The 58,255-nt window shown below is 44.8% G+C and overlaps 1 protein-coding gene across 2 annotated transcripts; it reads left to right on the top strand.

Annotated features, from left to right (window-relative positions):
* Positions 1-536: 536 nt before the first annotated feature.
* Positions 537-55,213, top strand: C9H4orf19 (chromosome 9 C4orf19 homolog). 2 transcript variants are annotated; one of them, XM_035111881.2, is made up of 5 exons: positions 537-819; positions 31,903-32,120; positions 39,319-39,376; positions 50,148-50,202; positions 50,694-55,213. In XM_035111881.2, exons 4-5 carry the CDS (start codon positions 50,171-50,173, stop codon positions 51,595-51,597), a joined length of 936 nt encoding a protein of 311 aa, XP_034967772.1. In that variant the 5' UTR covers positions 537-819; positions 31,903-32,120; positions 39,319-39,376; positions 50,148-50,170; the 3' UTR covers positions 51,598-55,213. The 2 variants fall into 2 exon arrangements, with proteins under 2 accessions (XP_034967772.1, XP_034967770.1); XM_035111879.2 differs by lacking the exon at positions 31,903-32,120.
* The last annotated feature ends 3,042 nt before the right edge of the window (positions 55,214-58,255 follow it).

Raw genomic sequence — 58,255 nt, 5'->3', positions numbered from 1 at the left:
TCCATGTGACAGCCCTTGAGTTATTCACATGTGGTTACGTGTATACTATGATTTTCTGCCCATCAAGTTGCTGATAACAGTCAGAAGTCCAGGCTGGTGTTTTGTTTTGGTCACCTGACAATCCTACTTACTGCTGGTAGAAATAACACACCCCAAAGGCACTTCTTGTCCCAGGGTCTCATCATGTAAACAATGCCGATAGTATTCTTTGGAAGGGAAATATCCAATAGAGACTTCTGACCGTGCAACCTGTCTGCTCAGGTGTCCCCTTGGGTGGAAAGGAGATCACGGGGAGCCTTTATTTCCATAGAGCACTGCCAAGAATAGTGGTGTTTCCAGTTCCTGAGCTAAATTCACCCAGCAGGAAGAGAGCTGTCAATTTTGTGACTTCCAGAGGGAGCAAAGTACCGAAAACACACAAAAGCACGGTCACAAGAACCTGCTCAGATTGCTACAGAAATTAGCCATTGTGTAGTAAAGCCATCACGTGGGCTGTTGGAGGTTTGTTTGCCCTTTTTTTCCCCCCTCCAGGAGCAATGAAGTTTGGCAGGTTTTCTAGCTTGCAGGTAAAGGGTTACAGAGTCTAGGAAGTATTAAATGCAAACTTTAAAGGGTTTTATTTTCATCTGCCGTCACATGACTCCTGGGTGCCCAATGACACTCGCGACAGTGTCTCTCATTAGGAGGTCATGCAAACTCCTGCCTGCTAAAGGAGGCATTTGTTACATATTTAGCATTCAAATGCAGAAGCCGGGCTTAAGCCATGGGAGATCCTAATCAGCAGCCAGCTTCGTTTCCCCAACAGCACAGAAGCTGCAGGTAAGAGAGGCTCTTCTCCCTTTCAAAACTTTTGCCACTTTCCCTGCCAGGCTTTTGAGACTGAGACACCTGGCATAATGTTATGTGTCGTAGCAGAAGGACTGTGATCCTTCGGATAGAAACCTATTAAGAGTTTCACTTGTTGCTGCAAGAAGCACTGTTTGGTTCTACTTTTAAACGAGCAAGTACATTCCTCTAGTCATCAGTGGCTCCAGGGCTTTCGAAAACTTCTCCTTTGTGCATTTCTTCAACAGATGGGTTGAGGTTGAATGGCATGGGTGCTGCCAACAGGTGTTTATCGTGAGATCAGGGCTACTCGTGCATGAAAGGCTTTTTGCAGCACCCACACAATGTTGAAAACATCAGGTGCCAGCCTGTGTTTCCTGTCCCCCCCCCTGGCAATTTAATCCAGATTTACCCTTGGGGTGGGATCTCGTAAAGTGGGGAGACCGTCTGTTGTCGGAGACCTCTTTGCGATACTACCTGTTTGCAAATTAAGCCCCAAATCTGGAGCCCCGAATATCAGGTTAATAAACTCCAGATTTTAAATTGCAACATGCATGGGGATGGGCAGCAATTGGTGGGAATTGCTTGGGGGAAATGACATATATTTGGCACATGTTTCTTGAAAGGTTGTGATATGTTTTGTATGAAAAGCGGCTTCCCCTATTGATTTCAAATTCCATTAAGTTCAAGAGAATTCTTCTTACAATTTTTTTAAAAAGTGAATGCATTAAATGCACGTTTGCAAACTTGTGTGTCGTAACAGATACACACTCCTTAGATGAGGCTCTCTGATGAGTGAATGTTTGGCAGGGGACGTGGGTGAAAGTGTGTTACATAAGAAGCTGGTGGTTGGGGGTGAAAATGGGATTGGAAGGAAGGCAAGTGAACAATTATAAAGTCTGAAAAAAATAGCATGCTTCTGATTCTAAATCAGGTGGGTGTACAAATGTGAACTTGGGCAATAATGGTCTTGAGTTGCTGCTGTCAAGTTCTACATGTCCTATGAAAGGAGGACAATGGCAGGAGAAAGGGAGATTCTCCTACATCCTCCACCGGTGCTTTTCATTTGATGTAACTTGATGTCTTTTAGGAGATTGTTTTTGTTACGCCCACTATGGGAATGGAAAAAATGACACCTAACAGCACATAACCTATAGCCAAGATCTGCTAGGATGATCAAGTCTGGAACAGACAGATTGCAGGCTGTCCTGGCTGAGCTCAGCTGGGGCCACATTGGCAGAACTCGCTTAACCCAGCTGAGTCAGGTCTATACCAGCTCAGCCAGCTTAAGCCAGTAAAACGTACGCTGTCCCCACTCCAAAAATAAATGTGGTTTGGGGTATAGCAGGGGCAGGATGGGCAAGGAGAGACTTACAACTACAGTCATACCTTGGTTTTTGAACAGCTTAGTTCTCGAACGTTTTGGCTCCCAAACACTGCAAACGTAGAAGTGACTATTCTGGTTTGCGAACTATTTTTGGAAGCCGAATGTCTGATGGGGCTTCCACGGCTTCCGACTGGCTGCAGGAGCTTCCTGCAGCCAATCAGAAATGGTGCTTTGGTTTCCGAACATTTTGGAAGTTGAACGGACTTCCGGAACGGATTCCATTTGACTTCCAAGATACGACTGTATTCCAAACCTCTTTTAGCTCAGTCATGTGACATGGCAACCAAGAGTAGACTTCAGTAATATTTCATGGTATGGCTCCATGCGTGAGGCCAAAATTTGGCGCCCCCAAATGGATCTTCTCAATTATGGATCTTCTGAATTTTGCACCCTCTTGGCTCAGTGTAATTTATGGGCGAATCACCCACAGCGCCCACCCAAAATCAGGCACAACTGGTAAATTAGCTGAACTTCCACTGGCAAACAGAGCGCTGTAAATCAAGTTCTATTATAAAGGCTTGTTTTCTTTCCGCCAGACTTGGGCCAACTCAGCCATCAGTTGCTTCAATCCTGAACAGAGTTTGGAATTGGATGAATTTATGTTTGCATAAATTCCACTGGCTTCTTATACTTAGGATTGCTCTGAAACACACTTATTATGGCGTCAGCTTTCGCGAACTAGCATGGTCCTTTAGACATAAGCCAATGAAAGCTTATGGTACATAATAAAAGTATTAGTATTTAAGATGTTGCCAGGCTCTTGGTTCTGTTGCAGGAAAAACAACAGTCACCTTTCTCGTTCTGGACAGTTCTCCTTTGGGAGGGAGAGGCCTATAAATCCAATGCTGTGATTGTTCTAGAACACAATGGTGTTTTGCTGTGCTTCACTCGCTGATCTTGTTAGTTACTGTGTCTGACAATCCTGGTATCTATTTTTCTATCAGTTATTTCCATTGGGGATTTAAAGACACTTTGTGCACATACAGCCTTGTATATGTTTGCGTAAAACATTTGAGGTGCCCCCTCAAAAAATTAGCTACAGTGTGTTACATACTCCAGCTCTGATGTGCAACTTAGAGAAGTTCTCAAAACTCTAAAAAGGAAGTGTTGCTATCTGTGTTTAATAAACAATATGGGCATGTTGGCTCCAGACAAATCAGTTAATGTCCTAGATTGAATCAGAAACCCTAGCATTACTGATTATTATTATTATTATTATTATTATTATTATTATTATTATTATTAAAGTGAGGGGTATCCATTCATGGACCTCTTGCCATTTTTTCTAGTTATGCCCGAGATTATGGTGATTGGTGGCTTCTGATTCAGGAGTAGAGATCTTGACCAGGGGTCAGCAAACTTTTTCAGCAGGGGGCTTGTCCACTATCCCTCAGACCTTGTGGGGGGGGGGGCAGACTATATTTTTGGGGGGGGGGTTGAACGAAAATGCCCCACAAATAACCCAGAGATGCATTTTAAATAAAAGGACACATATTCTACTCATGTCAAAACAGCAGGCAGGCCCCACAAATAACCCAGAGATGCATTTTAAATAAAAGAACACATTCTACTCATGTAAAACACGCTGATTCCTGGACCATCTGTGGGCTGGATTTAGAAGGTAATTCCGGCCCCCAGGCCATAGTTTGCCTACCCATGATCTTGACAATTCTAAATGAAGTCCTGCTTCTTCCAAAGGTGAGGTAACTGCAGACTGAAATGAGTTTTAGGGTCCATCTTGGTGTTTCATGGGTACCCTTGTGGAGGCCAAGTGAAAGGAGTGTTTTATGTATCTTGTTAACTACATTGGGAATTTGCTTGGAACTTGCAGCTGTTTCAGAGTCATATTAATATTAGTGAGCTTATTTCACCAATGCTGAAGGAACTGAGTTTCAAAGTGCTGGTCTTGTCCGTCAAAGCCCTCTATTGCTTGGGCTCTGCGTATCTTGTGAGATGCCTGCTCCAACCTTCTGAGATCTACAGGGGAAGCCCCTGATGTAGGGTAGAGCCTTCTCGGTGGTGGTACCACTTTTTAGTACAGTCATACCTCGTGTTGTGTTGGGTTCATGTTGCGTCTTTTCGGCTTGCGAACGCGGCAAACGTGGTAGTGTATACTTCCGGGTTTCGCTGTGTGGGTTCACGCAGAAGTGTTCTGCGTGCTTCGCGCATGCACAGAAGCGCTCTATCGTGATCCGCGCTTGCGGACTTTTGGGGGTGCGAATGGCACCCTGGAACGGTTCATGTCCACAACTAGAAGTACCACTGTACTAAGGAAATAAAACAGGAGAGGAAGCTGACAATCGACTCAAATCCAGGGCATGCTATGGATGAAGCCTTGACTCTGCAGTTGTTGCCAGAACTGATGGTGTATTGTGGGATCAGTTTCATCTTAGACTGGAACTATTAAGCGGTTGCAAATACTCACTTTGGGGGGAGGCAGTGGTGAGGGTTGTGATGGAAGAACAGATCTATCAATGTCTATTTTGCATGATACTGAAGTGGTATCTCTGTATTCATAGTCTCTGAACACCAGCTACAGGGAATAAATACAGTGGTACCTCGGTTTATGAACACAATTGGTTCCAGAAGTCTGTTCATAAACTGAAGCGTTCATAAACTGAAGCGAACTTTCCCATTGAAAGTAATGGAAAGTAGATTAATCTGTTCCAGATGGTCCGCGGAGTACTTAAACTGAAGCGTTCATAAACTGAAGCGAACTTTCCCATTGAAAGTAATGGAAAGTGGATTAATCTGTTCCAGACGGTCCGCGGAGTACTTAAACTGAAGCGTTCATAAACTGAAGCAAACTTTCCCATTGAAAGTAATGGAAAGTGAATTAATCCGTTCCAGAAGGGTCCGCAGCGTTCGTAAACCGAAAATTTGTAAACCGAGGTGTTCATAAACCGAGGTTCCACTGTATCAGAAGTGGGTTGTTGTCTTTTCTATAGCCTATTTGTAAGGTATTTGGAACCATGTGGCTAGCTACTGAATGCCAGGCTAAATGAACTCTCAGTCAGTTCTTATGTTCTTGAAACTTATGTTTCCCACTGAAAAGTAAGGGACCAGAAGTGCTTAGCTGAATGGCCCCTGTACGTATAACTATTTAAGGAAATACACACGATCGCTGCTACTGTTTGCTTGCTACGTCGCCAGTATGGGGAGGGAGTGGCCACCAACTCACAACTGGTAAAGCTCTTTTATTGTGCCTTCACTTTTATTTTAAATAACGACTGTACATAGTGGCTGGGTGGGTCCTGAACATCCAGCATTGTAAGATACTCAAAGGTAAATGTGAGAGAGATGTTTAGTGATGTCATATGTTCCTGGAACACTTTAAAAGAGAATAGCAAATATTTGATCGGGGAGGTAAATACAACTGTTTGATGTCTTTGGCACAACACCGATAAACCATTCCTAAACGAATCTTGTCTTAGTCTGGATTTCATACCCACATTATTCAGAAGCAGCAAACAGGGCTGAGTACTGTATAAACTGGCTTTTTATAAACAGTCTCCAACGTATATTGGAATAGTCCTTTTGGACACTATCTCTAAAGCGTTATGAAAATGTTAAATGCATATTATCCAGAAGTGCTCTTCCTGTACTTGTAACTCTCCTTTTCTCCCTGCCTGAGGGCTTCCTTACACATTGCAGAAATCGCTTTTCCACTTCCTATGCATTTACGGTCATTTTCTCTGTACCAGAGAAACTTTTTTGAGTCCCTGCTGATGGCATTCTTCTTTAAACATGCCTACCCAGATGTTTAGAAAGTTTGTTAGGAGTTTGAATTTTATTTTATTTTATTGCGGTTTTAACCTTCTGTGTGTTATCATTTATGGTTGTTAATTTTTTAGCGGTTATTTTTATTTTGTAAACTGCTTTGAGGTTTTTCTAAAAGCAAGCGGTACATAAATTTTGTGAAATAATTAAATGGCATCTCCTGCTCTGGCTTTCGAAGCAAAGTGTGTTGGCAAACTGGCCATAATGGTGTGTGAGTGCTGCTTTTAACTTACCAACATTTAATAAAATGCCTAATCCCACAATGAAATTGCTTATGCTTATTATAGCACAAGTGCAATTCAAACACATTTGACTGTCTGTTGTGGAAAGGAGCCAGTGTGCTGTCATTCAGTGGCCACTGAATGTTGTTCATTGCATTATTTATTGTGGCTCACCTGCCCTTAGGATTTTCCCCTTAAAAATAAAAGGTGTGTGCCCCTCCAAACCTCAGAGTGACCCTGAGTCTGCTAATACCTTCCTCCCAGACAAAGGTGGTGCCGGTGACTTGGTTACACTTACATGAGCAAAGAAATGCTTAGAACTGGAAATACAGCAAATTACAGTGATAAATTTGGCACTTTGGTGCCAATGAATGCTGGTCCAAAATCTCTTCCCTGAGGCTGCCGCTTCACGCTGCCTATTTACACAGGAATTCCCTTGATCTCTCAACCTGGTCCACTCACTGTGTTGTTTTAAGTGGATTGCCTTTTGATCTGTTTCACTGGTGGATGTTTTTATTTTGAAGTTCGCATAACTGGTTTATACTACGTAAACTACTTAACAAAGCTATTTTGACATTCAAGTGGTACAAAAAGGGTTCCTTGGAGTTGGCTGTGCTATGAAAGTTTTGCAGATTGTCTAATTCAGGGGTCAGCAAACTTTTTCAGCAGGGGGTCGGTCCACCGTCCCTCAGACCTTTGAAGAAGAAAAAAGAATGAATTCCTATGCCCCACAAATAACCCAGAGATGCATTTTAAATAAAAGGACACATTCTGCTCATGTAAAATCATGCTGATTCCCATTTAGAAGGCGATTGGGCCAGATCCAGCCCCCCCCCCCCGGAGTCTTAGTTTGCCTACCCATGGTCTAATCCCCTGCTTTCAGCGCAACTGTGATTTTCACATTAGTCTGTGATTATTATTCTCCTACAGACTGTTGTAAGCAAAAAAAAGCAGCCTTTTCATAGAATCATAGAGTTGGAAGGGACCACAAGGGTCATCTAGTCCAACCCCCTGCAATGCAGGTATCTTTTGCACAGTGTGGGACTCGAACCCATGACCCTGAGATTAAAAGGCACATGCTTTACCGACTGAGCTCTCTCTTTTAACGAGTTAATTTTCCCACTACCATAATTTATGGCGGGAGGGATATCTACATGATCTGTCGCTGTAGCCGCTAACAATTGTTTCCATTGTGACTCACACATCACCCATTCCATTTCACACGGTCATAAATTCCAGAAACATTCACCTGTGTGCAAAATCAAAGAAGGGTTTAAAAAGTTGTATATAGGCCAACCAGGTGCTATGGAAAAATTAGCTTTTGATCTTAAATATAGTCAAGGGGGGATTCTCTGCAGCCCCACGAGTGCTGGACTGGATCTAATGGGCTTAAGTTACAGGAGGGTCAGTTCAGGTTGAACATGCAGAGACAAATGTTGTTAGCAATAAAAGCATTGTGTGATTGATAGGAACCTGCTACCTAGAGGACACACAGGTACGTGTACACAAGCAATCTTCCCTTTCAGGCTTTCTACTTTATATATAAAAGGTAAGGCACAATGATGTCACCTGTATGAGGAAAGGAGGAACTTGTCTCATGCTATCTTCAGTTAATTATTTCTATAAATATCAATCTACTGCCCAAATTCATCAGACGTTGGTTGACTTTTAAACAAGTTTTAATCGATTAACCTAGCCCTTTAAACATTGCAATCTTAATGTTCCTAAGTTTGAATCATCCGAGGGTGCCTTTCGTCTGCCACTGTTTGTTTGTTTTTTCTGGGCGAAGGCTCCATACATTTAACACTCTTGACAGATGTACTGTACAGCATTTTCCTATTGCTGTGTGCTGAGGGAACCCTACACCCACTGATGGTGGAAGTTATTGTGCAGTAGTTAAAGGCACAAGGTTTGAAGGAAGAATTGCATGACCATACCCTCTAGCATTTCTCCGATGAAAATAGGCACATCCTATTCAACAACAACAACATTATTTATACCCCATCCATCTGACTGGGTTGTCTCAGCCACTCTGGGCAGCTTCCAACATAATAAAACATTAAACTGCCTTCAGATGTCTTCTAAAGGTGGTATAGTTACTTATCTCATTGGCTCAGGGGGTCAAGTAACTCCATTCCCTCCAATGTCCTAAGGAAAAGCGGGACATTCTGAAATCAAATCAAAAACTGGGGTGGCTTCTTTAAGTCTAGGGCCGTCCTGGGAAAATAGGGACACTAGGATAAGGTTAACAGATGTCCCCGTTTCCTGGGGACAGTCCCCAGATTTACAAATCAATCCTCATACAAAATCCATTGAAGTTGAAAAGTGTCCACGGAGTCATTGAAAATAATATCGTAACCTTACACTAGGAGAGTCTGCATGACAGGCTGGCTAATGGTTTTGTTGTTGTTGTTGTTTAGTCGTTTAGTCGTGTCTGACTCTTTGTGACCCCATGGACCAGAGCATGCCAGGCACTCCTGTCTTCCACTGCCTCCTGCAGTTTGGTCAGACTCATGTTGGTAGCTTCAAGAACACTGTCCAACCATCTCGTCCTCTGTCGTCCCCTTCTTCTCATGCCCTCAATCTTTCCCAGCATCAGGGTCTTTTCCAGGGAGTTTTCTCTTCTCATGAGGTGGTCAAAGTATTGGAGCCTCAGCTTCAGGATCTGTCCTTCCAGTGAGCACTCAGGGCTGATTTCCTTCAGAATGGATAGGTTTGATCTTCTTGCAGTCCATGGGACTCCCAAGAGTCTCCTCCAGCACCATAATTCAAAAGCATCAATTCTTCGGCGATCAGCCTTCTTTATGGTCCAGCTCTCACTTCCATACATCACTACTGGGAAAACCATAGCTTTAACTATATGGACCTTTGTTGGCAAGGTGATGTCTCTAATGGTTTAACTGGTTTAACTCCAGCTAATGGTTTAACTGGTGTCAAATGGTTGAAGCAAGTTAATAAAAGGAATTAATTAAAATGAGGCAGACTCTACACACTGAGTGACTGCAGCCGTAAGCAATTAAATGGATTAGGAATGCCTGCCAAAGCCCCAAATCCCTTTGCTTAAAGAGATGTTTGTGGTACCTGTGGTTGGTAAGAAGGATTTTGTGTTCTTTTCTTGACCTGCCATATGCCCTTAGTGGTTCTTATTTCCTCCCTGCTCAATGACATCAGCTTAATGCCCACCTAGCAATGGTTTTCTCCCATAACACCATGCACCTGTCACATTTTAAAAGCCAAACAACTAATGTAACACCGTACACCCCTGCAAATGACCTGCGTGGTCGCAGACAATGTGATAATTAACAAAGAATAGCTTCTTACTGCCGGAATACCAAAGCAGAAAACAAAAGCTGAGCAGATTATCCAGCCGTACTTTTTCCTGGTTGCAAGTTGATGATTAAGAGCAAAGCAAGCACTTTGTTTTTGTTCTGGCAGAGTTCCTTTAACAGTTGCATGACAGGTAGAAATTCAGTAGGGCGATTCTTTACCTGTCATTGTATTCCCACGCCAGGTAAGACTGCACCTGTAATTCAGCTATTAAAGGCACAGGAGTCCTGAGAGGGGGGAAAAGCTGGCGATCATTCAGAGCTAGCAGCGTTTGAAACTCCCATTGTTCTAGGCACGTTTTGTGACAGGGGATTTCATGAGTGCGATGAGTTTCTGAGCTCTGGGCGCAGTACTGAGCACCTAAGATTTCAGATTAAAACTGCCACTGCTGGAACGAAAGGAGGACCGTTTTTCTGCTTCCCCACGTCCAGCCACTCTCTGAGGACTGGAGAAGGGACCCTTATAAGCATATTAGGGGAACGGGCAGGGGAAGTATGGCTTTGGTTTTCGCAGTCTTCAGATGAGGACTAGACCATGTGAAAAATGAATATAAGCCTTTAGCTGCAGTTCATTCATTTTCAGCTTTGTATCCTTCTTACAAAAAAGCATGCCTAGATATTCCATTGCAAAGATTCCAAGAGCTCTGGCCAGGTAAAGGAATAATTTTTAGAAAGTTTTAAGTTGAGAATAATAAGACAAATTCCAGCAGCAATCCAGTTCTTAGAAATCCAGGTCAAGGCCCTGTTTCGGTTTATTCTTCATCAGCTCTAGTTTCATAGTTTCGAGGTCAAAGCGTACCATTCCTGTTTTCCTTTACCTGGCCAGAGCTCTTGGAATCTTTTCATTTGATTTTCTCAACTCTCCAATGACTCCAATTTATTTGTAGATATTCCACTGCAGCACCCATAACACTTGTGAAAAAACCGGTGTGCAAGAGCTAGGCTCCTTAGCCGTTGTCATAAATCATAGAATTGTAGAGTTGGAAGGGACCACCAGGGTCATCTAGTCCAACCCCCTGCAATGCAGGAATCTTTTGCGCAACATGGGGCTTGAATCCACGATCCTGAAATTGAGAGTCTCATGCTCTACCTACCAACTGAGCCGTGCTTCTACTTGTGCAGGTAAACAGGTCACCTTTGTGCTGTGGGGGGAAGGAACCTGATGAACCGTTATATCTGAATATTGTGATTGCTCGTATTAACAGATCTCCATTACCTGTAAGCGGCCTTGGAAGGATTTGCACTCAGAAAGGCAATGTACCGATAATTTAAATAAATAAATACAAAACCACAGAAGCAGCCTCAATATAAGGAAAACCTTGCAGAAGACAGGGCTGGCTTACTTGTGAGGCAAGGTGAGGATCCTTGGGCGGCACGATCCACAGCGGCAGCAGATCTGGCCTTCAAGGAATGTATAGCCCGCTGCTGCCAGCAATGGCTGTGGAACACTCTTTAGAGGCCGGATCTGCCACCTTCTTGGCAGCTGCCCCCCCATGCTGCCTCCACAGCAGTTTTTTTGTGTGTGTGTGAATAGGAGACACTGCTCTCTCCTCCCAGCCCCAGGGAGGAAATGGTGGGGGCTGCCCCCTGGTGGTTAGAGCATGGTGTTGATAACGCTATGGTCACAGGTTTGACCCTTGTATAGGGGTTGGACCCGGGTCCCTTCCAACTCTACAATTCTACGATTCTATTTGTCTCCTGGGCTCTGCACCCAACTGGTGTTATTCAGAGTGGACCCCTTTCCCTCCCACGACGGCCTTTGATTCCCACTTTTACCATTGGGTAACCCTTGATTTGATTCCACTTGCCCCCCTTGTTCCTATTATCGATCTTTACTCACCCCTTCTTCCCTGGTTGGGTGCCATTTTGTGGTTTGCCCCAAGGGCCAAAATGTCTTGGGCTGGCCCTGCATATAAGCATGTAGGTGACGTTTTGTGGTGGGACGGCCATTCCATATGCCAGCCTTCCTCCACCTGATTCTCTCCAGATGTTTTGAACCATAGCTGCCATCCCATCGGACCATTGGTTATGTTAGCATGGGGGGATGGGAGCTGCAGTCCTGGAAGGCACCAGGTTGGAGAAGGCTACCATATTTATTCGCCAAGAAAGCCATTTCCAGTCACCACCTGCCTAATGTCAGGTGATGGGTGAACCTCAGTGAGAGAATCCTTCATCCTTCTCTGGGTTTGGGCAGACGGTCACGTTTTTCTACAAGGCCCCTGTGCCTTTTTAGCAAGTGCATACCGTAACAAGCTGAAATTGAATAGGCAAAGCTGTTGCATCCTGGGGAAGCCCTTTCCTCCATGAGACGGAGGTCATCGTGCCATCTTTTTGCCCCTTGCTCTGCTGTACTTTTTAGGTTCCTAAGAAAACCAATGAAGCTGTGAAGTCAAATGCTGTTTCCATTCCTAGAGCTCCGCTCAGCAGAGTCCTTTTCTGGAAAACTGGATATGGGCCTAATCATCCTTCATGATTATAGCAGGGATTGTAGAATTCAGTGCTACAATACATCTATAAAGGAGAAGCCAAATAAGGTGCCCTGGATTTCAAAGTTTTGCTGGATATATAAACTTCACTTCTACTGTCTGAAAGAGGTTATTGTCCCTTTAAAACAGGCATGTCAAACATGCGGCCCTCCAGATGTTTTGGACTACAATTCCCATCTTCCCCAACCACTGGTCCTGCTAGCTAGGGATCATGGGAGTTGTAGGCCAAAACATCTGGAGGGCCGCATGTTTGACATGCCTGCTTTAAAACTAAAAGAAAAAGGTCCTTGTTATCAGCATGTATTTTTGGTTTGCCTCCTCTGGGTGGGGCATGGAAAAGACAATATTTGCCTGCTTTGCGGTTCTATTCTTTTCATGCTTGTGTTTTGTATTCTCTTGCCCCGCACCCCCAAATTGACCAGGTGGATTTATGTTTCAATTGTCAGAATACATGGAACTGTTCGCTATATATATATTTTTAAGTTAGCATTGTAAAGTTTTGTAATTATTAATAAATTTTGTTGTTGTTTAGTCGTTTAGTCGTGTCCGACTCTTCATGACCCCATGGACCAGAGCATGCCAGGCACTCCTGTCTTGCACTGCCTCCCGCAGTTTGGTCAAACTCATGTTTGTAGCTTCGAGAACACTGTTCAACCATCTCATCCTCTGTCGTCCCCTTCCCCTTGTGCCCTCCATCTTTCCCAGCATCAGGGTCTTTATGTCTACCCAAATAAATTAGCATATGCAAATTTTATGCAAAACTGGGTTCCTTCCCCCCCCCCCCTTTTTATGTTGCATCTCCTCTCTTTTTCGGTAACGCAGAATTGGCTGTCCTGTGCTGTTTATTTTTTTATTTTTTTCAGGCTTATCCACACAAGAGTTTGGTGTGGGTTTGAAACTGCAGGTGCCTTGTTCCCACAGTGGGAAATTTAAATATATGTGCTCTTTCTCTCTTTCTCTCTCTGGGTTGCAACCCTGTTTCGACACAGGAATTATCTGAGTAAATGAGCATTCAACAAAATAATCATTTTTAAAAACAGAAACTATCGCCTCTTTACCCTTGTGTCACACATTTTGGAGCAAGAAATGGCAGGCTTGGAAATCTGTAATGCATCGTGTTGTGACAAGGAAGAAACATCACACTGAAGACTGGGTTTACTCCCTCCCAATTTCCTATAAAATAAGCTTACAGCAAAGAAACTTGAAACAATATAATCCTGAGACTAAGGTTACAGTGACTTCACTTCAAAAATGAAACCTCCTCCCAACCTTTGGTCTAGCACAGCAGACCATAGATCAGGGGACCACAAACTACGGCCCCCGGGCCGGATGCGGCCCAATCGGCCTCCCAATCCGGCCCGCGACGACCCCCGCCGCCCGCTGCCGCCGCCCGCTCTTACAGCGCGCGGCGCGGCGATGATCTTAAAAATCGGCAAAGAATCGCCGAAAATCCTTTGTGCGCATGCGTATGGGCCTCTCCCGACCCAGAAGAGGTCATTTCCGATGCACTTCCGGGTCGGGGGAGGCCCATACGCATGCGCACAAGCGATTTTCGGCGATTTTTTCCCGCCCGTGTGCGTGTGCGCATGCGCATGGGCGCGCACTCCCCCGCCCTCCGGCCCGCCGCGCGGTCGGCACGGCGGGCACCGGCCCGCTGCGCGGTAAGTCTGGGGACCCCTGCCATAGATCATTTGTTTGCATGTCCTGGAAAGTGTCGTTAAGGCCCATAATTATCATATGCACCCTAAAGTGAAATACTGTGCTATCTATATAAGTAAGTGAAGCTTTTACAGGCTGTGATGGAAGTGGAGAGTAGCTTCCATAACTTGGAAGTCGAACGGAAACCGTTCCGGAAGTCCATTCAACTTCCAAAACGTTCGGAAACCAAAGCATGGCTTCTGATTGGCTGCAGGAATCTCCTGCAGCCAATCGGAAGCTGCGGAAGCCCCATCGGACTCCCAAAAATAGTTCACAAACTGGAAAAGTCACTTCTGGGTTTGCAGTGTTCGGGAGCCAAAATGTTTGAGGATTAAACTCTTCGAAAACCAAGGTATGACTGTATAGATCAGGGGTCAGCAAACTTTTTCAGCAGGGGGCTGGTCCACTGTTCCTCAGACCTTGTGGGGGGCCAGACTATATTTTGGAAAAAAATATGAATGAATTCTTATGCCCCACAAATAACCCAGAGATGCATTTTAAAGAAAAGGACACATTCTACTCATGTAAAAACATGCTGATTCCCGGACCGTCCGTGGGCCGGATTTAGAAGGCAATTGGGCCACATCTGGCCCCCGGGCCTTAGTTTGGGGACTCCTGGTATAGATGAATGTCTTGAAAGGGTAGCTAATTCTTAGTTGCTTAACTGTGGTTGCCTTCTTACCAGCAGGTAGTGGGGAGAAGTATTTGAGTTATTTTTCTGCCTCAGGAGCCAAAATAACCCTGTTGACCTTGGGTAGTATGCGCCTTGACTTGGCACCATTTTGTGCTTTGCCTCAGGCAGCAAAATGTCTTGAGCCAACGCTCGTCATTGTTTTGAGGCAACCTGCTGTTAAAGGCTCAGCTGGGAGAAAAACAAGAGGAGTGGAATAAAGAATAAGGGAGAGTATTTCCCTGTGTATACAAGCCACTCCCGTTCATTGGCACCGTGAAGTTTAAAAACAAGACCTCATTGGAAAAGTTTACATACTACTTCTGAACATGTGGTATCACAAGCTACCCTCGCTAGGCTGGAGCCTCACTTTTTGTTGGTAACTTTAGGTGAACAGAGAGCCTATTCTTCTTGAGAAGGAAAAATGGATTAAATGGCTAGTTGGCCGGACTCCAGACAATGCTAAATCTCTTAAAGGAACAAATGTTTTCTTCAGCTTTTAAGCATTGTTCCAGTGCAGGACTGCAAAAGACTGTAAATAACATTAAGATAAAGAAATCAAACACCTTTCCATTCAATAGCAGGATGGAAATAGAAACTGTGCTTCACAGAGGCCTCACCATTATAGTTCCCCCCCCCCCTGTATTGCACCTGCCCCTTGGGTCAATTAAGTGGCTTTGCCGATTCACTAAGACACAATTGCTTGGATTTGAACATTTTACTCCAAATGGTTGTGGCTTTATAAGAATGCAAGTTCTCCTGTCACATCTCTCATAAATGTGTCAAGGAAATTCTTTTTGAGAGAGAGAAATCAATTGGGGGGAAAGTATCTTAGGCATGAGATACAGATTAAATTATATGTTCTACACAGTTGTTAAACCCTGTCTTTTTTATATAAAAAAGAGACAAAATTGAATATGATGGTGGACTGGGAATAGACCGATTTGAAACAATTTTCATGGAAAGTATTGAGAGACCACAATCTCATACCTTCCACATTTATCCAATGAAAATTACCTCACAGGATTGTTGTAAATAAAAAAATGTACAAGGGAAGGGATTGTGCGCAACATCTTCCACAGATAAAGTTTTTAACTGTAAGCTGACTTGAGTCCGTCATGGAAAATGGCAGGAAATGATGATGATGATGATGATGATGATGATGATGATGATGATGATGGAAACTGTGAGAATGATCAGGAACATACCAGAGAGAAAATCCTATTGAACTCAGTGGGACTCAGTTTTGAGGAAAAAATGCTTAGGGTTACAATGTAAGACTGCTGCACAGCCTTTACCCAGTTACCTGAGAGTAAGCTTCATTGAATAGTGGAACTTACTTACCAGTAGACAGTGTAAGCCTCCATTTACAATAAAGGAATAAATACTCCACGTTTCCTTAAAAATGGCTGGCTGCTGAAGCATTGCAATTAAAGAATTTAAAGCGCATGGGTGACGTTTTCCTTCAAAATTATAGGGACATTTGGAGGGTATGCAATCTTTCTTTTCACGCTGAGCAGTTGCTGGCGTGTACCCGGACTGGATGCGTAGGGATTGTGCCAAATGGAGAAGAAACTGGAAAGTTTTGTGTGTATCCCAAAGCACCAGTCTGTAACATCCCCTAGGCCAGAGTGATCCTTCGTGAGCTCTTCTTGGCCTTTGTGTTAGATGGTAAGGTAAAAAAGTAAAGGACCCCGGACAGTTAAGTCCAGTCAAAAGCGACTATGGGGTTGCAGCGCTCATCTGGCTTCAGCCCAAAGGAGCTGGCGTTTGTCCACAGACAGCTTTCCGGGTCATGTGGCCAACAGGACTAAACCGCTTCTGGCGCAACGGGACACTGTGACAGAAACCAGAGCACACGGAAATGCCGTTTACCTTCCCGCCGCAGCGGTACCTATTTATCTACTTGCACTGGCATGCTTTCGAACTGCTAGGTTGGCAGGAGCTGGGACAGAGCAACGGGAGCTCACTCCGTCGTGGGGATTCAAACCACCAACCTTCCGATCGGGAAGCCCAAAAGGCTCAGTGGTTTATGCCACAGGACCCAGGTGGCGCTGTGGGACCCAGGTGGCGCTGTGGTTAAACCACTGAGCCTAGGGCTTGCTGATCAGAAGGTCGGCGGTTCGAATCCCTGTGACGGGGTGAGCTCCTGTTGCTTGGTCCCAGCTCCTGCCAACCTAGCAGTTCGAAAGCACGTCAAAAATGCAAGTAGATAAATAGGAACCGCTACAGCGGGAAGGTAAGCGGCGTTTCCATGTGCTGCTCTGGTTTGCCAGAAGCGGCTTTGTCATGCTGGCCACATGACCTGGAAGCTATACGCCGGCTCCCTCGGCCAATAATGCGAGATGAGCGCGCAACCCCAGAGTCGGTCACGACTGGACCTAATGGTCAGGGGTCCCTTTACCTTTACCTTTACCACCTGCATCCCTAGATGGTAGGCTCAATGGACCATGGACTCATCTTGGATATTCACATTGCAAAGCACTTGTACACTGTGTAAATAGAATTTAATTGCAGAGTGTGAGCAAGAACCAGGATTTGTTAACAATGCAACACCTGGAAATGTCTTCAGTGCTTGTCTTTATCTTACCTGATAGCCAATAACTCTGTCATTATTTTCCTGCTCTGCAGAGGAATGGCCTAAAGCAGCAATTTGCCTAAGGCCATCCAACAGGAAAATAGCTAAGTCTCGGATCTGAACCCAAGTTGAGGGTGAATGTTCTGTCCTCGGGGCTATTATTGGTTCCATGCATTGTGCCCTTTAGTGGAAAGATACAGCTGAAGTTATCCAGCTGTTGTTTCCATTTTTTTAAACTATCCTGCCCATTTTTTCCCTTAGCCTAAGAAGCGATAGGTTTAGTGCAGATGGAACAAAGTGTTGCAGTGCGTTCCAATGAACCCCAGAAATATTTTCATTTCTGTTTACCTTCCAGCTTTGAGAGATGATAGTAAATGACAATCCTCTCTAAAGTTTTGCAATCTGTACACTGAAAATGCAATCTCAGCTGTTATCTGTGTCTCCTTAGGAAAAAACAACAAGAAGTACTGTTTTCTTCTCTTCTCACTGCCTATCTATATATCCTATTTAGTTTTTAGGGAGTTAGGATTATTTTTCCCCTTTCAAAATCCTGTTTAAGTCTCCTAAAGCATGGCTCATGATGTTCTGCAAACTTCATGACATATCCCTTCCCCCAATTTTGTTCCAGTTTGTTGTGGAGAAGATGCTGAAAAACTGAAGATACAGCGATGCCTCGCAAGCCGAATTTAATCGTTCCGTGAGTCAATTCGTTTTGCGAAAAATTCGTCTTGTGAATCGTGGTTTCCCATAGGAATGCATTGCAATTTTTTTTTTTTGCCCATAGGAACACATTAATTAAATTTCAATGCATTCCTATGGGAAACCGCGATTCGCAAGACAAATTTATCGCAAAACGAATTCGTCTTGGGAGTCACCATGAGATTGCAAGACTCATTCGTCTTGCGAGGTACTGTACTCATTTCATGTTCCTAACACAAGTTGAAACTGAATTATTCCAAACCTTCAGTTTGCAATAGGTGCAGATAATCTCCTAGCAGTTGTGAACTAAGTACAAGAGCTAGTATGGTTGCATTCTGTTCTATAAAGACCCTAGATGCATGATTTTTTGCTCTCAAAATACAATGAAGTTCATCACGGACTGAGATTTCTTTGATTAAAGCAGTTTTATTTGGTATCTCCTTCTGTTAAGTTAACCTTTCATGGCATACCACTTTGCTATAAGAGCAAAAGAGGGAATAAATAAAATTAAATGTCAATTTAACAAGTTGCAATTTATCTCACTGAATTAAATTGTTATGTATTCAGTGGTCTGTGTTTGCCTGAGCTAAGGAATCTGAACCCCTGATTGGATATTCATGCTATCCAATCACAGAACATTTCAGGACTTTGGCCTCTGCCATTGGCCCTTAAACTCTGACTTATGATTCGCAGCTTGGAAGTTTGGACAGCCAATCACGTTGGGAGCGGGAGTGGCCCAGGCTTTCAGAAATGTATAGAAGCAGTTGCGTTGCTCCTGTTGTCCAGTTCTGTTTGTTCAATAAATATTCTTGCTGTTATCACTGTGTTTTGCCTTGTGGGAACCCACCTTACACTTCATAAATAATCAACAAAACCAGGCCTTATTTACTCTTCTGCTGAGGGTATAAAAAGGGCCTGGTCCACTAACCTGCTGACCAAGAAACTCTTTTGAACACTGCCCCATTTTTATTCTAAGAACCTAATGAGATAGGCTAGATCAGGGGTCCCCAAACTTACCTGGCTTTGGGCCGGTGCCCACCACACCTCTGGCGCGGCGGGCCAGAAGGCAGCGGGGGGCGCGTGAGCACGCACCCATACGCAAGTGCACATGCTATTTCTCACATACTTCCGGGTGGGAGAAGCACTGGGAATAGTTGTGCGCATGCGCACGAGCGTCCTCTGACCTGGAAGTGCACCGGAAATGACGCTAGCACATGCGCACAAGCTATTTCTGGCACACATCCGACCCGGAAGTGGGCAGCCGTGCCACACCGCGCCACTAAGAGTGGGCAGCGGGGGTCGTCACGGTCATCATGGGCCAGATAAAAGAGGCCTTTGGGCTGTATGAGGCCCGCGGGCCTTAGTCTGGGGACCCCTGGGCTAGATTGAGATCGATTTGATGATGTACAGCTGAATGTGTGGAACCAGCTCCACTGAAAAGCATTACTTTGGAGATGATGTGAGATGGAGGCTCTGTTCTGTGACCTTTCACCATTCACACATGCAATCCATCACATTAGGTCGCAGTGATCAAATAATGTATACGTACATGTAAACAAGACCTTGGTCTTATGAAGAGGTCTTTTGGTTGGCTGACCCATTGCGGGTCATGTGTAGTTTTGTAATATCAGAAGAATCAGGAAGCATACAGTATCTGTTAGCTGATATCTGATAGGCCTGGCTCCCTTAGGCACAGCGTGTGTTAATCAGTGTTTTACTCGAGCCACGGCCAAAGCAGTAATAATTATTCAGTGAAATGCATGATTACTATCACAAATGCTTTCATTCCTAATTATTGCTATTATATTCATGAGTCGGAAACTGAGGCAACTTATAGGGAAGCAGCACACACAAGGTTACATGCGAATCTACGCAGAGAATTAAGCTACACACCACCACCTCTCCCACAATGCACTATGTGTGCTATACTTTTCCTACTACAGTGGAACCTTGGTTCCCAAACAGCTTAGATGCCAAACAAATCGGCTCCAGAACGCCGCAAACCTGGAAGCAATTGTTCCGCTTTGCGAGCCTTTTTCGGAAGCCAAATGTCCGGCATGGCTTCTGATTGGCTGCAGGAGTTTCCTGCAGCCAATCAGAAGCTGCGTCTTGGTTCTTGAACCATTTTGGGAGTCAAACGGACTCCCAGAACGCATAAAGCTTGGGAACCAAGGTTCCTCTGTAGTGGTAAATGAAGCTTGCGTTCTGCAGGCATAGATATATTTCTTGCTGTCTCTAGAAGGGTCTGTTCTCCCAAAGCCAAGTCTGAAGAGGCAGCTGCATTCCCAAAGCCCAACATTCTCTTCCACTTGCAACAGATTGACTTGCTCTGTATTCAAAAGACCACTTGCTGTTGGCATCAGTCTGTCTCAGAACATGTCTTCAGAGGTAAAGTCAAACCGTTGGAGGGTTGCAACTGCTGTGGCTGTAGAGACCGATACAGGAGAGACATGTTTTGTTGCAGCTGGGGCAGATGAAGGTGTCCGGTTGTGCTGCTGCAGATGCACCTCGGTGTTTCTTCTCTCTGTGCTCCTTCCAGTTGCCATTCCTCCTCTGATTACTGCTGCGGATGTACAACCTGTCTGTCTCCAGGTGTTGTGATCATCTGCAAGGGCTACACGGTTGATGTTGCCAGCATTTATGTAATGTTTGCAGACATCTTTGTAACAGAGTTGGTCTGCCAGGGGGACTGGTGCCCATAGAGCATGCCCTTGAGCATCCTGCCATCTCCCATTCTGCAGCCAGGACCAAGATAGCATAGACATCTCCGAGACAGGAGTGCAAAGCTGCTGCAAATGTAGTACAGAGTCTCAAATCTTTGTTTGGGACTCTGCCCTTCCATGTATGTTCACCACACTACCTGTCCTTGTTAAAAGGCAGGTTGTGGCATTAACAAATCCTTATAGTAATATCCTTTTGGTTACTGTAATGTCCTCTGCAGAAGTAAACAGCAGCTTGCTAAAACCGAAATCAATTGTCCCAACAATGTGTGATAATTACAGAACTTTCACGACTGGTGTTATATGGTCTCGAGCAAGATCTTGGTCAAAATTAGCGCACTTCTCCACCAGTGGCGGAGGTGGCATGGCAGGCAGGGAAGTGGGGACAAGCAGCCGCAGGTGAGCCAGGACAGGACAAGGGACACTTCCCATTTCACCTGGTGGCAAAACAGGATGTTCTGACCCTCATGCCTGATTTGACCCTGCCCCGACTTGGCATGTATAATTGAGAGTTACTATCGGCGGAAAGAACCCTTTTGGTAGCTCCTCCTCCATCAGAACCTCAGGGTGGGGTGCCCTGTAAGAGGGCATTTGCTGTGCAGACTCTTAAGTTGTGGGACTCTCTCCCCACAGAAGGGTACCTGGAAACTTCATGATATGATTTTCAGTGAATGTTGACAACACACCTCTTTCTTTCTTTCTTTCTTTCTTTCTTTCTTTCTTTCTTTCTTTCTTTCTTTCTTTCTTTCTTTCTTTCTTTCTTTCTTTTTTTCTTCCTTCCTTCCTTCCTTCCTTCCTTCCTTCCTTCCTTCCTTCCTTCCTTCCTTCCTTCCTTTTCTATGTAGGTAGGTAGGTAGGTAGGTAGGTATGATTAAATTTTCTAAATTACATTTCAAAATATTCATTCAAACAACCTTAAATCAATGACTTGCCTTCTCTTTCCATGGTTCGTTTTGCATACCATACATCCCTGCATATTTTACATGAACGAAACCATTCATTAATCCATTGTTACATCCATCAAAACTTATTTACACTGTTGAATTTATCTTAATGCTACCAGTGTTTTTAAATGAACACAATATTCACCCATATGTTCAGTAAACATTTTCCTGTCTTCTTTAAACGTGCATTCTTCTTGTTCTCTTATTCTATAAGTTAGGTCCGCAGGCTGCGCGTATGCCATCAATTTAAGTTGCCATTCTTCTTTGGTTGGGACCTCGCTCATTTTCCATTTTGGGGCTAACAAAACACAGGCCGCAGTACTAGCGTACATAAATAGCCTTTTTTGACACCTGGGGAAATTTCCTCTGAATTATCCCCAACGAAAAGAACTCTGTTGTTGTTATTTTTTGGAAAGGTAATTTTAAACACCCCCCACCCCCAATTCATTATATATCATTTCCCAATATTCTTTTACCCCATCACATATGTCCACCAGAGATAAGTCCGCCACATATGATAAAACGTACCTTCAACCTTGTTACATCTCCATAACAACACACCTCTTACCCTTGAATTTTGATGTCTGCAGTGTATAGTTTTAAGATTATTTCTTTATTCATGCCCCGCCCATCTGGCTGGGTTTTCCCCGCCACTCTGGGCGGCTTCCAACAAATACCAAAATACATTAAAATATCACAGATTAAAAACTTCCCTAAACAGGACTGCCTTTAGGTGTTTTCTAAATGTCAGGTAGTTGTTTATCTCCTTGACCTCCGATGGAAGGGCGTTCCACAGGGCGGGCGCCACTACCGAGAAGGCCCTCTGCCTGGTTCCCTGTAGCTTTGCTTCTTGTAGTAAGGGAACCGCCAGAAGGCCCTCGGCGCTGGATCTCACTCTGTTTTTGTGATTGTGTTTTTGTGATTGTAAGTTAGAATCGTAGAATTGTAGATCATATTAGTCCAACCCTCTGGAATGCAGGAAATGGTGTGTTTTGATTGTTGTAACCTGCCCTACGACTTTAGGGTGAAGGCTGGGTAATGAATTAAAACAGCAGCCACCTATACAAACCCATGGTACTTCCTCCTCTTATAACTGGGCCAGTTCATTTTTTCACACACAGGAAAAAACTTCACCAAAGGGGGGGGGGGACGATTATATAGGCTATTTAGAGGGCTTCTGCAAGAATTACTAAATCAATTAACGTAAAGCACTTCAGGTTTTGAAGATTGCTACATAAAATCTGAGCATTTTATGATCAGTGTTAAAACACGCCTAGCAAGTATTCAAGAACATGGGACAACACAGTGTATTAACAGTCATTTGTCTTTTTTAGTTAGAGTCTGTTATGGGAGTAGGAGATAGCGGCTTCTTCAGCAGAGGAATTCAAAACTATTATATTTTTCCCGCATTGCACTTCCAAAAGAAATGACTATCCCCACAGCTGCTTGATGTATTGTGGATTGTTTAATAAAATCTCCATGGAACACATGTGCAAACTCTGATCTTGCAACATCTTGGTGCCCAAAATAAATTTCTTTACCATAGCAAGCAAACTTTCGACACTTATGTATCCTGGTGTTTTGTTTTGTTTTTCCTTTTGAAATGCAGCTGCATTAGAAACTAGCAAATGAGACCTTATGCCTTTCTACTAGTCAGCATAGTGCACACACCCCCCCCCCAAAATCATCATTGCAAAATTCTGACCTTACATTCTGAAAGCTGAACTGTTCCCATGCTGACTGAACCAAAATAGATTACATCTTAGGCTCCTTCATAAATAGTTTCCTCACCCACAGAAGTAAACCAATTTGATTATGCTTTCTTGTAATTTCTTGGGAATTACATGAATATCAGCAGAACCTCATTTACAACTCGCCCTGCTGTTGTCAGAAACTAATATGACCTTATCTCAAAAAGGAGACACATAAAAGGTAGACAGATGGTACTATAATGGTCCTGCCAACCTAGCAGTTCAAAAGCACGTCAAAGTGCAAGTAGATAAATAGGGACCGCTACAGCGGGAAGGTAAACGGCGTTTCCGTGTGCTGCTCTGGTTTGCCGGAAGCGCTCCACATGACCTGGAAGCTGTATGCCAGCTCCCTCGGCCAATAGTGCGAGATGAGCGTGCAACCCCAGAGTCGGTCACAACTGGACCTAATGGTCAGGGGTCCCTTTACCTTTACCTTTACTATAATGGTAAAGACTCTGAGCCCCACTTTGGGTGAAAGATTCCTGCGTTTCAGGGGGTTGGACTAGATGACTCACATGGTCCCTTCCAACTCTACAATTCTGTGATCCTGTACATGGAGGAGCTAATCCAGAGGATGTGGCAATTATTGCATTCTATTGTCTTATACAGTCAAACGTAATCTGTTCCAGAAGCCTATTTGGCTTCCGAAATGTTCATCAACCGAGGCATGGTTTCTGATTGGCTGTAGGAGCTTCCTGCACTCAAGCAGAAACCACATTGGACGTTTGGCTTCCAAAAAATGTTAAAAAACCAGAACACTTACTTCCAGGTTTTGGCGTTCGGGAGCCAAAACATTCCAAAATGGAGGCATTTGGGAACCGAGATTTGACTGTACCTGGTTCATGACAAAGTAGACATTTGAACCAAGGACACTAATATGTAGGTTAGCCACAGCCAGTGGCACTTGTCGCCTCGAGTGATTTCTCATTGTTTCAGTGCTTAGGAAATTCAGGAATGGCAATCGTAGACGAGAGATCCACCACTTTCTAGATCCAAACTGGAATTAATTGAACTGATTCAACAGGGAGAATTCTACACTACTATCATCCACAAGTCACTCAGCTGGAGGTCCTCTACACATGTTATCATGAGTGGAGTGGCCATCCCTCCTGTTCTTTACTCATGTAAGCCTGCATTGCATGCAACCTGACCACATCTCTAGAGAATGCCTTTGCCAAAGTCATATGCCCTTTCACAACTTATGCTGAAGACACATACGGAGCAGGAATAAAACAGATATGTTTGAACAATTCAAAGTGTTGGTGCTGACCTTTAATGCCCTAAATGGCCTCGGCCCAGTATACCTGAAGGAGCATCTTTACCCCCACCGTTCAGCCATGACACTGAGGTCCAGCTCCGAATGCTTTCTGGCAGTTCCCTCCCTGCAAGAAGTGACGTTACAGGGAACCAGGCAGAGGGCCTTCTCAGTAGTGGCGCCCGCCTTGTGTAACGCCCCCCCCCCATCAGATGTCAAGGAAATAAACAATTATCCAACTTTTAGAAGACATCTGAAGGCAGCCCTGTTTAGGGAAGTTTTCAATGTCTGGTGTTTTATCATGTTTTTAATATTCTGTTGGGAGATGCCCAGAGTGGCTGGAGAAACCCAGCCAGATGGGTGGGGTATAAATAATAAAGTAGTAGTAGTAGTATAATTCCATTCCTACAAATATGTGTGAAGTTGCCTCTGGCTGCTTTGCCGGAAAGGGGGACTTTCCTCTGCTGTAATGAGGCATTAGTCCCCTGTTCTTTCCAACATTGCAACATAAATCATTAACGCTGCAATGTGATTTAGATACCCAAGATTGTCCTCTGGTCACACTAAGCCCCTGGAAGACAAATATTCTTTCCTCGATTCTCCAAATGCTGCTCTTATTTCTGTGCCACTATTACACAGACTGTTTCCACAACTAGCTGTGGGGTTCTTTTCCTCACCAACAGCAGTAGAAAATGATCGCTGAGGAGAAAAGTGAAGCAAAGACCAAGTGTAACATCCTCTTCCTTGCAATCTGCAGGCCCAAAGGCCAGGACTACAGCCTAGTCCAGTGATGGCCAACCTATGACACGTGTGTCAGACGTGACACGCAGAGCCCTCACTGCTGGCACGCACCCCATCAGCCCAATTGCTCTGTTGTTGTTGTCGTCCCCCCATTTGATCTCCCACTCCTCCTCACGCTACAGCTTGCCTCCGCTGCTAAAACCCGTTGTCAAAACCCGGATCCTTTTTTGTTGTTGTTGTTGTTGTTGCTGGTAGCCAGAGGTTGGTTTTTTAACCCTTTCTGTGCTATTTTTTCTGGCGCTTTGGCAGACGATGACTGGGTGTAACAGTGTTCATTTTTTAACCCGTTCTGTGCTGGGTTTTTTGGCGCTTTGGCAGACTATGTCGGTGCTGCGTGTTAGTTCCAGCGAAGGTATTATCCGTCATTTATTTCTGTTTTCTTCCCCCCCCCCAAAAAAAGCGCAGCAGCTTTGGGGCACCCTCCCCCAAAAAAGCAAAGCAACTTTTGCATTCCGCCAAAAAACCTGCAAAACTTTGGTCAGCAGCTCCCCCCCAAAAGCTCAACAACTCTGGGCACTTTGTGATAAATAAGGGTTTTTTTGGTTTGGTTAAATAATTGGTTTTTGGTTTATTAAATACAGTTATATATGAAAATTATACATTTTTGTTATTTAAACTATAAATATCGCAAAATTACGGTTTTTTCTTCGAAGTGACACACCACCCGAGTTATGCTCGGTTTTTTGGCGAATTTTGACACACTAAGCTGAAAAGGTTGCCCATCACTGGCCTAGTCTCTGTGACCTGCTCACTGCCCCCCATCTTCAGCAACTCTCAGGAGGCTCCCTGTCTGTGTACACAGCTATTATCGCTGCTTTGCGATAGACAAGTATTCATCCAGTTCTGAAAGGAGATGGAACTGGGCCAGGCAGCAACTATCCCTGTCAGGCAAGAGGAGCCAAATGGTGAGAGCAGCCTGACCAGCTTGGCGAGTTTTTTTATGCTTTTAGCTCTGGGGGATAAGCTCCAGCTGCGCCTCTTCCTGCCTCTTTCTGAATGTCACATGTGGAAACAAGATGCTTCGATTCATAAAATAGTACCCAAAAGGATCAGGATCCAGCAGGTTTGGGTTCATAGCCCTTGGCTGTAAATTGCTCTGGCATATTCTTCTCACAGTCTTGTCGTTAATCTTCAGGAAATACTCTGTATGTTTTATGACAAAGCAATTCCTGTCCTGCTGATGAGAGCTATCTGGGAGAGCTTTTTAAAGGCGCTGTGGGCTAAACCACTGAGCCTAGGGCTTGCTGATCAGAAGGTCGGCAGTTCGAATCCCTGTGACGGGGTGAGCTCCCGTTGCTTGGTCCCAGCTCCTGCCAACCTAGCAGTTTGAAAGCACGTCAAAATGCAAGTAGATATATAGGAACCGCTATAGCGGGAAGGTAAACGGCGTTTCCTTGTGCTGCTCTGGTTCGCCAGAAGCGGCTTTGTCATGCTGGCCACATGACCTGGAAGCTATACGCCGGCTCCCTCGGCCAATAATGCGAGATGAGCGCGCAACCCCAGAGTCGGTCACGACTGGACCTAATGGTCAGGGGTCCCTTTACCTTTACCTTTAACAAACTAAAGAGATGTCTCTGTTTCTCATTCATCAATCTCAGGAGACACTAGCAGCATGGTTCACATGTGCCTCCAGAGGTCTTCTCCAGAAACCACAAACCCTCTCCTTTCCCTGATGAAATTAGGCAACAAATGCTTGTTGTAGCCCTTTAACATATGATATTTTAAGATAATATGCAATAATGACAGTGTTACAAATACGTATTATACACAGACATGCTGATCAGAGGGCTAGTTTGCCTCTGGCTGGCTGTCAGGTGTTTACCTAGTGGCATACCTGGGATGCAGGTGGCGCTATGGTCTAAACCACTGAGCCTCTAGGTACCGCTGTGGCAGGAAGGTGAACGGCGTTTCTGTGCACTCTGATTTCCGTCACAGTGTCCCGTTGTGCCAGACGTGGTTTAGTCATGCTGGTGACATGACCCAGAAAGCTGTCTGTAGACAAACACCGGCTCCCTTGGCCTGAAAGTGAGATGAGTACTGCGTCCCCATAGTCGCCTTTGACTGGACTTAACTGTCTAGCGGTCCTTTACCTTTACCTTTTACCTATACGTGGGTTACCTACTACGTTATGTGTGAAACAGTGTTTGGAAGAATCAGAGAATTGTAGGGCATGAGGGCATCTAGTGCAACCCCCAGCAATGCAGTACTGTAATCTTTTACCCTTTGAACCCATGACCCTGACATTGAGTTCCTTGCTCTAAGGACTGAGCTATAAAAGCTGATGTATAACTAACCCTCCCACAATTGTTTAAAGTACAGCCTCTCTGCTTTTATGCAGAATTGTTTTATTCATGCTTTTGGTTTCAATGTATGATGCTGATATTAGATAGGGATGCGGGTGGCACTGTGATCTAAACTGCTGAGCCTCTTGGGCTTGCTGATCAGAAGGTCGGCGGTTCGAATCCCCGTGACGGGGTGAGCTCCTGTTGCTCTGCCCCAGCTCCTGCCAACCTAGCAGTTCGAAAGTACGCCAGTGCAAGTAGATAAATAGGTACTGCTGTGGTGGGAAGGTAAATGGCATATCCGTGCGCTCTGGTTTCCATCACGGTGTTCTGTTGCGCCAGAAACGGTTTAGTCATGCTGGCCACATGACCCAGAAAGTTGTTGGTGGACAAACGCTGGCTCCCTCAGCCTGAAAGCAAGATGAGCGCTGCAACCCGATAGTCGCCTTTGACTGGACTTAACCGTCCAGGGGATCCTTTACTTTTCCTTTATCTTTTTACCTTATGATGCTGATTTTAGTAATTTGAATGGTACTTGCTATATTTTATTTCTTTTTGTAAGCTGCTTTTGAGTTTTATTTTAAAAGTGGGGTATAAATTTTTGAAGCGCACGCACAAACACACACAACATCAGGGATGAAAAGGTTAAGCTCTGTACTATTCCTCCTTGATCCTTACCTCAAACGGATTCTGGTATGCTACTTGGTTGGGGGGGAGGGGAGCACAAGCTAGTTTCATGTAACTCTGCATAACAAAGGAGCCCCAGTCTGGGGTCAGACTTCCTTAAGAAACGCATTCCTTTAGGAAAGCAGGGAAATCTTTCTATAGCCTGCAAGAGAAGAGAGACTGACTTGAGCAATCCAAGGCTCTGGGATTTGGTCCCAGATGAAAATTGAACACATCAATGTACATCCAGGTCTTCCCTGCCCTACAGACTGCAAAAGGTCAAACGCCAAGTCAACTGTGGCTTTGATGACAACAATTTAGTTCATTCCTATGCTTTGAGGGGATGTGGGGACATGAGCTTTAGTCATAGCTGCCAAGTTTTCCCTTTTCTCGTGAGGAAGCCTATTCAGCATAAGGGAAAATCCCTTAAAAAAAGGGATAACCTGGCAGCTATGGCTTTAGTGCAGCACAGCTAAGCAAAGTGCCAAAGCTGGCTTAGCATTTTTCATTGAGATTTCAACCATGTGACATGGAGAGAACATTTTATTCAGGAACAAAATGGAAGATTATAGCAAGTGCTAGGAACTGCCATCAACTAGAATTCCATTTATATATATATATATATAATCCTCATAGAGAGGTACAGAAATATCTCGGCAGTTTACAGCACTCATGCCACACGTCTTCTCAAACCGTTGACAGTTCCCACCAAAGATCTAGAGCAGGGTTTCCCCAACTTGGGTCTCCAGCTGTTTTTGGACTACAATTCTCACCATCCCTGATCACTGGTCCTGCTAGCTAGGGATGATGGGAGTTGTACTCCAAAAACAGCTGGGGAAACCCTGATCTAGAGCATGTGCATAGGATAATCTACCTGCCCATCACACACCACATGCTCCCTAGGCCCTCCTCCACACGGCTTAACATGCACAAATTTTCTTCTCCCAGGAACTTTGTAAACCTTAGGTTTTCTGCCTGTCACTTCCAGAGCATGTGTCTGGTGTGCTGTTTGGTGGGTCAACACATTGCACAGGCCTGCCTTGCAGCATTCTAGCAAGGTAAATCAGGATCATCATTGCTTCAACGCAGATATGTGGCTGAGGCTGAGATAATAGTGGCTAGTGCAAGGCTACCTGTTCCAATATGGCTGGAGTGAGATCTGAGCAGGGGTGAACTTGGGTAATCTTTTGAGATATGGTGCCCTGTGTGAGGCCAAAATCTGGCATCCCCAAATGGGTCTTCTCAGTACTATTTTTCTAGAAAAAGAGGTGCTGGAACTCACTATGAATGCCTCCCTTGTTCTCTTATAATGGAAATGGTGCCCACCTGAGAGGTGAGTTCAAGTGCATTCCAGCTGAAGGAAAAACCTGGATCTTCTCAATTATTGTTCTTCTCAATTTTGCGACCCCTTGGCTTAGCACGCTGTGCAGGGGAACGGCCCACACTGCCTGAAATCCAACGCTGATCTGAACTTTAAATTTCCCTGGCCACATGTTCTCAACATCAAGTCAGCAGCAGCACTACTGATTTCGGCCAAGACAATGTGGACATCAAACATCTGTCAAAGGTCTTGGGCCTCTGCATGTCGGCTGCTCATGTCATGCCTTGGTCAAGACACCATGCCAAACTTCTTCAGTGGTTTCTGCTGCCCCACCAGTAGGCAATTACTCACAACCAGCAAAAACTGCTCAAAATGCATTGTGAGTATCTCTGGGACTTTTGTCATTCGCAGTGGTTGTAGGAAAAATAATCCCACCCATGCAGTGATCAAATGATGGAAAAGGCTTTTGACATGGTAACATAGGCAGATCCATGGTCCATGTGGTCTTAACACACGCACTGCAGCAGCAGCCAACATGGTGCTCATCTATAATTCCTGGTTGCAGGCTATGCAAACTGGGGCTGATGGGAGATGTAGTCCACAAACAACTGGAGGAGCCAGTGCTGGCTACTCCAGAGTCTTCAGACTCTTCAGAGTCGTAAAAAATGAAGATGGAAAGGGTCTGCTCTGCATAAAGTCAGCTGGCCTCTATTCTGAAAGTCATTCCATTTTAAACCTAGTAATGTGGGGGTCTAGTGACTATTAAACGATGGTGCTTGAAAGGCTTGCCTGCATTACTCAGATAGAAAATGTTCTGTTATAACTTTATATATTACAGATATAGATCTTTACATTCACAATAAATGCCAGGAGTAAGCTATGGTTCAAATTAAGCTGCAGTGAAACCTGTCAACATATAATCTAAAGAGCATGCAGATGCAGTAAGAGAGAAGGGGCAGAAATTTCCTCAAGTGTGATCTTGAGGCCAATTTGCCCCCCCCCAAAAAAAGAGGATGCATAGTTTCTGAGCATGTTTATTCTACTCAAATGCTTGTTGTCCCAACTCTGCCCTGTTGTCTAGCACCAGCGCTTTTGCCAGTCAGCAAATGATCTGATGAGCTTCCTGTTTTTCAGACATGTAATTTCCACATAGTGCAATATTTAGGCTAAGAGATCGTGACTCAACAATTTTCAGTGGCTGGCATATAGTATCTGCTGTGACTCATGGGTGGTGCTGTGTTCTAAACCACTGAGCCTAGGGCTTGCTGATTGGAAGGTCGGCGGTTCGAATCCCTGCGACGGGGTGAGCTACCGTTGCTCAGTACCAGCTCCTGCCAATCTAGCAGTTCAAAAGCACATCAAAGTGCAAGTAGATAAATAGGTATTGCTCTGGTGGGAAGGTAAATGGCGTTTCCATGCGCTGCTATGGTTTCACCAGAAGCGGCTTAGACATGCTGGCCACTTGACCCAGAAAAACTGTCTACAGACAAACATCGGCTCCCTCGGCCAGTAAAGCGAGATGAGTGCCGCAACCCCAGAGTCGTTTGCGACTGGACTTAACTGTTGTACCTTGTTGTTGTTGTTTAGTCATTTAGTCGTGTCCGACTCTTCATGACCCCATGGACCAGAGCACGCCAGGCACTCCTGTCTTCCACTGCCTCCCGCAGTTTGGTCAAACTCATGTTCATAGCTTCGAGAACACTGTCCAACCATCTCGTCCTCTGTCGTCCCCTTCTCCTTGTGCCCTCCATCTTTCCCAACATCAGGGTCTTTTCCAGGGAGTCTTCTCTTCTCATGAGGTGGTCAAAGTATTGGAGCCTCAGCTTCAGGGTCTGTCCTTCCAGTGAGCACTCAGGGCTGATTTCCTTCAGAATGGATAGGTTTGATCTTCTTGCAGTCCATGGGACTCTCAAGAGTCTCCTCCAGCACTGTTGTGCCTTACCTTTACCTTTATGTCATTTGCCAACAAGTGATGAATAGAAGATCTTCTGTTGTGGGTTTTGTGATTCGCCTTAAGGCAGAGATGGAGGGCAGATGGATGGGGTTTACCTTCCAGATGTTGCAGAACTCTAACTCCCATCATCCAACTCCCAGTCTATAGGCCATACTGACTAAGCCTAATGGGAGTTGGAGTTGAACAACACCTACATTTTCCCATTCTTTCTGTAAGGAAAAGTCTTCTAGGAGGCATTTAGACTTATAAATATTTTTCTCTTTCATTGAAAATGTGGGGTGAGATTTATGAATTATAATGTGTTGTGCCTCACCTTTCTGGCTCATATGGGGCCTCCAGGGCTCATAAGCATGTCAGAATAAAAGAATGAGGATCAGATGGTGGAAACGAATTTCCAACACAGTATCACAACAAGGCAACGTACCTACACATTCTCAGGGCCCCTGTTTAAAGGATAGATTGATCAACACTGTTTCCCCTGTTACCTGAAGATTATTCCTTAGACCCTGAGTAAACTTAACTGTTCTTATATCTGTAGGGGGCAGAGAACTCTTGTGTTAGGCCTTCAGTGGACTCTCCAAGTTCCCCTATTTTCTAAGGACAGTCCCAGATTTACAGAAGCCATCCCGGTTTCTGCTTTGATCCTGGAATATCCTGCTTTTCATTAGGACGTCCCTATTTTCATCAGATAAATGTTGGAGGATATGAAGTTAATCTGACCCCTGAGCCACCTGAAGGCAGTCTTGTATAGGAAAGGTTTTTTGATGTTTAATGTTTTATTATATTTTTATATACCAGTATGTTGGAAGCTACCCAGAGTGGCTGGGGCAACCCAGTCAGATGGGTGGGGTGTAAATAATAATAATAGTAGTAATAATAATATGTCCTTTTTCATCAGAGAAAAGTTGGAGGGGATGCTTCAGTTCTCTGACTGAAGTTCCCGACCAGTCATTTGTCTGTGGAATATTTGGCTGAAGGAAGGAAGAGCACTGGGCTGTAATGAAACTGAAAGAACATATTTCATATTTTATCTTTTATTTTATCAGCAGGGGAAGTTTGTGTCTATAACTTGTAGGAAGCAATATTCAGCATAATGGGTATGCCTTAAGACAACAATAGCTTTTCTAGATAACTCTGAACTTGTCAAAATGGCCCAAGGCTGTTCTTATCAGCTTCCTGGAGGAACTTCAAGGAGTACTGGCAAGATTGGGACTTTGGGAGATATTGCAGATAGTTGCCTTTTAATCAAAACTGGTTGTGCAGTTGCATATTATGGACCTAGCTTAATCTTTTAAAGCTCTTAAAACTACCTGGGACCGGGACATCTTGAGAACCATCTCCTCCATATGATCCTACCAGGCCCCATCCCACATAATTGATCACAAGATGTGGTGCACACAAACCATTTGAATGGCAATGCCCATCAACTTTGGGGGGACTTGGCACCCTCAAATATTTGGGGGCTGAAGGGACCTCAGCCCCTAGGAGTTCGTTCGATCCACGCTGCCCAGGCTTGTGTGTGAGGCGGCAGATATGAGTTAAAGGTCTCTGCAGCTACAGTAGGTGCTGTGATTTTCCAGAGGTTTGACTTCACCCCCCAGAGGCACACTCCATTGTCTCTGGAGACAGACTCATGCCAACAATAACAACAATCAATCCTTTATCACACAAGGATCTCTTTTTGTGTAGGCATCACTGAGATTCGCCTTTCCTTACATCTGAAATTATATTGTCAGAAGGCAAACAAGCGTAATAATCATTGGATTATTGCTACCCAAATTATTTCTTTAAGGACAATATGAAGTCAGAAGTAGTGAGGCTGACCCAACAGGTTCAGAACAGTGCTTCCTGTGTGTGTGTGTGTGTGTGTGTGTGTGTGTGTGTGTGTGTGTGTGTGTGGTGAGAGTTGTTGCTTGGAAATCCTGACAGCAATTAGCCTCTGGTACAAAGCTGTGGTGTGCTTTCAGATGGCAGCCAAATTGGAGCTCCAATACTGGAAATGTGGCAGAAAATCCATCAAAGAACAAATGTCCCAGCACAGGGGTTTGGTGTAAGTCATGGTGGAAATGAAGATGTTTTGAACTGCCTCCCGCCATCACATGTTGGCTTGGTCTTATGGGAGTTGCAGTATAATCAACTGGAGGACACCGGGAGAGCTTTAAAGGCTCTGTCATCTGGTGGTGGTTTTGATTCAAAAACAAAAACAACCCACGCTACACCTCTGAAAGCTAATACCAGTTTGCCGATATTGTAAATATTTTGGCTTGCTGGTTTTTAAAAACAAATCTTTTTTTTAACCATGCATTTATGATATTTTTAATTTGTAAACCGTGTTAGTAAAGGTGGAAGTGTAATCTCTAAACACAGAAATAAAAGATACCAGCATTGCAAGCTGAAACCTGCAGAACGCAACCTCATGCTGTATGCACACAGATCAATTTTTTTTAATAGGTGTCCCAACATCTTCACAAAATGTGACATAGAGAGCATGTTACCAAGGACAACTTCCAGAAAACAGAGGCTGCCCAATGGTTAATAGGGACAGTTGGGGCCCTGTGGTCTAAACCACTGAGCCTCTTGAGCTTGCCGACCAGAAGGTCGGCGGTTCAAATCTGCCCGACGGGGTGAGCTCTCGTTGCTCTGCCCCAGCTCATGACAACCTAGCAGTTCGAAAGCACGTCAGTGCAAGTAGATAAATAGGTACTGCTGTGGTGGGAAGGTAAATGGCATATCCGTGCGCTCTGGCTTCAGTCTGTTCTGTTGCTCCAGAAGCAGTTGAGTCATGCTGGCCACATGTCTGCGGACAAACGCCGGCACCCTTGGCCTGAAAGCGAAATGAGCACCACAACCCCATAGTTGCCTTGGATTGGACTTAAGCATCCAGGGGTCCTTTAAAAAGAAAACAAAATACCTTTATATTGTCAGGGGGGTTGATTCAGCCTGCCAAGCGATAATATCATAATTAAGCCATCCAATAAGCTCCCCAGGCCAGGGGACCAATATTGTGGGGAAGCATCAATTAATCTCACATGGTCCAAGAGCTGTGCCCCTCGAACCCTTGGTGTTAAGCAAGAGGTTGCTGAACCCTAATTCCCAGGGCAACTGTTTGCAGCTGTTAAGATGTCTCAGACTAGATCTGAGTTTGCCTGTCATTTCCAGTAACTCTGTAGTTGCTGGAAGAAGCACCATAAGTAGTCAGCGGTACAAAATCCTTTCATCAAGCTTGATGAAGATGGTTGTTGTGTGCTTATGATTCCAGGGAATAGGAATATGTGATTATGCATACTTCCCACCACTGGAACCTCAGACTAATTATTTGTCTGAGTGGGAGAGAACAATAGCACCTGAAGGTCAATTCTCTCAATTCCTTAGAATCATAGAATCACAGAGTTGGAAGAGACCACAAGGGCCATCCAGTCCAACCCCCTGCCAAGCAGGAAACACCATCAAAGCATTCTTGACATATGCCTGTCAAGCCTCTGCTTAAAGACCTCCAAAGAAAGAGACTCCACCACACTCCTTGGCAGCAAATTCCACTGCTGAACAGCTCTTACTGTCAGGAAGTTCTTCCTAAGGTTTAGGTGGAATCTTCTTTCTTGTAGTTTGAATCCATTGCTCCGTGTCTGCTTCTCTGGAGCAGCAGAAAACAACCTTTCTCTCTCCTCTATATGACATCCTTTTATATATTTGAACATGGCTATCATATCACCCCTTAACCTTCTCTTCTCCAGGCTAAACATACCCAGCTCCCTAAGCCGTTCCTCATAAGGCATCTATTTCTAAATAAAATCAGAGTGGAAATCGATTTTGTTTATATTAATTCTTTATCCATGAGCTAAAAACTGACCCTGCTGTATAGTGAACATCAAGCTGCATTTGCTTCTGTTCAGTAACCTCTTGGACAATCTGTATTTCTTTGTTACCGTTCCGTGGTGCTTCAAAAATGCAAATAAAGACAGTGTTCTGTTGATAAAGCAAACAGCAGAGTCTAAAGGGAATCCATCTCATTTGCCTATATACAGCATGATTAGAAAGCTGGAAAGAGCAGGGGTACCTTTAGCAGGAAGGCTGTGTAGTGTAGCCAAGGAAGTCTGAGCTAGGAAATCTGGGTTCAAATCCTGATCCATTATGAAGTTCACTGAGATCATCTCTCAGGATTGGAAAACATAGGGGTTTTATCCCCATTTACACTGGCCTGAGGAGGCTGTAGGAGAAATGGAATGTATATGTGATAAATAAAACAGTTGCTAGAACTGGAGGGTGAAGAATCAAGGCATATTTTATTCCTCTAAGAAGATGGGATGGAAATTTGGATGGGCTACACCCCTCCACCATTGCTGACATAAGGAGAACCATGTCCTATTTCATGCTGTTGAGCCTAGTATGGCCATAGACACACACCATCTAATATCTGAGATACTATGGTCGCCTCTGTCGTACAAAGAGCTGGTGATAACATTCATTATTTTTTTTGAAGTCATGTTGCCAGTGGAACCATTCTTTCCAAGAATAATTATTATTATTTCAGAACCTACAGTGAAATCCTAACCATGTCTACTCAGATGTAAATCCTACTGAATTCAGTGGGGCTTACTCCCAGGTTAAGTGGGGTTAAGTGGGGAGTGCCGCTGTAGCCATTTAAAGGAAAACACCAACAGCAGTAAGCAACACTTCCTCAATTACTACCAAAGTGGGGTGGGGAAACAATTCCTGGATGGATGTGAAACCAACTTGCTCTGAGTCGTAGCAGGATGGATGTCAATCAAAGAAGCAATCAATTGCAAACATTTATATAGGGCAGGCACAGGCAAACTCGGCCCTCCAGATGTTTTGGGACTACAATTCCCATCATCCCTAACCACTGGTCCTGTTAGGGATGATGGGAGTTGTAGTCCAAAAACATCTGGAGGGCTGAATAAAAAAATTCCTTCAGTAGCACCTTAAAATCTGGAGGGCTGAGTTTGCCTATGCCTGATATAGGGATATAAACATACTGTATAAGGAGACTTACAATTCATCCAGCTGTGTTACTGATGAGGGCAGAAGCTTATTTTGGTTTCCTCTGTCACTTAAAATTGTGGGGTGATGTGTGTGTGTGTGTTGATGTTTTTTAGCTACCCTTGGCATCCTTTCTCAAGTGCTGTGTGTGTGTGTGTGTGTGTGTGTGTTAAATTTTCTGTTTTACAATTTAAAATCCTTAAGATACCAATGACTTCCCTTCTTCTCTTTCCATGGTTCATTTTACATATCATAAATACCTGCATATTTTACAAAAATGATACCATTCAGTACTCCATTACTGCATCCGTCAAAACTTGTTTACACTGTTGATTTTATCTTAATGCTGCCAGCGTTTTCAGCTGTACACAATGATTTCCCATATATTCAATAAACGTTTTCCAATCTTCTTTAAACGTGCAGTATGTTCTTCTTGTTCTCTTATTCTATATGTTAAGTCTGCGAGTTGTGCATATTCGGTCAACTTAAGCTGCCATTCTTCTTTGGTTGGGACCTTGTTCGTTTTCCATTTGGGGGCTAACAAAACACTGGCCACAGTTCCAGCTTTAAAATGAGAAGACTTCCTCAAGCTGAATGTTGAACTGCCCTGTATGGGAATCCTTTGCAAATCAAGCAGATGATGAAATCTATGTTCTGTCCTGCGCCTTCGAGAGAGTCCTTCTGCTGCATATTTCTGCAATAGATGGAACGTTCGCTACCCGGAGGGGGAAGAGTCAGGTTGCAACATGGCAGCCCCATGCTCTATTGCCCTGCCACTGGCTTCAGATGGTGTCAAGCTGAGCTAGCAGAGGAAGAAGTTATTAGCATAGACAGGTTGTCCTGAACCCTTAACCAAGCTGTCATTCTAATGGACTCAAGTCATCTTACAACCTGTTCTAGGACCTCCTGAATATTGCAGAGCCTTTTGAACGAGGAGAGGAAATGCAGAGAAGGCTTTAAGACTGTACTCCAGTTACCTGGGAGTAAGCCCCACTGCTTAGTAGAACGGCACAAGATTGCACTGCAAGCGTTCTAGGTAGTATTTAAGGTGTTAACCGTACTAACAGCATGAGATGCGTGCAGAAAATACCATTTTTATTTTGGGATCTGTGGTGATTTGAGGCCAAGTAGTTATTGAGCCCATCGTCAGGCTTGTTTTGTAAGATGGCTGTTTGTGAGAAGCATCACTACATGTGTTGCCCCCCTCTGCTTTGCTATCCAATGGCCCTTTAATGGAATGCAGCATCCACCTTTTTTTTAGATATATGTACAGTCGTACCTCAGAAGTCGAACACAATCCGTTCTGGAAGCTCCTGCAGCCAATCGGAAGCTGCAGAAGCCCCATCGGACGTTTGGCTTCCAAAAAAACGTTCGAAAACTGGACGGTTTTTGATCGTTCGGAAGCCGGAATGTTCCGACTCCCAAGGCGTTCGGGAGCCGAGGTAGGACTGTATATATTTATTTAGAAGAATGCTACCCTTACTCTGGTAAACGCTCGTAAGGCCTGCAAGTGCTCCCATTTTTATTTTGCAGTTCCTGAGATAAGGCTCTCTGATGAACAAAAAAGTGATGAAAAACAGGTTAGCTGAACACAAAAGCAGCGCATGAGTCCGTTAGCACTTGCAGTTCTGAGGTAAAATGATACGCCAGCAGTATATTGGTGCTGTCAGCCCCTAGGAATGCTAGTCAAACAGGCTGTGCTGCTGGCACAGCTATGGTTCACCTCCAAACTGGCTCTGTGTTGCATGGTCCGGTCATGTATTTTTGGAGCTTTGATGCAATGTTGATGGCCACCCTTGGTCTACATAGGCCCCATGCCTAAGCTTCCAGCAATCACAGTGACTTTTGAGTAGACTACTGTTGTTGTTTTTCAAACTGCGTTTGAGGCAACCCTGGGGCCTGTAGGAGCTCATCGCTGAGAAGATTGGTAATGGCAGAAAAAGCTTCCTCTCTGAAGACAGCTTGGGCCACTGCAAGGGAGTGTTGAGTGACTCTAAGGTCCTCAAAGCCTGCATGAATACTGATAGAGCTCGAAGGCACATCCCAGAATTCCCTGCCGTGGTCTCACCGCAGAGGCACAAGGGGTGAATTTGATTTGACCAGCACCATGTGGAAGGAAAGGGGATGCTTAAAATTTCATTTATTTGCTTTTTAACCCTGGTGTTCCTTTGAGGTTTAAGGTGTGGGAAGGATAAGTGACAACCAAGTTCAAGGCACAACTTTCAGGTGAAATATATTGGTTCAGTCCAGAGCATTTTAAATCCAGACGTTCCACTGTACAAATATGTGGGATTGGAAATACATAATTCAGACTACACGTGCTTTCCAAACCTGGTCACTAGGGCCACAGTAGTGGTGTATCTGGATTAAAATTGGGGTGCCTGCTTTGTTTTTACATTGAAGACAATGTTTGCAAAGTTTCGACATCTGCACCCATAATAATGAGGGACAGGGGTCCTCCTTGCAACAGCAATTTAGCCCAGTTATTTCCTCTCAGCATCCTGCCACAACTTCTTGTCTAGCGCAACAGGGCTCAGGAACTGGTCAATGTCTAGCGCAGGGGTCCCAAAACTAAGGCCCGGGGGCCGGATGCGGCCCAATCGCCTTCTCAATCCGGCCCGCGGACAGTCTGGGAATCAGCGTGTTTTTAAATGAGTAGAATGTGTCCTTTTCAAAATATAGTCCGGCCTCCCACAAGGTCTGAGGGACAGTGGACCGGCCCCCTGCTGGAAAAGTTTGCTGACCCCTGGTCTAGTGCAACAGGGCTCAGGAACTGGGCAATGCTGAAAAGATGACCTGCACCTGCCAGGGGAATCTAAAAATATCAGAATATGCGTGCAGACTTCAATAGGCGTAGAATAACTTCGTTTTTGTGAGTTGCTACTGTGCCCTGGCACATAGTTTGGAATCTTGCAGATGGGTATCTACTAATCAAATCACATCACTGTCATTTCAGATGCCTCTGCTCAGCCAGAAGTTAAAATCATGGTCCTTCAACTCTCGCTGATTTATTGGTAAGTAGGATATAAAATTACATCTGTCGATGGCCCTGCACAAAGTGTGTGTTTTGTTTACAATTCCAGCTGTCCCTCTTGTTTGATTCCTGGCTGAAATAACATTTGTCCCCTCCTCTGAGGCACTAGTCTTGAGCTCTTCCCAAATCCCTGCTATTCTGGAGGCGGGGGAGAGAATTAAATCACATACCAGGAAATTGAAGCAGTGCAGCTACAACTGTTTCTGGTGCTGTCGTGCAGCAAACCTACTTCCCCTAAAAATCAGACTTCAGGCAAGGTGACAGGAAAATGCACAGGAAAGTGATGAAGAGCAATTGTCCGATGTAACGGTGTCTAACCTCTATGCAAACTAATCAGAATGAATGCTCAAAAAATAGCTGGTGTCGTCTAACCTTCCCGCAACATTTTGTGCAAACAAATTGGGATGGAGGGGTTGTCTTAAAAGTGAACTATGTCTGGTTGAAGGAGATCCCTTACAAGGAAACACTGAAGGAACGGGCCTCTAAGACCCTCAGATTAGAGCAGTTGTTGTTGAGTGTTTTTTAGGGCAGCCGCCAATTTCAGGGAGAAAAATTTGAGGAGTAACAGGAAAGGTCAAAACCACGCACCTCTTAAAAGACCAAAGCTAGCTAACTAAAGAGAAAATGTATGAAGATTTCCCCAGAAAGCAGTTCTGGGGATCAAAAACCACTTCTCAGCCAACCTAGGTGCAGAGAAAAGTAGACTCCAGAGCTGTAGACTTCACATTCTTTCTCTCTCAAAAAAATTTGGGTGCTGTTATGTACTGAGCTGAATCCTAGAACAATAGGATCCAGAATGCAGCAGTCTGATTGGTCTGCAGGAGCCACCCAATCCAGCTCCAGGTGGAAGTGAATCAGCGACCTGATTGGCCTGTAGAAGCAGCCAATCAGGCTCCTGGATGAAGTGAATCAGCAGCCTGATTGGCCTGCAGGAGCAGCCCGGAATTAGCCAACCAAGCGGGGCCCATTGTGTAAATAATGTATTATACATTAATGTATAATGTATAATGTACCAGACTTTTAGAAGACATCTGAAAGCAGCCCTGTTTAGGGAAGCTTTTAATGTTTAATAGACTATTGTATTTTAATATTCTGTTGGAAGCCGTCCAGAGTGGCTGGGGAAACCCAGCCAGATGGGTGGGGTATAAATAAATTGTTGTTGTTGTTGTTGTTATTGCAGACCTTTTGGGGGAAGTTTCATTCGTTGCTACTACAAGCTGAATAAAGAGCATGAAATTCACACTCGACAACGAGTATATTTCAGGTGCCATGGTTTACCTCTCACCGAGTTAAAATTCTCAGTGACAGTGCCCAGAATTCTTTGAGGTACAAGAATGTGCCTCCAAGGCATAGTGTGTATACAGCCGAAATGTAAAATAATAGTGATAGCTTCTTCTCTGAACAGAGGAAATAGCTATTAAGTCTGTGGTGTAAATATGTCCATAGATTTTTCAGGCTCCATGTTACCGTAGATACTGTAGCCCCACTGGCTAGAGACAGGTCATCTCTCCAGATGAGTGGAATGAGTAATAAACCAAATGTATGTTTGTGAACAACACAGAGCTTATCTGGGATTTTTTTTGCTCAGCCAAAGGGTCGAAGCAGTAGGCCAAAGGTGGTCCAGGGACGGCCATGTCACTTAGACACATCTCTGATGCAAAGACGATCTGGCCTCTGTTAGCTTTATGGTGGGAATAAAAGTGGGTGAACCAGCAGCTCTGTGAAAGATTAACTTATATGCAAACATGGTGTGGGTTACTCAGAAGTCCGAGTATTCAAGGAAATATAAAAGAGAAAAATCCAGCTCTTTTAAAGAATCCAAAAAAATAAACCCTTACTTTTGAACACCTGCCAGAATTACACGTTTTCAAAATGTTCTCTGGGAGATCTGAAGCGCTTTCCAAATTTGGAGGCCTGAAACACCAGATTTATTTCATTTCCGACAAAAAGCGACTAAGTGGTTAAGAAGCGGTTCGTGCCGGTATTTCAGATTTGAATTCTTCCCTTTCGTACCAACCAACCTGGGTTAAAATTTGAACCAGTCCCCATATCCGCATTTGCCGTGCTCCCTCTCTGATTTCTATTTTAAAACCACAGGTTGTGTTCTGTGGGTAAACAGGCAACACCTTTGCCACATAAAGCTATTTAATAAGAATGGGCGAATGTTTCTAATGGGTGCTGCAGTAATGTAATTAGCATGCATGTAATTACAGAAGTCTGAATGTGCATCTCCCTACTCCCGCCTCACTTTTCAGGAAGGACCTTCTGTTTAATTTGAACTCCTGCTTCAGGGCTTGTTTGCAAGGTGGCGCTGGTTAATATTTAACAAAGGAAATACTCTCCATTTTTAGTTTTCTCCCACTGCACAACAAGGAAACACCTTTGTTTTTCGTCTCCTACTTGACCCTTGCAACATTTAGCTAGTCCAATCATCAACATCATTCAGCTAGTAATCTATATTCCTAAATTCTTTCTGTATTGTGCTGTATTTAAAAGTGTACACACACACACACACACACACACACAGAAAGGACTCCCCACTTAGCAGAATTTCATATGAGGGAAGAATGTGGATTTAAAAAAAAAAAAAAAAAGACACAGATAATTTTTGTGAGAGAGACCACCCCATGGGTAGGCAACCTAAGGCCCAGGGGGCCAGATCCAGCCCAATCGCCTTCTAAATCTGACCTGCAGACAGTCTGGGAATCAGTGTGTTTTTACATGAGTAGAATCAGGGCCGGCTCTAGCCCCGCTCCCGGTGGCGCGGGGCGCCAGGGCGCCAGGCCACCAAGGGCGCCACTGTGCCTGCTGAGAGGCGCGGCTGAGGCTGCCCCAGGCACGCCTCCGCTGTTCAGCGGCTTCAGGCCGCTCTCCAGAGGCGCGCGGGCCTGAGGCCGCCTCCGCCGCACGCAGGGGCGTCGCAACAGGGGGCGAGCAGCACCCCCTGGCCCAGGGCCGGCCCTACGACAGGCTGGGTGGCGCAGTGCAGCTGCGCCCGCCCGTCGCGCTGGGAAATGGGACAGGGTGCCGGAGGGATCCGGCGCACCACGGCGCCAGGGCGCCAGGCATACTTAAGACGGCCCTGAGTAGAATGTGTCCTTTTATTTAAAATGCATCTCTGGGTTATTTGTGGGGCCTGCCTGGTGTTTTTACATGCGTAGGGTGTGTGCTTTTATTTAAAATGCATCTCTGGGTTATTTGTGGGGCATAGGAATTCGTTCATCTTTTCCCCCACAATATAATCTGGCCCCCCACAAGGTCTGAGAGACAGTAGACTGGCCCCCTGCTGAAAACGTTTGCTGACCTCTGGACCAGCCGGTCAAGGCATTTCCTGATTGTGCTCACATATTGTTGCTTCCCTAGATTTTTCATAGAATCGTAGAGTTGGAAGAGACCACAAGGGCCATCCAGTCCAACCCCCTGCCGAACAGGAAACACCATCAAAGCATTCTTGACATATGCCTGTCAAGCCTCTGCTTAAAGACCTCCAAAGAAGGAGACTCCACCACACTCCTTGGTAGCAAATTCCACTGCCAAACAGCTCTTACTGTCAGGAAGTTCTTCCTAATGTTTAGGTGGAATCTTCTTTCTTGTAGTTTGAATCCATTGCTCCGTGTCCGCTTCTCTGGAGCAGCAGAAAACAACCTCCCTCCCTCCTCTATATGGCATCCTTTTATATATTTGAACATGGCTATCATATCACCCCTTAACCTTCTCTTCTCCAGGCTAAAGATTTCTCTCAGAAATCTGTGAAACCCACTGTGTGGCTATGTTATCCTATTTCCCACCCTCATCAGCACCCTTCATTTATATGTTTATTTATTATTTTCTATTCCGCCTTTCTTCCATAATGGAACCCAAAGGGGCGTCCATGTAGTTTCCAGAAGGTTTCCCATCCAAACACTGACCAGACCCCCACACTGCTTAGCTTCAGCAACGTGGTGGCCTCGGGCCTTCTGACCAACTATATAAGTGCAACTATATAAGTGCAACTATATATACATGCAAACTACATTTTCAACAGTTTGAGCCATTTTAAAAGCTGTGGCCCTAACTGTCTTGCCAAAGGCAAGGTGGTTCTTTTAAAATGAGATTCAGAAGCAATACAAAATACACAAGTGAGAAGATTAAAGGTTTTATTTACTTGAAATGAGGCTGCATTTTAAATTTTAATACTGTATTTTAATCTGTATTTTAATTAATTGTTTTTATGTTTTGTTGTGGTTCTGTTGGTGTGAGCCGCCCTGAACCCGGTTTTTGACTGGGGAGGGCGGGGTATAAATAAAAATGTATTATTATTATTATTATTATTATTATTATTTATTATTATTCTAAAACAGCAAGCCACGTACAGTGGAACCTCGGTTTATGAACACCTCGGTTTACAAATTTTCGGTTTACGAACGCTGCGGACCCATCTGGAACAGATTAATTCACTTTCCATTACTTTCAATGGGAAAGTTCGCTTGAGTTTATGAACGCTTCAGTTTATGAACAGACTTCTGGAACCAATTACACCCATGCTTCGGGTTAAGTACGCTTCAGGTTGAGTACTCCGTGGACCCGTCTGGAACGGATTAATCCACTTTCCATTACTTTCAATGGGAAAGTTTGCTTCAGTTTATGAACAGACTTCCGGAACCAATTACACCCATGCTTCGGGTTAAGTACGCTTCAGGTTGAGTACTCCGCGGACCCGCCTGGAACGGATTAATCCACTTTCCATTACTTTCAATGGGAAAGTTCGCTTCAGTTTATGAACGCTTCAGTTTATGAACAGACTTCCGGAACCAATTGTGTTCATAAACCGAGGTACCACTGTATACAGACAGTCCTCAAGAAGTGGCATAGTGACTCCCCTAGGTAGCCTCAGCAGTTTGCACGGCCCTGCGGCCGATCAGTCTGTTCCCTGTTTGTGGAATGCTCGCTCCAGGGAGGTTCGCCTGGCACCTTCATTGTGCACTTTTAGGTGCCAGGCAAAAATGTTCCTCTTCAGCCAGGCTTTGGGTTGATTAACAACTGGTAGCCTTTTAAATGTGCTGTGGGAGTGGGTGGGGAGAGGGGGATATTGGCTTGTTTTTGTTCTTGTTTTTAGTATGCATTTAGTTTTGGTTTTCTGTTTTGCATTTTTTATGCTGTGAGCCGCCCTGAGATCTATGGATAGAGTGTGACGGGTATAGGACTCCTTTGAGTTGTTTATGACTCAATTAGGAGCCACTGATTACCGCCCGGCACGCTTTCTCTAGCGCCTCTGCTCCGTAGACCCGGGCTGGCAGTAAAACACACAGCAGAGTTCTTCTTCTTCTCACACACAGCGGAAACTTGTATAGCCGTTGGATAAAAAGCCTCTTAAGAACACACAGAGTCCAAGGTGTTCTAATAACTACTGGAGTTTATTTTAAAGAGAAAATAACAAACAACCTGGTGAGAGCGCAGACATCTTGCGACCGTCTCCCAGGCAAAAACGAAACCAACTGATACACACAGAAACACTTCTAGCACATTCTGTAACATGATCTTCCTCAGTGGTCAGGTGCTACACAGTACACAGTTAACCCCTTCGGTTACTTGTTACTCCTCACACCCCCTCTCACCTGAACACTGGGGATAGCGGGTATCCAAACTTACCCCAAAACCAACCCTTCACAGAATTCCCCATGCCGTTGGAAACTCAAGGGTTTTGTGAACCCATCTGCTAGGTTCTCTTGGCTTGGACAATACCTCAACTTTACCAAGCCTACCTGTATGCTCTGACATACGTTTCGGAAGCGGATGTCTAAGTGTTTGGTTCTGGCCTTGAACTGTCCAGACTCCGCCAGTCTCAAAGATGGTTGATTGTCGCCCCAAACAGTGATGGGCTGGCTACAATCACCCCAGATTTCCTGGACCAAACATCTGTAGTACTCCAACTCAGTGCATGTCGCAGACAACGCACAGAATTCGGCTTCCGTGGAAGACATGGCTATTAGGCTTTGCCTGCGCGACCGCCAACCAATCAGGGCATTTCCAAACTTGACTACCAAACCAGCCACTGACTTCCTGTCCTCCTGATTGGCCCAATCAGCATCTGCAAAACAAGTGAGTTGTGGCTCACCTTGCGCCGACATCTCCAAACAATACTCTTTGGTCTCCTGCAAATACCTAAGCACTCTCTTAATGCCATTCCAAGCATGCACGCTAGGTTTCGATGCTTCTCTACTGAGCAAATTGACTGCAAAAGCAATATCTGGTCTGCTCCATTGTGACAAATACAACAGACTCCCTAGCGTTGACTGAAACACTTCAGGACTCTCAAACGCTACTTTGTCCTTCACTTGTGACTCTTTCACAAAGTTTGTCTCCATGGGTGTTCTGACCCCTTTACAGTCAGACATTCTGAACTTCTCAAGCAAATGTTCAATCTTGCCTTTCTGACTGAGCAAAAAACTTCCATCCTCAGTTCTGTCTATCTGCACACCTAGATAAACATTCACTGCACCTAGATTCTTGAGTTTGAACCTCTTGCCTAGCTCCTTTTCAAACTTCTGCACTTGCATCTGGCTCTTTGCTAAGCAAATCAGGTCATCAACATAAACAAGCAACAGTTCTTGCTGTTCTCCTTCACCTCTGAGATACAGACAACTGTCAGCTAGACTCTTCTTGAAACCTAGGCTCTTCAAAACAGAATCAAGACATGAATTCCAATTTTTAGCGGATTGCTTCAGACCGTAGATCGACTTGTGCAGCTTCCACACCTGACCTGGCACGTCACTCTCAAACCCTGGAGGAGGCAACATGTACAACTCCTCCTGGAGGTCAGAGTTCAAATAAGCGGTGTCCACATCAAAGTGGTTGACCACTAGGCCTCTCTGCGCTGCAGTCGCTAAAAGCATCCTGAAAGATTCCGATCTCGAAGTCGGACTAAAGACATCTGTGTAGTGGATTCCTTTCTTCTGAGTAAAACCTCTAGCCACTAACCTAGCCTTGTACTGAGGCTCTCCAGTCACTGTGGGTTTCAGCCTGTAAACCCACCTACAACTGACTGCTTTCTTGCCTTCTGGCAACTGTGTTAGGCTATACACACCAAGAGATTGCATGGAGTTCAACTCTTTCTCCATTGCAACTTTCCACTTCCTAGCTTCCTCCACTGACAACTGTTGCACCTCTTCAAAGCTTTCAGGCTCACACACTGCTAGGTTCGCCCATACACTGACAGCTGAAAACCTTTCAGGTGGTTTACCTTTCGTGGTGCGTTTTGAACGCCTTGGTCCCACATCTTCCCCCTCTAAATCCGAACTGCTTGTCTCTGACTGTGGCTCTCTTGGACTAGCAGCACTGTCAAGAGACCTACTACGCTTTGCAGCCCCCTCTGGGCTTGCTTTGGGTGAAGTGGGTGACCTACCACGTTTGCTGTACTTCCCAGGCTTGACCTGGGGTGAAGTCGGTGCGCTTCTGACTACTTGCTTCACTTCCCTAGGAGCTACACCACTTGGACCAGCTGCCTGACCTGGATCTGGTCCTGCAGCACCTGGAACTCCAGCATCAGCTACCTGAGTTTCCTCTTCCTGGTCAAAACCTGAAGACCAGTCAAGAAGAACTTCGGGGTTAGCGTGAATGCGTCTCCAGCCCTCTTGTTCACAGAACGTAGCACTCCTGCTAATGTGAACGCGGGTTTGGTCCCCCTCTGCTGGTACAAACCTCCAAGCCTTTGAGTTTGGTTCGTAACCACAGAAGATCATTTTCCTGGATCTTGATCCACCCTTTCTGCGCTTCTGCTTTGGAATTAGAACCCAAGCCTCACACCCAAAAGTTCTGAAATAGTGCACCTTCGGAACTTTGCCATACAACATGTAGTAGGGTGTGTTGTCCACAACTGAATTAAAAGCGCGGTTTGAACAAAAATTCACAAATTTATAACATTCCCCCCAAAACTTCTGGGGTAGTCCTGCATCAAACAACGTTGCCTCTACCAGTTCAGACAGCGTCCTAAATTTTCTTTCAGCTAAACCATTTTCCTGTGGACTAAAAGGGGCGGTTTTCCTGTGCCTAATTCCCTTGCTGCGGAAAAACCCTTGTAGTTCTGCACTCAAAAACTCTCCCGCCCTGTCACTCTGAAAACACTGGACAGTGACGGAGAACTGTAGTTCTACTTCGGCTACCCACTCTTTTATCACTCTGGCAGCCTCCCCCTTCTCTTTCAGTGTTATGACCCAGGAAAAATGGCTGAAATCATCCAAAAGACACAAAACATATTTTGAACCACCTAAACTTGACGTTGACATAGGCCCAGAAATATCCAAGTGCACTAACTGAAATGGTTTTGTGCTCTTCCTCTCAGACCTAGGATAAGAGCATCTCTTCGTCTTCGCTTTCGCACATGCGCGGCATTGCAGGTGTTTTTGACATGGCTTGAACCTGCAACCTTTGACAAAATCAGGAGCCTTTTTCACATAAGGAAAAGACATGTGACAATATTTACGGTGCCAAGCATGAATACAATCCTTATGGATGGCGCCCTCTGTGCCCTTTGGGGTATTGGCACTTTTAGCCTGAGCATCACCAGTGTTACTTCCACCTGCTTGCCCCCTCCCATCTAGGACAAACAGACCATCAGACCCAACAGTAACACTTACCAGCTCAGCCCCATCTCTGGCAATTTTGCAAACACCATTGGCAAAACTTATTTCAAAGCCCTCACGCAATAAGCAAGACACACTTAAAAGACCATTCTCCATGCCTGGTACAACATAAACATCAAGGTTAGTGTCTAAGCATTGCATATAAAAAACACCCTTGCTTTTAATTGTTCCAGAAGAACCATCAGCAAGATGCAGGCTTTTTTCTTCTTCAAGTGGCCTGCAGTTCAGGATCTGTCCTGAAGGAGGTACAAGATGATGGGTGCTGCCTGAGTCGATAATAAAAGTGAAACTGTCCTGTCCTTTGTTTCTAACCGTTGCTAAGGCAGCAGAAAGATGGCTGACAGGCTTATCTGTAGTTTTCCCACGTCCTCTGCCTCGGCGCTGCTGGCTGGTCCCACGACCACGTCCGCTGGGTTGCCTGGCACCTGGCTGAGTGACCTTGGCTGCTTCCGGAGCTGGGCAGAATCTCGCTACGTGCCCAGGCTGCTGGCACCGATAGCAAAGCCTTGTTGCGCACGCACTCACAGTGGATTCCTCAGTGCTTTTTCCTGCACCCCCACTGGCTTCTCTGCGCCCACGGCCCCCCTTCTCAGCCGATTCTTTCTGGCGTCTCTGTTCCTCATCCGCCAAACGCCCAGAAACGTAAGCAATCGTGAGTTCATCCTCAGACATGGCCTCAAACGTTAAGCACAAATGCTCATAGGCGTTTCCCAAACTAGACAGCAAAATATAAACTTTTTCCTTCTCTTTGAACACAAGCTCATGCCGCTGCAGCTTATGGAATGCATCAATCACATTGGCAATGTGCTCCTTAATGGGTTGCCCTGGTCTCAGTCTCAACTCAAAGAGATGCCTCATAGCATGCAGCTTAGCTCCAGCTGTTTTTCTCTGATGGACCCTTTCCAAACTGTCCCAGGCTTGCTTGGCATTTTCAGCATTTTGCACATAGGGCAGCTGCGTAGCATCACAGCTCATGGCAATGGCACATAAAGCCTTATTGTCTTTCCTGGTTTCTGCTGCAAACCTCTGTGCTTCACCTGCTGAATTATCAGCGACAGGGGTTGGAGGATTTAACACACAAGTCCATAAATCCTTTCCCAGCAACCACATTCTGGCCCTTTCTCTCCACTCTGCATAGTTGTCGCCATTCAACCTCTGGAACGGCACGACAAATGACTCCTGTAGCTGCTCCGCCATCTTGTCCACCCCCGGGCTCCATGTCCAGCACTGTACTCACTCAGAATAGCTGACGTTGCTCCTCCGGGTAGACTGCGGATCCCAGCCTCTAGTCCAGGGTCTTTCTGCTAGCGAGTGCATCTATTAATTGCCGACTGCAAAAAACAGGTTTCTCCCAGCTAGCTCTTTACACCGGCTTTCTCCAAGGCTTTTACAGCTGCAATCACCTTTTATTGCTTTGGTGATTGATTAGGTTCAGGACCTCTTATCTCGCAGGACCTGTCACCCAGAACTTGTGACAGGTGGGTCCATGACCTGTGATCCATAACCTGTGACGGATATAGGACTCCTTTGAGTTGTTTATGACTCAATTAGGAGCCACTGATTACCGCCCGGCACGCTTTCTCTAGCGCCTCTGCTCCGTAGACCCGGGCTGGCAGTAAAACACACAGCAGAGTTCTTCTTCTCACACACAGCGGAAACTTGTATAGCCGTTGGATAAAAAGCCTCTTAAGAACACACAGAGTCCAAGGTGTTCTAATAACTACTGGAGTTTATTTTAAAGAGAAAATAACAAACAACCTGGTGAGAGCGCAGACATCTTGCGACCGTCTCCCAGGCAAAAACGAAACCAACTGATACACACAGAAACACTTCTAGCACATTCTGTAACATGATCTTCCTCAGTGGTCAGGTGCTACACAGTACACAGTTAACCCCTTCGGTTACTTGTTACTCCTCACATAGAGGGCAGTATACAAACTTAATAAATAACAATAAATAATTATTCCTATATTAGGGTTTCCCATTATTAAGCTTAGGAACCAATTCTCTATAAACCAACAAGCCCATTCAAAAATTGTCAGCTGCTATTGCTTCTCCTTTTTGCAACACTTCACATCATGCATGAAATACCCGATTTCTCATGTCAGCTCTGCCTGTTTTCTGTCTTTTCAGATAATTAACAAAGAAGAATCCAGATGGGGTGCAGGTGCTGTAAAATGATACAAAGGTACAGGCAGACCTGAGGCTTGATCTATACAGATATTAAAAAATGCTATGGGGGGAAAAAAACATTATAGGGAGGAAAAGCTGCTAAGGCAATCTGCCATTAACTTTGGATTCCACTCTACAGCACCATCTAGTGTCACATTTCTATAATGCATTTTAATATTATAAATTGACCTGTGCAGCTGAGTGTCATTTGGGGTACAGCTAAAATGATAATAATTATATATCTCTAAGGATATCTCTAAAGCCTATCCCTCCCCCAGTTACTGCAATCCAGATCCCATCAGCCCCAGCCAGCTTGGCCAATGGTGAGAGGTGAATAGAGAATAGATGTACAGCAGCTTCTAGAGGGCCTGGGATTCCCTAGCATTATTTTAAGCCAAAAAATTGGTGGCATTTCTGAAACTTGCAACAAAGACTGCAGGTTTGAAGCATGAAACTGATCTTTTTTAAAAAAGAAAATGCTAACCGTTGCTCTTAACCTTTTTCTAGCTACATCTTTGAACCCCAAGACGTGCCAACCTCTGGGTACATTAATGAAATAAACAACTACAAGTCTGATGAGCTAGACGGAGGGAAATTCAAATGCAAGCAGAACAACGACATCCAAGTGCACAAAAACGAGCTGCAGACGGGAGAATTACAAACAGCAGCAAACAGGCACAAATTAAACAACAATAAAGATGGCGTTCTGAACCACAGAAGCAGTGCTCTTCGTGATGAAGGACTTGGGAATCTTGCCGAAAAGTGCCGTTTCAATGTCAATGGGATCCATTCCCATTCCGGTGTGAACCTTCATCCCAATCCCGGCACAAACCGAAACAAAGAGATCAGCACGCACACCTGCTCTGCTCAGCGAGCCGATTTTTCAGTCCAAGGGTTGCCTCAGCCAAGCACATGCAATAACCATGAGATTCCGGAAACTGAAGATCTCACAAAGGTATCTTCAGAAAAAGGAAGTGCCCTATATGAGGAATCTCAGAGCGCTCCAGGCAATGACACGCACTTCTTGCCTGGACCCACTGATGCTGGAAAACAGAGAGCTGCTGGAAAGGAGAGTCCATCAAATAACCACGCACATACAGGCCAAAGCACAGAACGCACTACGTCAAGCAGTCAGCAGGACCTGCCATTAGGTGAATCTAAAAGCTGGGATTCAACAGACAAAGCCTGTAGGACAGGCCCGTCAAATGTGTGTTTCAAGGACAATGTATCTGACGGCATCCCGTCTCCAAGAACCAAGGCGGATGCGGTGGTGCGAGAAGCTAGATTTGATTGCCATAATGACATTAATGGCCAACTGGAGGAGGAGGTCGATGCCGAAGTAGCAGAGGCTCTCGCAGCCCTGGAGGCTGCTACGGCAGGAGAAGATTTTGAGGAGGAAGAGGACTATTAGGTGACAACCAAGACGCCAGTAATAAGCCTCACTTCTGGGGCTGCGTGAAATGCTGCATTTCCGAGGCCTGCCACCGTGGGTGTAATCCTTTGCCCAGGACTCCCACAAATAGCAGAGGGGGATATATCACTAGGCCAGGTGAGCTAACAGGAGCGGCCAGTGCCATGCCCGGTGCATTGCACCTTTTTCAGGAATAAGCTGGTATATCACCATTAACATCAGCCCGTCTAATGCTTATGTACCAGCCCACCTGCGCCCTGAGGTACCTGCTACTGCCAGCCAAGGCAGTCTCTCTTGTTTGCCAACGTGACCACTCTGACTGCTATGAATGCTGCCGGGAATAGTTACCAAATATGTCCCCACTCTAGTGAGAATATTGCCCTCTGGGTCAAGTTTGCTTCCAACTGGAGGAAAAGGAGTACGGTAAATATTTGGTTAAGGAAAGCCCCAAGCCTCTCTTTAGTCCAGTCACCAAGGAGTAATACTGATCTCTCAAAGAAGCCAGTATGTTGAAGGTTTGTCCTATACAGGGCCTACCAGGGCTTACACGGTAGGCTGTGCAAAATGTCTCAAAGCAAACAAAGTGGCAGTTTTAAACAGAGCTCTCTCAAAACTGCTGCTCTCTGTGGGATTTTTCAGCAGTCCCAAACGTGCCTTGCCTTTTTGTCTCGCGCTCCAGGTAAAAATGTTTGTTTGCTTGTTTACGAGGACACGAGTGACATCACCAGACAGCCAAACCCAACTGAATGCGCCAATTTACGGTGTCATCACACTCGCTGCTCAGTCACTAATGACTAACTCACGAAAGCTGGAAGCAGCCGCAACCAGGGTGCCCAAAGGCATCAAGTATATGAATGGATATTTGAACGGTCTAAGGCTGCCTTCACCTGATAGTTTATTCCACTGCCCTGACATTTCCCTACGGTAACTGTTAATTTACACATTATATTTGAGCTTTCACATGATGTAAAAGCCACTTCTGGAGAACCAATAGAATACGGTGCATGTTTAGTGCTCATTTCTGTGTTACTTGATTCCAGGAAAAAATATGTTGGAGGCCCCTTAAGCTGGAAAATGTAAAGTGACAAAACTTGGGCTGGTATGATGGCATACAGTTGTTTCCAGCTGTTGTCAAAGAGGCATCATGGGGGGACAGAAGCACACGTGTGGAAAGGCTGAGGGGGTAGACATTGTCCAACAATATTCGTTGTTGTGCCAAAGTATGTTCACTGGTGTGAATGAAATTTAGCGTGACAGTCAAAGAGCCACAGTTCCATAACATAACAGGTGCTGCCGTGTGAAAGGAACATTCGAAAATGGGACACAAGTGCTGGCATTATAATCAGGAAAACTTATACAATATTCCCCACAACCAAATGCACGCAAAGTATGCTTTGGGGAAATTTCTGCCACAGTGAAATAGTAGGTGCTTGGCTGATTGCTACACAAAAATCAGGGCTGGAGACATTTAGCTCCGCTCTAGTGCCATGTATTTTTCCCCCATAAAAGTACTTTTGTTAAAAAAAAAATCTTGATTAAACATTTATCTTGAACCACTGCCTACACATTCCCAGTTGGTCTCAAAGTATCAATCCAGCTAATTATGCGCTACAGAAGTTCCACCCAATTGCATTCTCCTTTCTGCTGATTTCTAATGGCGCTTCCCATTCTGTTGGGAATGTGTCTTCGTGCAGCAGCAAGTGCCATTGAGCCACTTAAGTTCCTTAGGGCTAATGATGGCAAGCGTTAATTCTCGGCAGTGCCAGAAACGAGCATTCCAGTAAGCTCACGAGATCCGGAATGAAACAGCCCAAGCCCGAGGTATTTTCATGTGGCAGTTAAGTGCAAATTAACACGAAACTCAAAATGTCAGATGGTTGCACAGGGCTGGTTTGCACATGCATTTTGATTTCGGATGTCCTTATCGCTCAGTGCGCTCACGGTGGAATGCCTCAAAGGACTCCGTCCGAGAGCATCATTTGGGACGATTTGCAAGCTCTGCCTCCAGTGTGTGTTCGATCATTCACACATGCAACTGTACCAATACCAGCAAGCTGCAGAATCACGGTGCCTGTCGACCACGGGTGCTGCTAAGTAGCCCACTTAAAAGTCTTGGGATGTAGCTGTATGACACAGCTCCTCAAAGAAGTTGTATATGCTAATTTATATCTATAGATGACTGGGGGATTAAATGGCAGGTGACTGGAGTCTCACCTAGCCCCCCCTATAAGCAAATGTTTTAAATTGAGTTTTAAAGGGGGTGGGTGGGTGGAAGGGATAGATGATCTGGGGCCCACCACAAAAGACCCATTCCTCAGACCACCCCATCCCCACCCCCCACCCCGGGCCACCCCCTATCACCACCCCTGTTGTCAACTGCAGAAACATTCCCAGAAAAGCATTTTTAGACACTTTTATTGAAATTTAAATATAACATGACAAACAGAAACAAACATTTCAGTAAAGCAAGAATCAATGGAGAACAAGAATTTGGCACTTGTGTCAATTACAATAAAATGTGTACATCTCAGGATATTTTCCTCTGGGCAATCCTTAGAATGCTCTCCCCCCCACCCCAACACTGTTGTGTCCCATGGCAGTGCCTCCCCCTCTGAAATAGTCCTGTTTAGGGCCAACTAAAATACATTATTTTTAACAACAACAATAATAATAATTTATTATTTATATGCCGCCCCTCTGATTGGGTTGTCCTATGGGCTGCTTCCAGCAAATTAAAATATCAAACACAGTAAAACATCAAACATCAAAAACTTCCCTAAACAGGGCTGCCTTCAAATGTCTTCTAAAAGTCAGATAGTTGCTTATTTCCTTGACATCTGATGGGAGGGCGTTCCACAGGGAGGGCACCACTACCGAGAAGGCCCTCTGCCTGGTTCCCTGCAACCTCACTTCTCACAGTGAGGGAACCACCAGAAGGCCCTCGGCGCTGGATCTCAGTGTCTGGGCTGAACGATGGGGGTGGCCGAGGCCGTTTAGGGCTTAAAAAGTCAGTGCCAACCAATTGTTCCCGGAAACGTACTGGGAGCCAATGTAGATCTTTTAGGACCGGTGTTACATGGACCCGGCAGCGGCTCCCAGTCACCAATCTGGCAGCCGCATTCTGGATTAGTTGTAGTTTCCAAGTCATCTTCAAAGGTAGCCCCACATAGAGCGCATTGTAGTAGTCCAAGCAGAAGATAACTAGAGCATGCAGCCTTGCACCTGGCCCTTTCCCTTTTCAGAACCAGGAAATATCCCTATCCCCCGGAAACATTACTTCTGTCTTATTGGGGTTCAATCTCAACCTGTTGACCACCTCCCAGTTTTTTAAAACTGCCAGAAGTTTAGGCATGTTAGTCTCTGTGTAGCAACAATCCTATCGAAAAGGTCTGGGGGCCATTTTAAAGATGAACCAGCTTGGGAAGAATGGTAAGCAATAAGTTTAGAAGCCAAGAGACAAAGGTAAAGCCGATTTGTCTGAACTCTCCTGCTCCCTGATTTGCCCGGTTTCTCTCCCTCCTCCCTCCATGGCTTCTGCATCAAAATGGGGGTTGCTGACCAGCAAAGTAAGCGAGTAGGCAAGGACAAGCAGGGTGTCCTGATTAAAGCAGCCTCCTCATGAGGATCCATGAGGACATGAACCAGTTTTCCTATGGCAGTTTGAGTAGAGCCATAGAAACCTGGTCCCAAATTGAATTTACTGATGATATTTGAGAAATACTTTGCATACCGGAAAATATTTCTTCTCTATTGGCCAGATATTCCCTAGAATTTCAAACTACTGCATTTAACCTCATTTCGTTAGCTCAGATTTTGTATTTGTCAAGAAAATCTACTGTAAACTGTTAATAAATTGTTTTAAATATAAATAAGGTATATCAGTTGACGTTTATCTTAAAGCCTCTCTTTTTTCCCTAAAATGTCCTTGTGTGTGTGTGTTTCACCCCAATCCATTTTACTGAGTGAGAATGTGCAGCAGCTCATTCACTTTCATGACTGAACAAGGATTTGAATACAGATCTCTCGTGTACTTTGATGGTGCTGTATCATACAAGGTAGTTGTTTTACCAGCAGCAACAATTTCACAAATGAGTGCCTTTTCTCTGCTTTCATTTCTGCTTGCACCCCATCTTCCCCGTATGTGAAAAAGGGGAGCAGACAATAAATGCAGCGGGGGGGGGGAAGGCCAAGATTACTATTGTTTCCTAAAATAGCCCAGTCATCCAGCATTCCTTCAAAGAGCTCTCCTCCATGCTAGGAAAAAGCAATGTAGGAAAATGTTTTTTGTGGTTCAATGCCACGGAAAAGGAAAATGGGGAGGGGGGAAAAAAACCACCTGCTATTTTTGCATGCTCCACACAAATTAACACAGTTGCCCAAACTCCAGAACATTTTTCTCCCTGCAGGTGTATAGGAGAGCCATCTGCAGGACTGAATAATTACTGCAGCTATTGTCACATTTGGAATAATTCTAATGCGGTAGCATTAAGTGGAATAATTCTAATGTGGTAGCATCTAAGTGAATCATTTATTAAAGCAAGAGCCAGGGCTACCATTTGGGATTAATCACTTTTAAAAGGTTCATTAAAAAGCAAAAGGTAGCTGTGCTGGTTCACAGAGGGGCAAAACCCCCCTCCAAAATCCAACCAAAATGTCACAAAAGTGCACCCACAGCTGTCGTGCATGAAGGACACTTGCTTTGGCTATATAAAGATCCACATTGAGCACTGGAAATAGAAATAAGGTAAAGGTACCCCCTGACAGTTAAGTCCAGTCGCGAACGACTCTGGGGTTGCGGCGCTCATCTCGCTCTATAGGCCGAGGGAGCCGGCGTTTGTCTGCAGATCATGTGGCTAGCAGGACTAAGCCGCTTCTGGTGAACCAGAGCAGCACACGAAAACGCCGTTTACCTTCCTGCCGGAGCGGTAACTATTTATCTACTTGCACTTTGACATGCTTTCAAACTGCTAGGTGGGCAGGAGCTGGGACTGAACAACGGGAGCTCACCCCATCGCAGGGATTCGAACCACCGACCTTCTGATCGGCAAGCACTAGGCTCTGGTTTAGACCACAGCGCCACCCACGTCCCTAGAAATGGAAATAATGAGGCATTATTGTGAAAATGGGACTTTTAACCTTCTGAAGACAGAAGCAGCAACTGGAACAGGTTTTTCTTTAACGATTACCAAAGTTTATTGATTGCTATTAAATATAACTATACAGTTGTACCTGGGAAGTCCGTTCGACTTCCAAAACGTTCGGAAACCAAAGCACGGCTTCTGATAGGCTGCAGGAAGCTCCTGCAGCCAATCAGAAGCCGCGGAAGCCCCGTCGGACGTTTGGCTTCCAAAAAGCGTTCAAAAACCGGAACACTCACTCCCGGGTTTCAATCATTCGTGAGCCAAAACGTATGAGTACCAAGGCATACAGCAACCAAGGTACGACTGTACATTTAAAGCACATTCAAAACACTTTCTTCCCTTTAAAAGAATCCTGGGCACTGAAATTTCCACTCACAAGAGTTACCATTCCCAGCCACCCTTTAAAAACTACAGTGCCCAGAATTCTTGGGGTTTGGAGAGAAGAATGTGGTTTGAAAGTTCTTTGTAGTGTGTACACAGCCTCAGGCTTCCAATTTAATGAAAATATATGAAATCTAGCAACCAAATGTAAAAAAAAAACTTTACAGCTAATAAGGAATAGTTTTTATTCAGGACCAGGTATGTGTCTGTTGTGGTATTATTTCTTTGAATGTTGATTTCAGGTTTTATTTTATTTTTACTGATCTTTTTTGCTAAAGCAGACTGTATCTGTGGCATGGGCCAATTTCGAAGAAGAAAGGTTACACAGGTCAGCATAGGGTCTCTCTATGTAATAGATGGAGACAGAACAAAAGTTTAAAATGGATCACAGAGAAAGTAGCAGCAGAACATTTCAATCCTGTGAGACTCTTTCCAACATTAAGATCACTGTATTTAAAATATAAAGTGTCCTTAAGGTCAGAAAGAGAGAATCAGCCCCACGGGACTGGAGTGTTCCTTTGCTATTTCTCTCCTTTTTAATGTCTGGTCTAAATCTATCTATTACGCAGCATAGGGACTCTAGCTTGGCCCATGCACCATTTGGTCTTCCAAAACTGCGTAATGACGAAATGCGCAGCCTGCTTCAGCCAAAAGATTGCGTTCAGGAAGAGAGGCTGGTAGTAATCATCATTTCCCAGAATTAGCATTCTTCATGCGCACCCTAGGATAGGAAGTTGTACGGTTGGAGTTCATCAGCAGTTTTAATTGAACTTGCATGGTTTCCTGCAAATGCATCCCATTTGAAAGGGGACTCTAATCTGGGGTGGACGTAACATTTGTTCTCCTTTGCTCTCAAGCAGGCCATGGCAGTGATGGTTTTCACTTCTTTTAGATATATATATAATTTTTATTAAATTTTCTGTTTTAGAATTTAAAATACTCGTTTTGCATTCTTAAGATACCAATGACTTCCCTTCTTCTCTTTCCATGGTTCATTTTACATATCATAAATCCCTGCATATTTTACAAAAACTATACCATTCAGTATTCCATTATCGCATCCATCAAAACTTATTTACACTGTTGAATTTATCTAAATGCTGCCAGCATTTTCAGCTGCAGTGTTATTTCCCATA

This window comes from Zootoca vivipara, chromosome 9, assembly GCF_963506605.1.
Source record: "Zootoca vivipara chromosome 9, rZooViv1.1, whole genome shotgun sequence".
Taxonomy (NCBI): Eukaryota; Metazoa; Chordata; class Lepidosauria; order Squamata; family Lacertidae; genus Zootoca; species Zootoca vivipara.
Note: the sequence above shows the minus strand (reverse complement) of the source record. Positions and strands in the feature narration are given on the sequence as shown.

Bases quoted from the DNA above. Each gene is read 5' to 3' on its own strand.
- C9H4orf19 (XM_035111879.2), top strand. From the start codon at position 50,171: ATGGGGTGCAGGTGCTGTAAAATGATACAAAG. The intron at 50,203-50,693 runs GTACAGGCAGAC...ACCTTTTTCTAG, and splicing joins TGCTGTAAAATGATACAAAG to CTACATCTTTGAACCCCAAG.